A 71,682-nucleotide genomic window follows, 5' to 3' on the forward strand; every position below is an offset into this window, starting at 1 on the left:
TGTGACCAGGTAATTAATCATTATGTTGCCGAGGAAAAGAAACAATAGTAGTAGTAGGTAAATGTCTTTAATGTGTGGCAGTTTGCAGTTTATGTTTGTTTCCAATTTATATTTAATTAATGGCAGAAAAACTACTGGAAATGTTTTCTTAACAGTCGTCATCAGCACATATAAGCATGTGCACAATGGTGGCCAATAGTGAAATCTTTTCTTTATATCAGACAGTAAAGAAGAAGGAAAGCTCTAAATAAAAGTTAAACTGAAGTTAAGCAAAGCTGTACTATATAACATGGAAACTAACCACAGATACAACAGATTGTTAAAGAAAAATGAAATGACTGGCATGGAAGTTACAATTCATCTCGGTGTTCCTCAATGCATTTAATCCGTTTGTTCAGCTCTCCCAGTTCCTTTTCAGTTTCCTCCATTTTCTCACCCAAGTTCTTATTCTTCCTGTCAATTTCAACCTTAATCACCGCCACTAAATTCTTATAGCTCTCCATAAGTGTGACTTCTTCATAAAAACCATCAGATGAATCTTTCATAGATCTCTTCATCACTTCGATCAACGGATCCATAAGCTTCAAGTATTCACCCAACAGTTCGGAATTGAAGTTCACCTCTTCCTCACGCTGAGCCTGATGGAAAGTTAACAGTTTCATATTACAGGAAGGCAGTTTACTATGTTGTAACGTTATATTTGGTCATATATATCCATGAGTTTCTTATTGCAGTTCTCTGAACATGTACTGACCTTCAGTTTGTCCAGATGTTGTTTCATGTTCTGATAGTTTTCTTTGAATTGTTTCTGAAATCAATCATATACAAGTGGTTACACTAAAAAAATATTACAACAGCAACTTTGTTTGTGGTGACTCGCAAAATTACTGAAGGTTAAGAAAAAACAATTTACCAGCTGGTCGTTGTCTATCAGAGCACTTGAAAGGGAAACCAGAAACAGCAGCGTGAACATGAGGAACAAGCCTTTGGTGGTGCTGCAAACAGTCACTGCCGCCATCGCTGTTCTGAGAAACTCTGTCTCTAAGTCAAAGTCGTACAGTATTAAGAGTTGAATTGAAGGTTTACAAACTACAGATGAACATCTTCATTATCCAGTGGAGTTATCATTTTAAATTTGCAACTTTAAAGATTTACAAAGAATCACAATTGGAAAACTCAAATTAAAACTCAATCTAAAATGTTTAATTTCTTTATAGGAAAATGTGAAGTCTGTATAAACCATGTTATAGTGAGTTACTTACGTGTGATGAAGCTGATGAATGAAGAAACAAAGATACGGCTCATCACACAGTTCTTTTATACATGCTTGTGGTGACACCTCCCATTTTGCGCAAGTGTGTGTGTGTGTGTGTGTGTGGGCATGCGGTTGGGTGTGCTGGAGTGTGGTCTGCGTGCAGAGGCATTAACAGTTAGCTTCCTCAGACTTTCAGTTTTGTTTCTGTCAATAGAAAATTGTACTTAGTAGTCAGTATAATCTTTTAATAATATAAGTTTTGAAGATATGCGTAGCCTATTTTAGAGTTTAGAAATGCGTTAGAATGTAGAATTATTGTAGAGACATTGACACTGCCCTCGATGTAATAAAGACCTGAGTGTGTCAGGAATTTAGGAGTAGATTTCTAGGAGACCCTCCCCCAGTTTGAACTGTGAAAGTGAGACAAAGACAGGTTAATTTTGAGTGGAAATTCCTCAGGGCATGCCTGGGTGGGAGTCTCAAAGTTTGTAACTAAATAACTTTGGTTTGGAAGGGAGATGGACTTTTATGACCTTCGGGAAGGCACGTACATAGAGATATACGCACATAGTGCTTTAACTGTTAAGCACACACATCCACACGCACACTCACTCACGTGCACTCACACATACACACAGGTACGCGCATACACTCACTCACGTGCTCGTGCACATAGACACAGACACAGAGTTTGCAGCACACCGTGGGGGTTTTATGATAGGGTCGCTCCTACAAAACTGTGTTTCACAGACAAAGGAGTGAAGGTTTTGCAGAGGGACAGCAGACTGTTGTTTTAATTCACTGTGACCCATTATCATGCAGGGAAGGAGCAGTACCTGCTAGATAAGAGCTTAACAAGTAGTTTCACTTCGTACCAGGTAGAGGAGCCTCTCCTGGCACACGCACACACACACACACACACACACACACACACATACACATCCACATTCCAATGTAATAAACGAACGCACCTACTGTTGTATATAAATAAAGACCAAGGGGGACACACGAAGGCTGTCTTAGGCTTGTCATCCTTGGCTACCTGTACCTGATAGTAACTGGACTTAAGGTCCATGACCGAAAACAATTTAGCTTCACTGACAGCTGTAAATGTCTCCTCAATATTCGGCAGGGCATATGCATCTCGGATAGTTCTTAGATTTAATTTACAGTAATCTATGCATAGCCTTTTTGAGCCATTCTTTTTCCTTACCAATACAATTGATGAGGCAAAAAGACTTTGTGACTCTCGAACGATACCTGCATCAAGTAGTTCTCTTAGATGTTGTTTTACAGCCTCCCTGTCACTTGGTTGTATGGGCCTTGGCCACTCTTTGAAGTGCTTTTCATTGTTCAATTTGATTTGGTGTTTTACAGCTGTGGTGTGGCCGTGTGATATGTCATCGAGAACAAAAATTTCGGGGATAGATCTCAGCTTTTCTAGAATATGGTCTGGGATGGGAGAATCATCAAGATTGAATGTGTGGTTGTCGTTGTTTGGTTCATTTCGACTTGTAAGATTCAGAGTTTGACTCGATTCTAGTGGGGAAACATGTTGGGCCGCACAAGCTTGAGCAACTGTTGGGAATTGGATTCCCTCCCCGGTCCTTTGATTTTGACCTGGTACAAGAAAAACGACTCAAGACAGAACGCTTATTCCATCAATTCTTTATACACCATGTACGCGGGAGATGTGCATAGCGCGAAAGCCATCTGCAGATCAGAAGGGCGGTCCCTGGATCTGTTACATTTATACTTCTTTCAGACTTCCTCAGTCAGCATCTGCCTATCCTATGTGGTTAGTACTTTGTGTTGTTTGCCCCATTATTCATGCACAGTTTCAATCAAAACACCCCCCTATACGGTTATCTGTCTCAACTTTATTTTCTATTTCCCTGCACATGCCCTCACTTACTGTCTGTGTGGGTGACCTTTACATGAACTCTCCATGCACCTTAAGCTTCACTGTCTAGTTCTGCTTTCCAATCTACGCTGGGTTATATCTTTGTCTATACTTATTCAGATGTGTTAGATGTGTTAGACAGCCGTTAGTGCTGTTTGTTCTGTACCATTTCCTTTAAATGCTATTTTCTCTGTCTGACTATTTTTCTCCTGCAGCTACACAGAAGCCTGCCCTTACAAGAAGGCCTGACCTTAAGATGACACTCTCATACTCTAATGCAGCAAAATAATGCTGTTAATCTATATAATGCAGCAAGCTAATACATCACATTCGTCTTTGGCTCTCAGCGAAGGCGGTCGCACTTTTTCTCCTCTCCTCCTCTCCCGTAGCTTCCCTGCTTAGCCTCTTATGTCCTTGTCTAGTCTCGCGTTTTTTTTTGTATTACTTTTCCCTGGAACACTCTCTCACAGTCTGTTCTCTAAAACCTAAAAGAGGAATTATGGATTTGGATTTGATCAACTGGTCTCTGAATGCAATTGACACCCCTTCTCAACGAGAAGTCTGGGTTCGGGTGAGCCTGACTGCTGAAGATATCTACCTATTCGGAACCATGATAACAGGGTTCTTGCTGATCGGAGCTGGCTTGGCCCTGACTTATCGAAGAATTAAGGAAGCGGAACCGGCTGTTCAAACCCCCACAAGGCTGCCCGCTGGGATTGAAATGATGGGACGAGGCGTGAGTTTCTAAAAATGGGCTCATTGAGTCAGCACGGAGAAGATCTTGGAGAACGCACGGCTGCCGTGAATACTCAGAACAAGACCTCTGAGTGAAAAACTGGATTACATCTGGAGGGGCTAGCTCGAACAACACCTTTGAGCGCAAATTCGATCACATCTTGGGGAAGTGCACTGCGGTCGTGAGTTCTCAGAACCTGCTCTTTGAGCAAAAAGAACGACAACATTACGGAACGTAAGTTTGGATAACATCATAGAAAGCTCACGGCTCTCCAACGGGAGATTGAGAGACCAGTGTTGGACTGTTAGAGCAGCTTTGAAATTCATATATGTTGTTCGCACTAAAGTAAAAACTATCATCACTTCATGCGGAGACCCCTTCGGCGCCAGCTGCGGCCTCAAGGCTGGAGCTGAACAAAACACCCTGATAACAACTGTGTTTAGACTGTTCCCCCCATTCCATGCAAGGCCACCTGGGTTGGCTGGAAGACTGTTTACTTAGCCTCACGGAGCGAAGGACACTGTCTCAGCTTAACTCTGGACACACACACACACACATACACTGATATGCACACAGTGATCCCCCCTCCCTTTCCAAACGCCTTCGATGCTTGTGCCCTACTGGTGAAGATGGCAGTCAACTGGACCAGCGCAGACATGCTGCAGGACCTGATGCGCTGTCTACACCGGCTCTCTCTTACCCTTTACCCGCCCCTGTTGCTTGTCTTGTGTTTCTATGGTGTATTGATAGTCATGTGCTTTTTGTGCTGAGGTGTTTTTTCTGTTATCAAACTGTTCTCCCACTAGGAGCTCAGTCTGAGTGGAGTTTTTTTTCTCCTCCTCTTACCTCATGTTATGTATTTTCGTTGTTTTTTTCCTATCAGCCTACCTTTCTGACATGTCTCCCCAATGTGATGTTTGTGTAAAGTTGGTCAGAAAGTTCCTTTGTAAGTGCGCATGCACCATTAGCGTGCTGCCTGCTGTAACCCTAATTTCCTTCGGGATTAATAAAGTATTCTGATTCTGATTCAAGCTACATAAGAATTCCACAAAACAATGCTGCTTTGACTGCAACGTAACAGCATGGTCACTAACATTGTGTACAATGACAGGTACTTGCTGGCATTAAAGGAACGTGTAATAAAGCCAACTCGAGAAGCAATCCACCAGGTAACTTTTATTGCTCATGCGACTCAAGGACAAAACAGTGGAAATCAATGCAAACACGGCTTCTCTCGATACTTATCTTTTATCAAGATGGATGTCAGTGTAAGCTGTTTCTATCACATTTAACCTGAGACCGAGCTTTGTGCAATTTGTGTGTATTGAAAAAAAGTTTTTTATAGCTTTTTTGTCGAACCACGAAACTGTTTAAACAGGTGTCGTGCCAAGGCAGGTATCCCCGACAGAATTTGTTTCCCCTGCGTTGGGAGCACACGCTGGGCTCTCCAAATCCCAGACAAACAGGACAAAGATTCTTTACTTTACTTCACAAACAATTCTTATAACGACTAACAACTGAAATTTCAGGTCACTACCTGGTTTACGCCATGTTGCAAGTTTTGTGAGGTGAATTTGTGATATTTAATGTATTGGATTACAATTTTTTTTCTCCCCGATATCCGATCCAATAATTTAGGTCAGGATCGGACCGATACTGTATATTGGATCGGTCCATCCCTAGTAGCAGCTGTCTATAAACCCGTAAAAGCACATTTGTCCCTATTAGCAACAGAATTTTACTGTTAAAGTGACATTCAGGAACAAAAAGGATTAAAACGACTAGTTGTTGTTCTTTGCCTGAAATGTTCTCGGGAAATGTAATACGAGTCAGAACATAGCCCAAGTATGGCACGTTTTGCACTCCTGCTCCTTTAATTTCAAGAAGGGCATGTATTGCTCCTGGGTGTCCCACGACAAGCGCTGCCACTAGTTTAAAGCAAACAGGATTGCGGCCTGTTGTCCAGCAAAAACAGCTTGTTTCTTTTTCAATTTTTTGCATGCTTTTCCTCAGACAAGTGTGGGATTGGCGTCATTTGTACAACCCACTGCAATACAATTGTCTTCACCACACTTAAAGCAAAACCATGCCCGGAGAGTGTCAGGGTCTTTAGCAGCAGCGCTTGGGTGCCTGGTGTTAACAGCTAAAGAAATTTTGGGCTCATATTTTTCAGGTTTGGTTGAATGTCTTTGGTTTTGGACAAGCATTTGGACTTGTTTGATCAACTCAGCTATTTGACTTTCAAGCTCGGCAGTTTCATTTGGTTTTAGTTTCACAGATTAGGGTTTAGTGCTTACAGGAGGTTCAGTACTTGGGGTGGTGCTCCTTGGCCTTTGTGTTAACTGTTCAACTTCCTTTGAGAGCTCATTGACTTTTTGTTCGAGTTTCATTCATTTCATTCTCATTGCGAATAATATGTTCAACCACTACTTTCTGAATATGCGAAGGGTTGTAAATGCCCTCGTCTATATGCACTGAACTAGCAAAAGTATCAGTATGTGGCCTGAATGCACTTGTGGGCTCTACAGGTTCACTTTAATCAATATTGGGAATGTTGTCAGCTGTCGTATTAATGTTATGTTCAACAAGTGATCGTGTCTCAGTGTGGGGTGTAGGGCTGGCCTGCAACTCACCTTGAAAAATGCTAAGGAAGCCTAAGGAAGCCACTACCCCATAGACTCAGACTGATAACTTCCCCTAAGGCAGAAGGGTCTATCTTTAAGATAGCCTGTTCAGACTCGTACACTATAAGTGTTCTGCCTTCGGGCTGACGTGGCTCATCTGGGACCCTGGCGACTTTAGAGATTGTACCATTCACCTCGAAAACATTTGTTATATCGTCACCACTACAGCGTCTTTCAATGCCTGTAACAAACAGGGTTTTCTGGCTGTCAGCTTGAAAGTGTTCACAGAGGTCAAGTTCATAAAAGTGTTACACAGTGTGTCGTATGAGTTGGAGATAAAAACCAATGTACCAATCTCCTGGCTGGCTCGCCACTACTCACCCTTTTTAACTGAGTAGTCAGAAATAATCGAATCCACAGTAATCTGTCATCTAAAGTAAAAAAACCCCCAAACATTTAAAATCTACTCTTGTTAGGTTCAATTAGGCTCATAAGGAGACTGGCAGAGAAAACTGAGCTTAGAGGAAAAAAATGTGAATTAAGACTATTAAAATTTGGAACATTTCATTTGCTCCAAAAAACATAGACATGAACCAAAACATTTAAACCCCTCCAAACATTTAGTTCACCCGAATAATTTGACCTTCAAAATGTTCAATACTGTCCCTTTAAGTGTCCATAAATGGACCAGGTACGCTGTCCATTTCACTTAATATTTTGTATTTGGTAAGTATCAATGTTATTTGGATTGTCTTTAGTTCACGGTTGTTCCCTCTGATGAATCAATTTTTTGTTAACTGGTATATATTAACTCTGTGGCTTTACACGTTAGAGCGCTGAAACTTCTACGACAGTTTGTGCATCTTGCTCTGTGCAGACAGATGCAATGGAAAACAATAATAACTGAGCAGGGACTTCCTGTGAGCAGCGCTACGGTGCTCAAAAAAGTAACATTTAAAATAAAATAAAATAAAAATAAAATACGATTGGCAATAAAATAACCCAGGGCTACAGAAATACACGAAATGTATGGAAAGAGTTAATACAGAAAACTAGAAAAAGTGTAAATATAGATGGTGTTAAATATCAACACTTCACCGAGTTCTTTTGATTCCTCATAGGCATCCGATGAAAGACTAAACACAGCTCAGTAGACCGTTTCACACTTTTATTCTCTTACACAATACTTCTAGAAGGGAGATGCATTCTGTGTGACAAGTTGCAGAGAATCTCAACATGGTGACGCGCGCTTAACAGTTTTATTACAGGGTGTCCCATTCTAGTCTAAACAATAGTGTTACACAAGCATTCAGTAGTCACGTTGCATAGCGTACTCATAGGTTTATTATCTATTAGCTGCAACACATCTTTTCTCAGCTCCAGCGAAGCTGCACCCTTGCCCTACTTCTCCTACTTGGTTTGACCAAGTACCACTTGCGACACCTACTAAAAGCTGAGTGTGGATGCGCAGAAGCTTTTGTTGCACCTAAATGTTTTTGCATGGGTCTAACTTGGCTGAACATTGATCTTTCCTTTCCTTTCCACCCTTATTTCCTGATCTGGAAATAAGGGTGGAAGAAATCTTTTTTTGCTTCGAGCTGGAGACTTATTATCATGTTTTGGTCCCAGAACCCTCTAATGAATTGCTTAAGAAGCAGTAGGCAGTAAAAAGCTCTTCACTGTCCTCAACATTTCCAAAGGCACAATCAAGCTGAGTGACATGAGCACTTGGTAATGCAGTGACCCCTAGAGGCTCTCAAGTATCTTTCTCACTTGAGGGCATCCGTCACAAAAGGGTCACTGAGTACAAGATGAACTTGGGTGCGCCATGTCTCATAATCGACTTTACCACACACACAGTATCGTCCCTTTAAGTGTCCATAAATGCACCAGGTACGCTGTCCATTTCAGTTGAGTGCACTTAATATTCACTATTTGGTAAGTATTTCAACGTTATTTGGATTGTCTTTGGTTCACGGTTCTTTCCTCTAGTACATCAGTTTTTTATTAAGCGGTGTCAGGCCTGACCCAAAAGAAAGGTAGCAACACAAAGTGTCCTTAGATTCCAAGAAAGAAACATACATCCCTTAAAAAAAAAGTAAATAAAATAAAATACATAAATAAATAAATAATTGGAAATCGTTGTCTCCTACCAAGCACCAAAGAAGCAGGTGGCCTTCGGACTGAGAGCGTCCTTTGTGGACATCACAATTGGCATCCAGTCCTTAGTTGGCACCACTCAGTCCTTAGCAGCAGATTTCTACCACATAGAAAAACCAGCCAGTATATTCTTCACAGAATACATGAACTCTGTGCCTCAACAGGACGGAAACTTCTACGACAGCTTGTTGCTCGGTGTAGACAGATGCGCCTGAGCTGGGACTTCCTGTCAGCAGCGTTATGGTGCATTCATAGTACATGGGTAAACTCAATACTCAAAAAAGTAACACTTAAAATAAAATTAAAATAAAATACAATTGGCCATAAAATAACCCTGGGCTACACAAATACATGAAATCTATGGAAAGAGTTAATATAGGGAACTAGAAAAACTAGGAAAGTAGAGGTGTAAAAATAGATGGAGCATGATGCTAATGAAAGTACATCATAGACAAAAATTGAAAGCGTTTCTCCAGTTACCGTCAAACACCAGTTATCAGGCTTTCTTAACAAAGGTGTCTCTGCCAGTGACACGCAGATGTGGTTAACCCAATTCAATGCAAAAATATGAATGCTGCACCGTACAAATAAATTAATAAATGATCAAAACATTCACAATTCAATTCAATTCAATTTTATTTATATAGTGCCAAATCACAAAAAACTGTCGCCTCTAGGTGCTTTATATTGTAAGGTAGACCATATGACCTCCTATGAGCAAGCACTTTGGCGACAGTGGGAAGGAAAAACTCCCTTTTAGCAGGAAGAAACCTCCGGCAGAACCAGGCTCAGGGAGGGGCGGCGATCTGCTGCGACCGGTTGGGGTGAGAGAAGGAAGACAGGATAAAGACATGCTGTGGAAGAGAGACAGAGATTAATAACAGATATGATTCAATGCAGAGAGGTCTATTAACACATAGTGAGTGAGAAACGTGACTGGAAAGGATAAACTCAATGCATCATGGGAATCCCCGGCAGCCTACGTCTATTGCTGCATAACTAAGGGAGGATTCAGGGTCACCTGGTCCAGCCCTAACTATATGCTTTAGCAAAAAGGAAAGTTTTAAGCCCAATCTTAAAAGTAGAGATAGTTTCTGTCTCCCGAATCCAAACTGGAAGCTGGTTCCACAGAAGAGGGGCCTGAAAACTGAAGGCTCTGCCTCCCATTCTACTTTTAAATACTCTAGGAACAACAAGTAGGCCTGCAGTGCGAGAGCGAAGTGCTCTAATAGGGTGATATGGTACTACAAGGTCATTAAGATAAGATGGGGCCTGATTATTTAAGACCTTGTATGTGAGAAGCAGGATTTTGAATTCAATTCTGGATTTAACAGGAAGCCAATGAAGGGAAGCCAAAACAGGAGAAATCTGCTCTCTCTTTCTATGTCTGTCAGGACTTTTGCTGCAGCATTTTGGATTAGCTGAAGGCTTTTCAGCGAGTTTTTAGGACATCCTGATAATAATGAATTGCAGTAGTCCAGCCTGGAAGTAATAAATGCATGAGCTAGTTTTTCAGCGTCACTCTGAGACAGGATATTTCTAATTTTAGAGATGTTGCGCAAATGGAAGAAAGCAGTCTTACATATTTGTTTAATATGTGCGTTGAAGGACATGTCCTGGTCAAAAATGACTCCAAGGTTCCTCACGGTGTTACTGGAGGCCAAGGTAATGCCATCCAGGGTAAGAATCTGGTTAGATACCATATTTCTAAGATTTTCAGGGCCGAGTACAATAACCTCAGTTTTATCTGAATTAAGAAGCAAAAAGTTAGCAGCCATCCAGGTCTTTATGTCTTTAAGACATTCCTGCAGTTTAACTAATTGGTGTGTGTTACCTGGCTTCATGGACAGATAGAGCTGGGTGTCATGTCTTCTAATGATGCTGCCTAGGGGAAACATGTATAGTGTAAACAGAATTGGTCCTACCACTGAACCCTGTGGAACTCCATAATTAACCTCAGTGTGTGAAGAGGACTCTCCATTTACATGCACAAACTGGAGTCTATTAGATAGATATGATACAAACCACTGCAGCGCAGTACCTGTAATACCTACAGCATGTTCTAATCGCTCTAATAGGATATTATGGTCAACAGTATCGAACGCTGCACTGAGGTCTAGCAGGACAAGCACAGAGATGAGTCCACTGTCAGAGGCCATAAGAAGATCATTTGTAACCTTCACTAAAGCTGTTTCTGTGCTGTGATGAGCTCTGAAACCTGACTGAAACTCTTCAAATAAACCATTCCTCTGCAGATGATCTGTTAGCTGTTTGACAACTACTCTTTCAAGGATTTTTGATATGAAAGGAAGGTTGGAGATTGGCCTATAATTAGCTAAGACTGCTGGGTCTAGAGATGGCTTTTAAGTAACGGTTTAACTACAGCCAGCTTGAAGGCCTGTGGTACATAGCCGATTATTAGAGATAGGTTGATCATATTTAAGATCGAAGAATTAATTAATGGCAGGACTTCTTTGAGCAGTTTTGTAGGAATGGGGTCTGAAAGACAAGTTGATGGTTTGGAGGAAGTAATTATCGAAGTTAACTCAGAAAGATCAATTGGAGAAAAAGAGTCTAACTTAAGTTCAGCTTGCTTTTCCTTGAGGACTTCAATAGTTTTTTTCAGTTGTCCCAGTTTCATTTCACTTTCCTCTATTTTCTCACCCAACTCCTCATTCTTCCTGTCAGTGTTAGCCTTAAATTCCTTCACCTAATTCTTATAGCACCATAAGTGGGATTAATTCATGAAAACCAGGTTGATGTTCTCCAGAAAAGTGTAACTAGAGGAAAACCATCAGGTAAAGCTTTCACAGATTTCTTCATCAGTGCGATCAATGGGTCCATAATGCTCAAGTATTCACTCAACTGTTCGGAACCAAAGTTCACTCGTTCCTCATGCTCAGCCTGATGGGATCAAATTTAACAGTTTCATATGACATGAAGACAGTTCACTATGTTGTAACGTTATATATGGTCACATATATCCATCCACAGTTTGAAATGTTTCAATATCTATATAAGTAAATGTGACGTATTTGTAAAAACCATGTTATAGTGAGTTATTTACCAATGATGTCAAAAGAAGCTGATGAATGAAGAAATGAAGATATCGCAAAGTTTTTTTATACATGCTTGTGGTTACAGCTCAGTTTTTTGCACAACTGTTTGTGTGTGTGTGTGTGTGTGCATGCGTGTGCGCTCGTGTGGTTGGGTGTGCTGCAGTGTGGTCTGTGTGCAGAGGCATTAGCACTTAGCTCCTCAGGCTTTCATTTTTGTTTCACAGATATTTGCCTGTTTCACATGAAAATGCCAAGGTGACAACCAGAGGGGAAAAAAAGGACATAAAACATACAACAAATAAACGTACTGTTTAAATATTTCAAATGTGCACAAACAATTCTTCTCACCTTTTACATAATTTGTCAATAGGTTTGGATGACAGCTGCGAATGATGCATAAAAGAAAAATAAAGTTTTTGTATGTCAATATCAGTTTGATGAGGGGAGAAAACTAGTATGCTGATCATTCAGAGTCTTGCAAAGACCTTGAGTGATGGGCAGGTCTTCTACAGCAACAAAAGGGAAGACACCAGCCTCCCCCGCAGCCACGCCACAGACCAGGCTCCGCCACAATGAGAAACTGTACTTATTGCTGGTTTCACTTTCCTGTAAACAAACCACATTTATGGAAAAAAGATTCACAAAGGTGATGATTTATGGCCTTGGCAACTCCCATTGTGTGAGTGCTTCTTTCTTTTGCTCTCCTCCACTCTTTGCTATCTGGTGTGAGTGCAGCTGTGAGTACAGACTATTTCCACAGCTAGTAGCAAATCAAGGTCTTCACTCCAGTGAAATGATTCCTGCACTTGTTCCTCTCTTGTCCTCTGTCTTGGAAAACCCTCGGTGTTCCAGCTGTTACCTCCTCTCTGTCTCCTCTTGATTCATCCCTTGGAAAGGAAAATTCTACCTCAGATTCCCTCACCTGTTCAACTTGAACCTGAAATGAATTCTCCCGACAAATCACCACTTCACTGATTAATCCTCAACCTTTGCTCATAGGGACACATTTGATCAACTGACTTATTTTGTTTTGTTAATAAAAACTGTAAATCTGTTCTTAGCCTTAGCCTGTGTGCTTTTGGGACTCCAGTTCTAGTATAACTATGAGAAAATGGTCTGACTATAGATGTGTACTCTGTAAGTCAACAGCAAAACTGGGTTGGTCTGTACATGCCTTACAAGGGTGTAACACAGCATGGAAGCCTACAGGCATTCATGGACCAAGAATAACTAGTGTCGTGGAAAATTTAACAATAACCTGCACCCAGCGAGCTTGATTTGAAGTGGGTTTAATAAACACATTGCAATGTAGAGAGAGCATCCCAGTGAAACACCAGGACCATCTCCGGATTGTGGCCACCGCCCTTACATCTTATATACAGAGACACAGACAAAGAACATTCAACAAACTCTCACATGTTGGCCCCTCTCACGGGGGGCTATACCTCCTCCCTCACGGAGAGAATTATGACCTCGTTTTCTGCTTGGCCATCACCTAAGGATTTACATCCCTGATAAGCAGAAGGAGTCTCACTATCTGTTTAACGTCTCCCATTACAACGGCCTCACTGTGTTAACTTTCCACATGCATGTAAACTAGTGACAGGAGTGCTCTTACTATAGTAAAGTGAGAAAGTGATATTACTATAACTAATGTGATATGATTAAATATGTGATTAATACATGAGAAAAGAAATCTGCCACTACATTCCACCCTTTGTGATACCACAATTAAGAATTAAAAATAATTAATTAAGAATCACCTAAAAACACATGGAGATTTCTTTTCGAACTACTGAACATCAGCACCATTGTGTACTCAAAGAATTCACAATGTGCATCTTCTCTAAAGTCAGAAGGAACCAACAAATTCACATTTTATGGTCACCTTCTCTTCATCTGAGTCTCCACCCTTTGTTCGAAGGATGGCAGTTATATCATAAAAGAAAACACAATATGAAATCATATAAGAAATGAAACAGTGTTCGTTTTTCATCTGCAAAGAAACCTTCAACCTCGGTTACATCAAGCTGCTCTTTCATAAGAACCCGTTGTTAAGATAAGGAAGTTTTTAGGTGTGTGATATATTTTCCCACTTTATCATTAAATCTCCCAATTTATTAACTGTTTCTGTAAAAGACCCTCTTCCCCAGTGTTATTAGGGATTGAGGCACACATGCCTCACCAAACATCACACACACTCCTTTGTGCCATTTGCTTTGCCCTGTCCAGATGTTTGCCATCAAGGACAGTGAATATGTCTGAACCTGTAGGTAAATTAATACCACAAACATATACTAACACTGATGTTAGTGCTTCTCGAGTTTTAAAGTAAAACCCAAAAGTAGCCATGAATTTCCACACAGCCAACATATATTTTACAACAGAATTATAGCTCTTTCCTCTCTGTCTATGCAGTGTACTGTACTCTTTACTATTGTAGGGCCATCAGCCAGTTTAAAAGGTGTAAACCCTCTCAAGGGCATTTGCAATTATCTTTACTGTGCCCACATCAGTGATTGGGGAAACCAAAACAACCACATTTAATTCTCAAAGAACAACCTCCTTCTTTAGGTGCTTCCAGCATGTTTGAGGTCTGTCAAAATCCCTCATTGAAATGTGATGAACCCCAAATCCTATCTTTACGGTGTCAAATGTGTCAAAATTGAGTACACATGTCAAAAGAACTCACAACTGTTGTTACTATGTTTACTCAGACAATGAGGGCTTAATGCACTTACGCATCAGGAACTGACATGCTAGATAATCTACCTACCCTACAAAATGCGCACAAGTTGCTGTAAAACTTGCATGCTATAATTACTCCAATCACTTTTACTCATGCTCAGGACTCTAACAGAGTTTGTGATGTTCGGAGAGTCATGTAAATGCATATCATTCATAAAATGATTATTAACGTCACCCCAACGACCTCCTTAACTTAAAAACATACTAAGCTTTCCAGGGAAACTGATTGGCTGTTTAAGCAGGTGTGATCTGCATTCATTCGCTGATCCCTCTTGGGTGGCACAGAGCCTGCTCTGCAGTCGTTGAGTTGGAGCTTGGCACGCCCTTGTTGGAGGAGGGCGCTCTTTTCACCCCTCACCCTCTCGTTCCAACGCAGCTTTATGGTTATTGCTGTGGTTCTGGAATCTTCTCATGATGACTAGTAGGGCCCCAAACCGCACGACCTTTGACCTCAACCACTGCCTGGGCTGTCAGCTCTGCTATGAATGGTCCCTGCTTCTTGCTGGGTCTCTGAAGACTTCTGATCAGCACCCAGTCTCAGTCAGGAGATTCCACCCTTGGGACAATTTCTTCCAGCAATACTCTGGCTGCTGCACCTGTATTTTTTGCTAGGAGGAAAAACTTCTATTTGGAAAGCATGTCAACCATCATCAAACCACACTCTTTAGTTCAGTGAACTTCACTTATAGGCCATCAAAGCCTCATTTGAACATGGATGCACCACTTGCATAGGTGTAATACCCGTAAATGAACTGTTAATCACACAAATCACTGCAAAAATCATAGAACAAAAACACTCATGGAAAACCTGGTTCTGCCGGAGGTTTCTTCCTGTTAAAAGGGAGTTTTTCCTTCCCACTGTCGCCAAAGTGCTTGCTCATAGGGGGTCATATGATTGTTGGGTTTTTCTCTGTATCTATGAAGCGCCTTGAGGCGACTTTTGTTGTGATTTGGCGCTATATAAATAAAATTGAATTGAATTGAATTGAAAACATAAAAAACATTGTTTCATGTTAAACCTAGAATCCCTCCTTTTGACACATGGTCTCTCCCATGAGTCAACTCATCAGAACTAGGAGAATAACAAAAAGGAAAAGGTTAGTAACACAAATTCTCAGACAACATCGTGGCTTCTCCTCCGGAGTAATTTCGCTTCAGCCCTGTAAACCCTGTGTTAAAGACTAAAATCAGCATTAATGTCATGGTAAGTGGGTCTAACTCTTGGCTCTGCCTGGAGCATGCATCCACACCACAATTACCTAGAAACCAAAATCGGTGAGTAAATATAAACTTCACACTTACAAACAACTGTAGGTTATAAGAGTAATAAGGCATCCAACACCACAGACAAAAGTGTGCCATATGCAGTTTATTTCCCCAAATCATTAAAACACTACTGTTACCATAATTTGCCCAAACCATGGATCATCCCATGTGTTTAATTAAAACTACTGTAACCAGTAACTTATCTTAAGTAATGTCACTCACTTGTTTTCACACTTTGAGCTCAACACCTTAAAATGAATAACGATATGATAATGAGCCCCACACTAAGATGTTCTGTAATCACTGCACAACCGTCTTCATTTCACTCATGTCTGCCTGTGTGATGCCAGAACCCTTAGAGAGGGAAAAAAAACCATTAGCCAGTGGTTTGTCCTGGCAGGCCGGGCCTGGATCAACAGATTCCAGAGGTGTTGCTGTAAATCATGTGGTCAACCCTCCTTGTCTGTGAAAGGAGTGATACTGATTTTAACACAGTATGTGTTTCACATTGAATACACATTTATTTTCCTCCTGTAGCATTTATCATTTGCCAACAATACAGTGTGTTACTGTAACCAGCAAGCAGCCAGGAAAACACAGTTTTCTCCACACAAAATCAGTAACACAGAAAAGTGCTATCTAAAGGGTTAGGTCTGCAAGGCCCGCCCACACTCATGTGAACCTACAGTCTCCCCTCCTCTGGTCTCTGTCATCCTCCTGCTCCTGCAAAAACAAGCAAACAAAAACACATGCATCCACCCTTTTTTCACTGTTTAGGGTTTATTAGGCATTAGCAGTGACTAATCCTGAAATAGTTTCAGTCAGTCACACTTAGTCCACATCATCAGTCCAGCCACAGTCCAATCACATGCATTCATCCAGTCACATGCAATCGTACCAATCATTGCTGATAGTGGAAAACCGCACATGAATTTAAATATCCACTGACAGCAATATTACATCATTCCAAAAATAAAAACAATTCTTGTTGCTTTTGAAATGGATTGAATCGCTACAATCCTTTTAAACACAGGACTTACCATCTAATATGGTCAGCGTCCTAGGTAGGTGAATTTCCTCAGAAGCCCATTGTAATCTAGAGAAGCTCACCTTATATTTGCTCTCAATTAAAGTATTTTATAGCGCTTTTACTTCCAATCTTGCAGGCCTGCTTTTAAATCATCAACACACAAAATCTCACCCCCAGAGGGATGATACCTGGCAGGTTTTTTTTTTTTCTCCCTAAGTGCACCGTTACAAAAAAAAAACATATTAGGCCTTGTTCAGGACATGTCTAAATATATATTAAAAAAATAAACCTGTTTTTCTCTTACAAAAGAAAACAACCCTAACCTAACTGTCAAAATCAGCCTGCTACTAAAACAAAAAAACAAAAAAAACAACAACCCTCCAATCATTTTATTTTTACCTTTGTTGCGATCCTACGGACTTTTCTCAACCTCCACAAGACAGCCGGCCACAGTTTTCCAACCCAATTTTCATGTGTTCTCACATTAACAACAACAGCCTTCATTTTCCCTCCATGCTCTCTTCTCCCCACTTCTCACAGCTTCTGTCTCTCTCATGCATCTGCAGCAGTTCACGGTTGTGGCGTGTCAGGGGCCCAGTGGGCCGTTCTTCTTCAGCTTTGCCTTTTGTCTTTCAATCTTTTCAGTCTCTGTCTTTGCCATTTCAACTCCTAGTATGGCAAATGTGAAACTCAGACAGTCTTCTCAAGTCCATTCACACATAGTGATGTCGCAGGTGAACCTCCCAGCTTGTGATCAGGAGTGCATGCTTCCATGGTATTTATACATGCTGCTGAACCCTTTAAGGTTTAGGGTTTAGGGCAGTGTTCGAAGCTTGTTCCTCAGGTTAAGATGTACATGGAGTGAAGCTGTGTAATATTCAGCCAAAACATGGGCTGGGTGTGGTTCCAATTATGTTAAGCTATCATTTTGCTCCGGCCGCTGAGCTTGTGGAGGACGTTGATCCAATTCCGTAGCCACCTGTACTAACACACTAAGACATATTTAATGTCATTTTCATCACTACTTATTAACACTTTCCCTCTCTTATTCTTCTGTCCACATTTTAACACATCTCTTTCCATCACTCTTGGTTATACACCACCCACAGCACTTCTTACACACACACACACACACACACACACACACACACACAGTTTTCTTTACTGCATTCCTCAGTTTCTACACACTTCATACTGCATGTATTCTTTCCCATATTTCTGAAAGAAGAAAAAAAATCACACAATCAAAACCTGGATTTGCCTGGACCACCAATAGGTAAGTGGACTGGTTCTTATATAGCGCTTTTCTACTCATCTGAGCACTCAAACTTGTGCATTCACCCAAGCACATTTTTCTAAGTGCTTTATAGCTAACATTCACACACATTCATACTCCGAAGGATGCATCGGAGAGAAATTTGGGGTTAGTATCTTGCCCAAGGATATTTGGCATGACTACGGGAAGCCAGGAATCGAACCACCAACCTTCCGATCAGTAGATGACCTGCTCTACCACCCGAGCTACAGCCACCCCAGGATGCCTACTGCTGAGCTCAGCTTTGCGGACAAGCGCGTTCACTGTCCGGCCTTTTCCTTCTGGTGCAAAAGTGTTAAACACCATAAACTAAGGACAGAGTCCTTCCCACAACAGTCCTGAAATCAGACGTCGTATTCCTGAGGTTTCCCTCCCAGTGGTCCGTCCAAAAAAACAAAACAAAAACAACAAAAGAAAAACAAAAAACAAACAACTCTTTTTTCTGTCGACAGCTCTTTCTTTCAGACACTTGGATTTTTTTTAACCAGACCAAACTCTATGGCCAAAGAATTTAAATAAAACAATATAAAAAAAAATAAAAATAAAAATTGGGTTTTCACCCGGACCAATCATATTTTTTTGTGTTACAACTCACTTTTCTCCTGTGTTTAAGATGAGCAGGGTTAAGAGTTCTGTCTACTTGTGGGGTCTCTGGTTTCTACCTTCGCTGTCAAACCTGCATATAATCAAACTCATCACTGACTGGACCTGAGGACCATCAGAAACCTCTAATATCTCTAAAATTTAGAGTCATTCTCCTCACATACAAGGTCTTGAATAAACAGGTCTCATCTTATATTAAAGACCTAATAATACATTACCACCATAAAAAAACCCACCTGTGCATTGAATCATTAGTTGCTATTATTGAACTCTGGCTCTTTCCCATAGTGTCTTTTATCCTGTTTACCTCTGCTCTTTTCTGTTTCTCCTCACCCCTAACATCTTGCAGGAGATTGCTGCATCTCCCTGAGCAAGACTCTGCTGGAGGGTTCTTCCTGTTAAAAGGGAAAACACTGCAACTGAGTTTTTTTTCTTTAATATTTTAGGGTCAATATAAATTACATGTTATGGAGAAATACAAAACTAGATAAAAGATCTCTTCACCTGGTTTAAAGAATAATGAAGTAATGTAATCTATTTATCTGTATCTAACAAAGCTCTTATTTTCTCCAGATCTTTCACTGGCCTGCTAAAGATGCAACTAGAGCTATTTCTTAGCTTTAACCAATCACTTTATAGTAAATAGTGTGGCTCAACATGTTACAGTACTGAAAATTCTACAACAGCTTGTGCATCTTGCTCCGTGCAGACAGATGCAATGAAATAAAAAATCATCTCACCCTGAGCAGGGACTTCTCATTATCAGTGCTGCGGTGCGTTCATGGTACATTGGTAAACTCAACACTCAACACACAGTAACATTTAAAATAACATAAAAATAAAATACCATTGGCAATAAAATAACCCTGGGTTACACTCAGGAAAGCGAGCCTGAGCTCTGCGTGATCCGCTAATGATGCTACTACTGAGAGTAAAGTCTGGCTACACAAATACGTGAAATGTATAAAAGTCGTTAACACAGGAAACCAGTAAAGGTATAAATATAGATGGAACATGATGCTTATGAATGTACATCATGGACAAATAACACCAGTATTATGGCTTTCATAATAAAGATGTCTGTGCTATTGACATGCAGATGTGGTTAGCCCAATTCAATGCAAAAATATGAATGCTGCAAATTACCATAAAAAATAAATGAATAAATAAATGAGGAAAACATTCACAACAACAACAACAACAACAACAACAACAATAATAATTGTTCTTATTAAATTATAAATACCGTCATCATTTATATGATAAACATCAGCATAAACTTTCTGGTGAGGGCATACTTGCATTTCACAAGAATGTGAGCAGGTTATTAATCTGTCATCTTATTGCTGAAGAACAGAAACAATAACAGTAGTAGGTAAATGTCTTTATTGTGTGGCAGTTTGCAGTTTACATAAACATTGTTTCCACTTCTATATTTAAGTAATGGCAGAAAAACAAGTACCAACTGGAAATGTATTCTTAAAAGTTGTCATCAGCACATATGAGTCTGCGCACAATGGTAGCTGATAGTGAAATGTTTTTTGTTTTTTTTTATATCAGAATGTAAAGAAGCTGTACTATATAACATGGAAACTAACCACAGATACAAAAGATGCATTATTAGAGAAAAATGAAATGACTGACATGGAAGTTACAATTCAGCTTGCTTTTCCTCGAGGACTTCAATCCGTTTTTTCAGTTGTCCCAGTTTCATTTCACTTTCCTGTATTTTCTCACCCAACTCCTCATTCTTCTTGTCAGTGTCAGCCTTACTTTCCTTGACGAAATTATTAATGTTCTCCATAAATGTATCAACTTGAGGAAAACCATCAGGTAAAACTTTTGCAGATTTCTTCATCAGTGCGATCAATGGGTCCGTAAGGCTCAAGTATTCGCTCAACAGTTCAGAACCGAAGTTCACTCTTTCCTCACGCTCAGCCTGATGGGATAAAATGTAATAGTTTCATATTACATGAAGGCAGTTTACTATGTGGTAACGTTATATTTGGTCATATATGTCCGCAGTTCTCTGAACATGTACTGACCTTCAGTCTGTCCATCTCTTGTTTTATGTTCTGGTAGTTTTCTTTGAGTTGTTTCTGAAAATCCAGCATATACAGTTATTAAAAATTTAAATTACACCAGCAACTTTGTTTGTGGTGACTCGCAAAATTACTGAAGCTTAAGAAAAAACAATTTACCAGCTCCTTGTCTATCAGTGCACTTGAAAGGCAAACCAGAGACAGCAGGGTGAACATGAGGAACAAGCCTTTGGTGGTGCTGCAAACAGTCACTGATGCCATTGCTGTTCTTAGTAACTCTGTCTCTAAGTCAAAGTTGTACAGCGTTAAAATTTGAATTGAAGGTTTACAAACTGCAGTTGACTGTCTTCATTATCCAGTGGAGTTATCATTCAAAAAAGTGCAACTTTAAGGATTCACAAAGAATCACAACTGAAAAACTCAAATTACAAATCAATCTGAAACATTTTAATTTCTATATAAAAAAATGTGAAGTCTGTATAAACCATGTTACAGTGATTTACTTACCTGTGATGTTAAAAGAAGCTGATGAATGAAGAAATGAAAATACGGCACATCACAAAGTTCTTTTATACATGCTTGTGGTTACACCTCCCATTTTGCGCAACTGTTTGTGTGTGTGTGTGTGTGTGTGTGTGTGTGTGTGTGTGTGTGTGTGTGACTGTCAGTGTAAAAAGTGGGATAATGGGTATTACACATCCTGTGTGTGGCATTCTTTCATTTCATGAGAAACTTTACTTATTGCTTGTTTTTTTTTTACAGGAAAATGAAACTACATTTACAGGAAAACAAGATTCACAAAGGTGAGGATTTATGGCCTTGGCAACTCCCATTGTGTGAGTGCTTGTTTCTTTTGCTCTCCTCCACTCGTTGCCATCTGGTGTGAGTGTGGCTGTGAATGACAGGTGTAGCAGCCCTTGGCATCAAGAACAATAGAAGAGTCTCTAACGGGTGCAGCCATTTATTTCCTCACCAAACACGGCTCATTCTCTGGACATCGTTGAGCACCGTGAAAACTATAAAATAAGAAAAAATTGATACCTGTACAGTCCCCTTGAACCTTAACAATAAGCAATATCAACAAATGTGCTTAAACTAAATCAGGTAAATTTAAAGAAAAAAATTAAGTAATTCTGAGATTTACAGTCATTGCTTAAATAAAGCAAAAAAAAAAAAAGGCTGCTTAATCGGCATCAAGGTGTTTCACAGTTCAGTAAAAGTATAACATCAGATCACATTGCATCACATACCTCAGTCCACTTGCCAAGGGTGCAAACTCCCGTGAACATGTAAACATTCGTCCTGTTTCTCATGGGGCGCTGCTAGCTTGAGCGACACACGTCTAAGTTATAAAGGGTTCAGAAAGTGTGCTTCTTAAACTAAAAAGGAAAAAATATTCCCATGTATCTAGGGAACCTGTTCTGCCGTCATCCATTGGGGGCACACTGCACAGTTTGCCTGCCACCCGGGGGTAAGCAGAACTATTTCTCTACTTAGATGCTATTTTTGGTGGGACAATCTGGAGAAAGATGTGAGGAACTATGTCACGGCCTGTTCCATCTGCGCCCGGAGAAAGAGCAGCACATCTCGAGCTGCCACGTTGCTGAAACCGTCTACCCACATTCAAGTAAGACTGTCATCCTCTTGGTTATAGACAGATCCCCGAAGGCTGCCCGCTTCATTGCTCTCAATAAACTTCCCACTGCTTCTGAAACTGCTAAAATCTTAGTAAACCATGTTTTCAGACTCTGCAGAATCCGTACAGAAATAGTTTCTGACAGGGGGCCTCAATTTGTCCCCCAAGCCTGGAAGGTTTTTTCCTGCTCTTCCTTAGGAGCCAAAGTCTGCCTGAGCTGTGGATTCAACTTCCAAACCAATGGGCACACAGAGAGGCTTAGACAAGAGCTTGAGGCCGTCCTGCAGCCCCAACCTATAACCCTTCCACATGGCCAACTCAGTTGACCTGGATTGGTTGCTGACAACTTTTTAACCTCTTTGGCTACAGGTCAGTCTCCGTTAAAAGCGTCTGTGGATTATGAACCATCTTTGTTCTCTTCTACAGAGTTAGATCTCACAGTGCGTTCTGTACAACTCCAATGTCAGCGGGTTTGTACATCCTCGCACCGCTTATGATAGAATACAAATTGTACTAAATGTGGACGTACATGGTGACGTAGGCCAACTGACATTAAATTTGCCAGTGCACCCACATGCAGGCATTGCTGCACAACTAGAGCATATTTAAGAATTATATCTTTTTAAAGTAATCACATTTAATATTAAATATAACAGAACACTGACCTTGACTTGAATTTAAAGAATACATTTCTCCTGAAAATTAAGGTAGGAGAGAAATCACTGGTGATATGACTTAAACAAATAAAAATGAAATCACATTTGTTAGAGCGAGCTTTTAATAGACTATAAGTTCACAAAAACAAAAGCGAGGAAAACAGGGCTATTTACACACACACACACACACACACACACACACACACACACACACACACACACACACAGATAGGAAGAGGGGAAATGGATGTAAATGTAGACAATCACAAGGGGAAGACAAAAGTCAACCGAAGACACAAAAGATGACCATCAAAATAAAGACAGGGGAAAATCCAATGTATAACTACTAACCATGAACACAAGAAACTCACACTGAACAGGAAGACATGACTTTGGCTAGTGTTAAAATTAAAACCTTGACAAACCCACTGTGCATATAAAAGAAAATAACAAAAGACAGATTTAAGGAATATGAAGCATTTTATTAAGAATTCAAGGTAAATAACGGCATTGCATGTGCTAAACTTTGTGGAAATGAAGTTCGCGTTTTCCTGTAAAACAAAAGTGAATATTACCACTTCTAGAAAACATAGGCACACAGACACACCCACAGACAAGCCAAGTCACGCACAGGTAAGCTGTGTCATGGGGAAGGGGGGAGGGGACACTAGAAGCATATAAAGCATTTTGTGGTGTGAGCCCTTCGTATTATCATTTATCAGTTCCCCTGTAGCAGGTGGAAAAACCCCAGCAACACTGTACTATAAGAGGATATTGCAGGTAGATTTTTATACAACATTTCCACTCAAATTAAAACATTTCACTTTAAAGATTTAAGAAGGAAATTTATAAATGCTTTGTTTTTTTTTTCCGGAAGAGTGATGGCAGCTGTGAACTTATCCAGAAGCAAAGGAGTGAGTGGTGTCACAACTACCAGGGGTTTATTCATCATTTTCACCCTGTTGGTTCTGGTCAACCTTTCAAGTTCACTGATAAAGAAGGACCAACTGGTAAAATGATTGTGATGTATTTATATATATATATATATATATATATATTTTTTGATTTCCCAGTTGTAGTTTTATTTTTATTAGTTAGACTGTTTGCCTTCACATGTTTCACATGGCTGCTTGTGGACATTCTCTATCTGGATTTGCAGGAAGAACTGAAAGAAAACATTCAGAAGTTACAACAAGCAGCAGTGACAAGGAAGGTGAGTCTGTCTCTGTCCATGTTGTGCTCATGAATGAGTAATGTGGAATGTCTATAACTGCTAATATAAATATTTATAAATCTATTAAACAACCAAAGCCCCCCCCCAAAAAGAATATAAAAGTAGTTTTTACACATTTGTCTCGTTTCATTTTCTCCTCCAGGATAATCTCAAGTTAGACAGATTCTATATTCCACTATTCTATGATGATTTTATGCACTTAATGGACATTTTGTCTGAAACTCTAAATACAACAATGGGAGATTTTCCACCAGTGTTGGATTTAATGGATGACCTGAAAACATTCCTGAAAGCCACCAAGAAGTACATAGACAAAGACCTTGAGACGACAGCTGGAGAAATCAAGGACTATGAAGAGAAACTAAATGTTGTGATGGAGCGGCTAACACACCTAGAGAAACATAAAGATGAATTGTAACACATTAGTCTACATCTGTCTCTTATATTGTGTGTATTGTGTTTGTAAATCTTCTCCTTTATACCGTGCAGTTTCAGTTTCAGTTTTTGCCTTGAGAGTGGCCTTGATATTTTAAATTGCTGAATAAAGCTAACTGTAAACTTGTGTTTGACCTGAAAAAATAACTTGTCAAGTTTTTTTTCCTCTCATTATCTTCATTATAAAAAAGTTGTAATGCAAGTACAAACCAATGATCATGGGGATTTTGTGTGTGAAGTAGTTGATAGTTATTATTGATTTATATAAAATACTTTAATGTGAATAAAAATTGTTAATAAAACTGTTATCCTTGGCTTTTTCCCCCCTTTTTTCCCAGAAGGAAGTACGGCATCTGTGGCTGATTGGTGTCCATTGTTTACTGACTCACCACATTTAAATTCTATAACCCACAAAGTAGAGAATATCAATCAGCTGTTTAGCTGCTTTTGACTAACTCGTTAATATACTCTATATTTTATATATCCTCTCTTTCATTGCCATTCTGAAATAAAAGGGCCAGTCTATGTTTTCTAGTTATACCTCAATGAGGTGATGAGGATAATGAACTATCTGGTCAAGTTCCCTTTAATGCTACCGGACTAAAAGCACAGGAATATTGTAGACTAAATCTATGATTTTTATGAAAACATCAACCACCAAAGATGTACATTTCTTTGTCAAGTACAATTAGTAAAATGAACTATTTTAAAGGATATCTGAAGAATCATTGTCTGCGAATAAAGACATTAAAGTTGTTATAAATGCATATTTTTACAAACTGTGAAATTCACAAGAAAAGACGACAGCTGTGGCTGATGCTGAAATTGGCAGTGTGCAAGCCTACAACATATACAATCATTATCAAATGATAACACGTGAGAAACACAGAAACAAATAGATGTAAAAACTTGTACTTCTTATACTTTTGTTTTCAGTGTTTGCATCAAATTATGAACACTAGTATCTCCATAGATAGTTACCAGGTTATAAATATATTACTTCATGCTAATGTTGCAATATATGTTTACGTCATGCTAATGTTGCAATATATGTAGTGTCCATTTTAGTGTTAAGATATACTATTGATCATATGTTAAAGATTATTTGAATATTAAATGAATAACTGAAAACTGGAATTATTGGAAAACTGGAATATGAACTGGTCTCATTTTTAACAAAAGTGATGCTGGCTCTAACATTGGATTACATTCGCTTTCTGTTCATTTGTATATTCTTTTACAATGTGTAAAAAAACATTTCTTTGTCCTTATAAGCAGTCCATGTGTTAAACAAACCCAGTCTCAGGGCAGTTTGTAAAATAATCCCAGGAAAACCATCTAGATTTTCCTGTTCATGTACACAAACGGTACAGTGAGTAACATGCCTAAACTCATCCCTTTTCTGCCACATGCTTCTGTCATGGCTGCTGTTAATATATGGAATATTCTTCAACTGTTTAACAGTCTGATGGGCCTTAATTTCCATAAAGTGGATCATATTACATCTGTGAAATGAAAGAGAAAGCACAGCTCACTTAAAGTATTTGTAGTGTTTGAGTCCCTTGTGTTTTCAGTCTACACCTGTACCGTGCAGCAGCTCTTTCTCCTTTCAGCAGGCAGGTAAGATCAGCAAAACTGCATCATAAGATGGTTTATAGTTAATACATTTTATACAATATATTAATAACATAAAACAGGAAACATAGATTTAATTCTTCATTTAGTCATTTCATTTATTTTCTGTCATTTTCTCTCCAGAAGTTTTTATTTCACCAGTGATGGCAGCAGCAGGCGTCTCCAAAAGCAGAGGACTGACTGGTGTCAGAAACACCAAAGTTGTAATCATCTTATTGCTGCTGTCCCTGGTCTATGCGTCAAATTCACAGACAACTGAGGAATATTTGAATGTAACACTATAAGTCACTATAAACTTATGAAAGTCTGGACGTTTTTTCTTCACTTACAGTTGTTAATATGCAGTTCTTAAGCAACTGATGCATTCTACTTTTGCAAATCACAGAAAATCAAGGCGGTCTCAAGAGAAGCTGATGAAAAACTACAGTATCTTCAGTCTATCCAGGAACTAATAAAGACATCATCATTTTCAGAGGATTTTCCACCACTGATGGATCTCACAAATAACTTGATTCATTTCATTGAGAAATCCAAGATGCTGTTAGAAAGAAAGGAAAAAGAATTTGAAAGAAATGAAGGACAACCTAAAACTCAACGGAATAAACTTTAAACGTTTTTGTCTAACTTCTTTAAAATAAATACATTTTAAGCAGAGCATTTAGCTATGCTTTAGACTTTAGCATCATTGTTTTTTGTTGTTGGATGGGACATGTATTTGTATTGCTTTTACCTTTCCTGAACTGTGATTTGTTTTCTTTGCTGAAACACTGCAACATTATGTTTTGTCAACTTACGTTGTTTTTTAAACACAGAGGTGCTGTCAGCAATACTGGCATGACATGTTGACAGTAAAAGACAAATATCATTCCCATGTTTTGCAAACAGATTTTGCATTTTTGTCTTTGTATTGGATTCTAGTGATGTCTTCTTATGTGTATTAGTTATACAAGTGTCTGTATTGGTAATGTACCATCCATGAACCAATAAATTCCTGAATACAAAGATGTTTGCTTCAAGTGGTGATATAATTTGATAAAGGTCTTCAATGTGCATCAAACCACAATATTAACCTGTTTGGACCAGATATCATTTGACCAGGGAACAGAATAAATTATTAGTATAGACATCTATATTAGACAAATATGACTGATATTTGTTTATCATTGTTTTATTTTGCGAGCTGGAGATGCCGCTCCAGCGAGCCAGAAAACCCCCGCCCCTCTCCTCCCTGTGTGGCAAGCAGCAGGCGCACCTCGCAAACAGAGGGCGCCTTTACTCCCCGCAAATGGGCAATAGAAAACCGATCAATGCCCATGCAATCCCCCAAATGCGCTGGCATGATGTCAGGGCAGCATGGGTTGCAGCAACTTTTTTTGACGATGCCATGATGCCGCCCCCACCACAATGCCGCCCTGGGCAACCGCCCATGTCGTGATGTCACCCTAAAAGCTCACTGGTAGAGTATCAAGTAGAAAAACGTGTCTTTATAATATGTTATTTCATAACAATAACTGATGGGCTTCTATTCCTATAAACAGGACTAGACAAACACTACTTTCATGAAAAGAAAAGTGAAAGGGCTGCTCACATTCATGAGATGCAAATTAGTTAAGAGGCACTGTATATAAAGCATTTGTGGCATGTTATCTCATTATAGTTTCATTCTCCACCTGTATGGTACAGCAGCTCTTCTTACGTTCGCACAGCAGGTAAGAGGAGTCATCATGCACAAAAATATGATTTATTTTGATTAATATTTACGGAATAAGTTTATATCAACGTGGAAAAGCATGTTGACTACACACATATATATATATATATATATTCAGTTACTTATTAACTCTAAATGTCTATGACATCTCAACTTTTTTAAGCAGGGAGTTTGTTCCAGTTCTAAGAGCGATGGCAGCAGCAGCCTTTTCCAGAACGAGGGGACCAGCTTTAGCCAACAAAGGCTTATTACTCATCTTCTCTCTGCTGTGTCTTGTTTCAGTCGCAATTTCCCTCTATACCCAAGACCAGGTGATGAATTAATTTTTGCTGAATTCCCATTTATGATTCAACAATTACACACTTATTTGTATATGTACAGTCTAAGTCAGGGGTCAGCAACCTTTAACACCCAAAGAGCCATTTCCATGCAAAAGAAAACACTGGGAGCCGCAAATACTTTTTGACATCTAAAATGAAGATAACACTGTATATATTGTTTTTTTTTTACCTTTATGCTTTGTGTGAACAACTAAGGTGTGTTGCTTATGAAATCCATGAAGTGCTACAGAGAAAATAAAATTTTATTTATGTAATTAACACATTTTGAACTCTTAAAGAAATATAACAAAAGGAAAGACACCCAGCTGAACTAAAATGATCCATGTAGCAAACAAAAACTGTTGTGAGCCGCAAGCCTTATATCGCCTTTGTGCTTTTGGAGCCTTGACCTGACTTTTAAAAAATAATTGGAAAAAAAGCACACCGGCTTCCGCGAGTGTGACGCTTATTTTGAGCGATGAAAAATAATAAAATATAATTTTATTTTTATATTTTAATATCACAATAATCTTCCAATTTAGAACTACAAGTTAAAAAAAAGAACTAAACACAAATAACATACACTTCAGCTAAATACTTCTAATTTATTTTCCCAAACCACCCGGAGCCGCACTATAAGGACAAAAGAGCCGCATGCGGGCTCCGGAGCCGCAGGTTGCCAACCCCTGGTCTAAGTCATCACAAGCTCATTAGCTGCTGAATTTTTTTTCTTTATTTGCAATGGGTCACACAGATGATGCTTGAGCAGATGAAGAAAGCAATAAAAGACGCAGAGAGATGGAAGGTGGGTCAGTCAGTCTCCAAGTTTTAAAATCTGCTGTGTGTAGGCAGAAATGAAGAGTTTAAAAAATACCTTAATAAATCCATTTTACTTTACACTATCTACAGTGATTGCATTACATACAACGTAGAATAATATGGTAAATTTAAATGTTCTTATTTTTTTCTGTTAGGCAGAAGACAAATATAGAAAGGAAACAATCACAAAACTATTTGATCTTTCAAGTTCACTGACCCACAAGGACCAACTGGTAAATTAATATTTAATAACCTTTGTTCAATAGTTTTACATAAATAATCTCTTCCTGTAAGAATGCTCTTCTTTTGCTGTGGTTTTCATTGTGTTCTTCAGCAGCTGTTATACTCACCGTGCTCTGCTTTTTTCTGGAAAATATTCAGGAACTATTCCAGGAAACCCTACGCAGCGCTGTAAAACAAGAGGAAACGCTGAAGGTGGGTCTGTCAGTCTCAAAGTTACTCACATGTTAACTGAGAAAGTCTTTAATTCATAAAACTAATAACTCAAAACCTACAGTAACATCAGCATACCTTCAGGCATCTGATACACTGCAAATGGACAACATTGAAATGGAATTAAATGTTATATCATTTGTGCTAAAATGTTTGTTTTTCTCATTCAGGCAGAAGACAAGTACAAAATGGCAGCAACAGTATTGGATGAACTGTTTGAGAAATACATTCATCAGTCAGAACTGGATATGTTATCAGCTGATTATCCACCAGTGAAGGAAGTAATTAAGATTGGTTTGCACTTTATGAAGAACTTCCGAACTTACATGGACAAGAAGATGACTTTGCTACAAGAATAGAGAACAGGAAAGAAACTGGGTGTGATGGGCATCTTCACAAAACTGTAGAAGAAACAACAAATTGAACTGCTTACATTTCTGTCTCTATGTCTGTTCTAGTTTGCGCATATTTAGTTTTTATGAAAACCATTTTTTGTTGTTTCTAAATCATAAAAAAAATACATTTCCTTCAAGTTATACATATGTGACTTCTTTATATTAATTTGGCACAAAGTTGTAGTAAACTGGGGAGTTCTTTTGTTTTACTGATCTTAGCCAGTGATTCTTTTATTTAGACATTATACGTTTCTATGCATTCTAAATAAATGTGCTATGTAAAGAATGTTTCTTGTGCTTCCTTTGTCAAACCCTAAAGTAAAAACGAAAAAAATCAGAGATGATATATGTAGAAACTGTATCATAATCCCCTATTCACTGACAACAAAGATGGTGACAGGGTTTTTTGCTTCCTATGTTTTGATCATAAGTCCTTCAGGTCAAGCATAAATGATGGAATCATTAATCAATTTTTAGATATTTGTTTATATGTCCAAAGTATTTAGATAATCAAATATTTCTTCATTTTATTTTTATCTATTTATTTACTCACTTTCCTACAATTTTACCTCTGTCCATCCCAACAGTGGATAATGGGTGTTATTAGTGGAAATCAGCTAATAGATATCAGCCTGTAGTGGCCTTCTACAGCTGCTAGTTTGTTCTGAAGGTTGTTATGACTCATTCAGATTGAGGATCACTAACAAGAGCATGGAAAGACTCCAGAATCTACTCTCACTGGTTTCCCCAGCAGAATTTGCTTCCCCTGCGGCAGGTGCATGCACTGGGCAGGGAGAGCAGATCCAGTTGACTCCATTACAATCGACAAGAGTCTGGTCACCAGTCTGTTGCAGGGCTAACACATGTACACAGACAACTGTTCGCACTCTCTCCCTGCAACAAAACATTACCTGTCCTTTTATTAACTGCAAATATTAGCTTCTTCATGACTAATTCATTTGCTAGTTAATTAAGTTACGAGTAAAATGATTATTCGCAGATTCACAGTAAATATCCTGATTAGCTTCAATGCATCTATAATAAATATGTAATTTAAGTTTGTTGTTGTTTAACACAGATTTCAGAGGAGCATTGTTACTTCATCCTTAATAGTTTAAAGAAGAACTGAGTTAGAAATCAAAGGTCCTTAAAAGTTTTTTCTGCTCCCAGACCCTCGAAGACAAATTTCACCCATGAGAGCTGACAGGATACGATTTTTTAAAAAAGTGACATTATTAGAAACAAAGGTGAGCAACATTTTCCAGGATGGTATCTGGCAGTTTCTTCCACAGAAGAATCCAGAGAAGTTTCATTCATCACTGTGGGACTGGTTTCACCTAAAAAGCTCATTTCATTCATTCCCCATACGTTCGTTTATGGAAATGTTTCAGAGAGACTGATTTCTCTACCGGAGGGTGATCCAGTGTGTTTCCATAGATTACCTCTTTATGAATGTACTTCTTAACCCTTTCACACATAGCAGTCACTACAGTAGACAGCTATTCAAAGGCTGTTTTCTTGTATTTGTGTCAGTGTTGATGGTATATGTCAAGAGATGTATTCTTAAACACTTTTTCAGTTGAGAATCAGAGAGGAGAAACACAGTTTTACTTGTATACAAGGGCAGCACAGAGCACTCACACTGAGAGTGAGGGCTCTGAGACTCGCAGCTCTGTGACTGACTCTGTGACTGCCCTGGTCTTTATTTATACATCAGTGGGTGTTTGTTCCTTACATTGGAATGTGGATGTGTATATGTATGTGTGTGTGTGTGTGCCAAAGTGTGACCCATAAACGACTTCCCTAAACCTGCTGGTCTGGAAAATCCAACAGTTCATCTAAATGTAAAAAAGGCACTTAGACTAAAACTGACATAGCTACGGTTATCCTACCGTAAAACAATAAAAGAAGGTACGACCTTTCCCATGCTCCTAGGATGTGGGGGTGAATGCCAGAACACCCTGGAATGTACACAACGTTGTTACAGACCTCCTAGGATGAGACATTCTTTCAATATGCCACCAACTATATACTTCTAAACACAAATGATTACATGCAGTATTCTACCATAAGTAAACTTATATTATTAAAAGATTATACTGACTACTAAGTACAATTTTCTGTTGACAGTATACTTGCACATAAACCACTACATTGGACACTGATGTGTCACTCCATACCCTGCCACCCACTGGTCAGCCAGTGTTGTCCACCTAAGTGGACATGTAAAAAACTCTTTGAAAAGTACACGTTAAAAAAAAGTTCAAAAATCTTGTTTTCATGCCTAAAGATGAATAAAAATACTTAAGAAAAAAAATGTGATTGAGGTTGTCATAATTCATGCGTGAAAGGGTTAAAAGGAAGACAAGTGTTTGTCCTCTGTTGTTCCTAAGGTACAGTGAATGATATTAAGGGCAAGAGGTCAACACTGGGGGGGGGGACACAAGAAGCAGAAGTGCTTTCAAGAAGCAGCCACAGTGAGGACACAGCCACCTTACACTGAGGTCAGAGCTCAGAATTTTAAAAAGCATCTGAAACAGCTCAGGTTGGAAAAAAGCCTTTTATTCTAGCTGTTGTTAGGGCTCAAACCCTGGTGCAACCCTGAACTGGATAAGAGGAAGAGGATGGATGAATGGTATTCCAATTATGTAATCTGATAATTTACAAACTGAAATTATCTAATCAGAATGTAAGTAAGGATTATACAAATGGGAAAGCAGACAGAGGTGTGACATAAATATAAATGTATTACCTGACATACGAGGACAGCTACAAGTAGTCTGAACAGTTTGCAGGTCTGTCAGCACGAGACATTCTCACATAGAACACATTGTTAGTCTCTAATTCATTTGACCATAATTGTGCCATAATTAGACCAGCATTTCTCACATATTATGCTGTACTGTACAATCTTACTGACACAGGATTGAAGCTGCATGATGCAAATAAAATGACTAAATCCTCCTTTTTATGGTTTATCGGTTTCAAACCAGCAGAAAAAGAATTCAGAAGAAGTCGCAGAAGAAATATATGAGGCCGTGTAGCGAAATTTTTTTTTTTCTTGTTATCATAAGACATTTGGAGTGATGGCTTCTACAACTTTGGTTGTACATAAACTAAAGCTTACAGTCTAAGAAGTCAGAGTGTTGATATTAATGAGAGACATAAGGAAAAGATTAAAACAGCAACTGCATTTGTAGTGACTCTCAAAATTTCTGAAGGTTAAGAAAAAAAAAATCACTTTACCAGTTGGTTCTCATCTATATTGAATGTACCAGTTGGTCCTTGTCTACCAGGGCACTTGAAAGACAAACCAGACACAGCAGGGTGAACATGAGAAACAGGCCTTTGGTGGTGCTGGAAACAGTCACTGCTGCCATCGCTGTTCTGTCTCTAAGAAGAAAATGTACATTGTAAAGCATGAAGAGTTGAATGGGAAATGTACAAACTCCAGCTGAACATCTTTAAATTCCAGCGGAGTTATTTCAAAAAAAAAGAAAAAAGAAAAAAGAGTATAAAATCAATGCGTTACATTGCATCACAAAGGAAATAATTAAAATAGAACTGAATCTAAAATGTCACATCACAATGTCCTTTTACACACATACTTTATTTCCACCCCCCCTTTTGCTCAGCTTAACGCTGCTGTGTGTTTGTTTCCTGGTTTCCTGGTGTGCAGAAACAGTCACACTTACCTGAGCTTATTGTTGTAACTCAGGCTTTCACTTTTGTTTCACAGATATTTCCCTGATCCTGCCAATATTGAAACTAAATGATTTGTGTCATATGCTTACCTTGATATATATATAGCTGGTTATCTTCTGTATAGCGATGAAAATGTATGCATTGTTTTCTTACAGTACTGCCTAAGGGAAACAAGTTTAATGTGAACAGAATGCTTCCCAGCACAGAATTCTTTGAAACTCAATGACTAACTTTTGTACATGAAGCAGACTCCCAACTTACATTTACAAACTGAAATTTGTCAGATAGATATGATTCAAACCAGTGCAGTGCATTTCCTTAAACTGGGAACAGTGTCTTCCAGTGTCTGTGGTAAAATAGTGCTCAGATCTTTTGTGTGTGTTTTTGGGTGGGTTGTTTGCAGGTGTGTTGCACTGTGTTTGTATGTGTGTAGATGCAGTAAAACTTTCATCTTAGCTTAACTTTGAAGCTCAGGCTCAGGTGTCATGTGTTTTACAAATAACTTCATTTGCCTATTTGTCTTTACAGGAACATGCACAGTGTCGCTGTGAGACACACGCAAATGCCTTAATGACAACATGAGGAGAAAAAAAGTGAAGCACTACAGAGTGCACTAAATTATAAATGCAATCTTTAAATATATTTTAAAACTGAACAATTTTGTTTATCTTTACATCATTTGTAAATGGGTCAGGTACATTTTAGTTAATCCACTTTTGCTGGGGACATGGCAAAAAAAGTTGTATATTTTGAGATAGATATTCTGACAACAAACAGTAACAGTAGTAGGTTAATATTTTTATTATGTGTCAGGTCATACAAACATTTTTTCCACCGCAGAAATTAAGTAATGGTTGAAAAAAAAATCGAAATTCTGTAAATGTATTCCTTGAACATTATCTTTAACACATAAAATCATCTGGACAATGATAGCTAACAGTAAAATCCTAGTTTATGTAAAATTGTAAAGAAGGGGGACACTTCAAAAAAGTTAAACCAAACTTAAACAAGTACTATATGATAAGGGAACTAAACAGATGCAACATTAGAGAAAAAGGAAATCACTGAGACGGAAGTTACAATTCAGCTTGCTGTTCCTCAAGGAATTCAATAAATTCATTCTGTTTTTGTAGTTTCTTTACGTTTTCTTCTATTTCCCCTCCCAACTGCTCTTTCACCCTATCAATGTAAGCCTCAATTTTCTTCAACATCTCTGTATTGAAGTCCGTTAGTTGTTTGATCTCAGTCACTTGTTGTTTGAACTCACTCTGATGGGAGAACATTTAATTAATTTCATAACATTCCACAAACTCAGTTTAGCCACATTATATTTTGTCATACATGTACTCGAGTCACTTATTACAGCTCCTAATGCACCAGTATTCTTAGACAATGTTTGTCAGGTATGTGAGAAACATGTACCGACCTTCAGTTTTTCTAGCTGCTGGTGTGATTTCTGATAGTTTTCTTTGAATTTTTCCTGAAATTCCAAAGTAAACATTGTTTATGTTTTTTCTTTGTTTGTTTGTTTTGGTAACGGTATGAACAGTGAAAGGTGGTGGATTGGCCAGATACTGGCCAAAATGCTGGGTGAAAAACCCAGGCAATGACAAACAAGGTTTTGTAAGGAAGAGCTTTTATGGCCGTGGCAACACTCAGTGTTGACTGCCTTCGTCTTTTGTTTCCCTCCTCTTTTACTTCAGACCTGTCTCTTTCTTCCCAATTCTACTGTCCATTGAGAATGTGTGTGTGAATCACAGTGGTCAGAGTATTTTTTAGGTCTTCTGAGTGCGTGACATTCCAACTCAATCAACCAGTTACTGACAGGTGCAGGTTTCTGGCATCCCTGCTTGATTACACAACTCTCTTTTTTTGTGGGTTTGCGTGCATGCTTTATTTTCATAGTTTTCTGTGAAGTGAAAGTATTTTATTTATCAGTGAGTGTCACCGTGACATTATGAGGGGGAAAAACTGCATAAAGTTATGCAGAAGAAAAACATTGTAGGTCATGAATAATATTTAGGACATTGCCAAAAGAGAAAAAAATGCCTTTTATACTACAGTTGATGCAGGGAGTTTTAATATTTCTTATTCTGTATATTAAATAAAACTGCATGTATGTGTGTGTGTGAGTGATGTGTTGCAAAGTTAATTATTTGGTGAAACCCTGATATGTTCATCTGGTTCCCTTGTCAGGGCTTACTAAGACACTTCATGGAAATAAGTCATCAGCAACATGTAGATACATGGCACCTTAAGAAAAATTACCCCACTGCTTCACTCACATGTTCAGCTCAAAATATGAAACAGATTCCCTGACCAATTATCAGTTTGCTATTCATTCTTTCACTTTGGATATTCCCTCAGGCTAACAGGGAATGCAGTAACTCATTTGGTTTTGTTAATCAAAATGGGATATTGCGAAAATAAAAAATAAATTATTGGTTTTAATGCAAAGACGCAAAGTTTCTCAGAAGTCCCTTTCTGCTTATTAAAAAAAGTTGTGACTATACATTAAATCCTAAGACAGCAGGATGTAGAAGGTGAAATAAAGGGTATTACATCATGTGTACATATTGTACATGGCAACCTTAAACTGAACTAAACTGTTGTCTCTCACTTCATGAGAAACTGTTTTATTTCTTGTTTCACTCTGACGTCCTGTGACAATGCATTGAAAACACATTCATAGGAATGGGCCTGGGCCCAAACTCCGCTGCAGGTCCCTAAGTCACACAATCACTGCGGCTTTACTGAGAGTTAAAAACTGTCTAAATCCTTTCATCTGTAACAAAATGATCAGCGCTGTTGCTCTACCAGGTATAACAATTAAGTTTACCACCCGGGCATCCATGAAAACTGAATTTATGAAATTTAACGGAGTTAGAAGTTAGTAGGAAGTTAGCTCGCTAGTTTCCACCTAAACATACAACACAGCATGTTCTGACTGAGAGATTTCTGAAACAAATTCAAACGTACAGTTCTACTATCATTTCCGACATAAATGAAGACAGAAAAATAAACAGCAGTGACATTTGTAGGGTTACTGAAGTTTGACTAGCTAGTATATAATGACGTGCTACGTGATCATTAGCGGCACAGCTATGTTAGCATAATTTAAACTGGAGGATGAATGCTAACTTTTTTCCGCTCAATAAAAGTTAACATGAGGGTTCCCGAAGGTTCAGGACAAATGCAATCGGATGGCAGGATGGTGTAAACGAACCGAACTTCAGTCAGGAGAACCACCGAGATAATCCATTCACAATACGAGGTTAGTCATTAATACACTGCTGCATGGGCTGGGCTGTAGTTACAAGGGTTTAAAAACTGAGCTTTAAAATGATTAGCGGTAATAAAAACCAAGAGAGGCCGACAGTGATCACTGACTGTTTTTATGGGCTTGTTGAGATTAAACAGAACAAGATACAAAGCATTAAAACATGTAAAAAAAAAACCACTAACGCCTTATTAAATGCGGAGTAGTTTGGTCCAGGAAGCAGGATTCATCACGCCATCACTTACAGACTGGATTACAATACATTCATCTGTGTCCACCCATTAAATGAGTCCCACAGTAATATATTTAAAATTCCTGGTTTCTAAGTTTCTACACTGCTTCTGTGCCTCCCCTGTGTTCTTGGTCAATGTTTAATTCTGTTATCCGTGTATTGTATGCTTAATCTTGGTTTTCTGTCTTTATGTATTCCCTGTGTCCCACCTCTTGTTACTTTTGTCTCTGTGCTTCATGTTCCCTCGTTCCCCCAGTTTTACTTTGACAGTTCTTGTCCTTTGTCTGCGTATTCTACTTTGCTTCCTTTGTCTTGTTATTTCTGATTTGTCCCAGCTGTGTTCTCACCTGCTCCATATGCTCTTGTTGTCCTGCCTGTGTATTTAAGCCCTGTGGTGGTGACTATTTCATTTATCCCCCCCCCCCTTTCCTCCTGTAAAGACATTCTCTATGCAGTTGCCTGAACTAGAGTCCAGAGACCACCAGCTTACATCAATTATGACACAAAGGAACTAGTCACAAAAAGTGACATAACTAATTTTTATTGGGTGAAACTAGTAAGATGATGAAATATGCAATGTATTGACTACACTGGGCTGAGACAACATATATAATAAAAGGAACAAAAATAAATATCCCTCACCACTGATAACCTAGAGGGCTCTATTATTGACTAATTTTGAGATGAGTGTAAGAAAATGTTTAGCTCTACACTTTTGGGAAGATTAAGCAATGAGCTGTTTATTTATTTTTTTGGTTTAAGAAACCCACTTTTCAGAACCCAGTAAATTGTTAAACTAGTTATTTTTGTTGACTTAGATTACGTTTTGTTCTCTGATTAGACTCTTGCCTCCACAACCTGAAACCCCATAAGCAATAGAAAATGGATGGATGGATCTAATCCATGTCTTCAAAGCACTTTGGGTCAACTTCTTTTGTCTTTTTATTTATTCAGTGGGCTAAATATGTTATTTCAACATGTGAATATAGTCTATAGCTGATCCGTCTGCTAAAGTAACTGAGGGATTTCCTTCCTTCTTTCTTCTTCTTTTGCTACGTACTTCTACACATTACTCTGTTTTCTCACTCACTCTAGCCTACACTGAGAGTCTGCTCAGTGCTGCAGGACAGCTAAACAGAACAGAGCAGCAAGGAGGGGTTGAGGCCAAGTGCACCTGCATGAGAGGAGAGGTGTTTTTGCATAGACATGTCTCCTTTCCGGTGAACGGGAGCAACATACTGAACCCCTATTAGCTTCATGGTTTACCAGGATGTAAAAGGTGCATTGTTAATGCACCTGCGCTTTTGCAAATATGCAAAGTCAACATGTCTGCCTGTAAAGAGGTCTATTGTTTAAGATGACTGGCAGAGCAGAAAAGAAGTATAGTGTCTTTATTTTGTATTATTTGCAATAAATAGTGTTTATATTTCTCAAATTATGTCACTGGATGCTGTCAGTATATTAACACATCTGACAGTTTAAGTCATAGTCATAGTAAAAAACTATTTTATGTCAAGCAGGTAAAAGGGCAGTCCTATTCAAAATTATTGAGACACAGTACTCAAGTATTGAATGAGAGAAATTACAGAGAAATTATTCCCAGAGGAATTCAATGAAAGCCTAATAAAGGCCTTCTTCTCAGTTTCTTTTCAGTGTGTGAAATTTCTGGATCAAATTCTTTATTTACCCTGGCTACATCAATCCTGATTTTCTCTAAGAAGACATTAACTTTCTGCATAAAATGTGCCCTCTGGGGTAATGCCAGAAGATGTTACAAGTACCAGGTTGCGGCAACCGTGGACAGCTATACATGTGTCGTGAAAACACGGACACAGGAAATGTGGCTTGTTGCTGAATACCACTTCACACTTTATATGCTGTACTATTAAAAACTCACTTATAAAATGAAAGCTAGCTAGATGCTAAAGTACTGCAACTGCAACATATGGACACGTGCAGTTGTTCCAGTGCTGTGGTGAAAAAAGAAAAAAAAAAAACATCGGCCCACTGACTACAGCGCAGTTTTTTTCTTTTATCTCTTTTTACGTGACATGCCCTGGTGATTAGTACATGAGCAGGACTGCCTTTAATATGTTACTGTTTCGGCTCAAACTGGTTTGATGTCTGAACGGTTATAGTGATGTAAAATAATAACTCTAAAACGTAAGTGCAATAAGCATGGTTTGTAAATGTAAGGAGTGGAAAGTAAATAGATTTCTTTGTGTGTTTGCATGCGTGTGTGTGTGCTGTTGGGTGTGCTGCAGTGTGGTCTGTGTGCAGAGGCATTAACACTTAGCTATCTCAGGCTTTCATTTTTGTTTCGCAGATTTTTGCCTGTTTCACACGAAGATGCCAAGATGACAGCTGGAGGAAAAAAGTGTACAAAAACCCCCTCAAACTTTTAAATATTTCAAATGTGCACAAATAATTCTGTTCACCTTTTGCATAATATGTAAATTGCTTTGGATGACAGCTGGGGATGGTGCATAAAGGAAAAAAGTTGTTGAATGTACAGTATATTGCATGAGATGCAGAAATTGGAAAACAATTTCTGTTTACTAAAAAAAATGTGTCCATACTTTAAGCAGTAAAACAGACTGACACTGACAGTGTAAAAAGTGGGATAATGCGTATACCATATGCTGTGCGTGGCATTCTTTCATTTCATGAAAAACTTTACTCACTGCTTGTTTCTCTTTCCTGTAAACAAACCACATTTACAGGAAAACAAGATTCACATGCGTTTGAGGTCCTGTTTCTGCTCCCGATATGTTCCCAACAACCCTGCTTTTGATCAGCTCATTACCCTCTGTGTATTTAAGGACTGTTTCTACAGTCAGACTGACAAACTGTCAGATTGTACAGCTGATCACGCAGACCATTTTCACAGCTAGCAGCACATCAAGACTTTCACTCCAGTTAAAATATTCCTGCACTTGTTCCTCTCTTGTCCTCCGTCTTAGAAAACCCTTGGTGTTTCAGCTGTTACCTCCTCTTGATTCATAACATTTTTAGATTTTATATTAGATCTCCTCTTGATTCATCCCTTGGAAAAAGACAATTCTACATCAGATTCCCTGTTCAGTTTGACATCTGAAAGGAATTCTCCCTACCAATCACCGCTTCACTGATTAATCCTCTACCTTGGCTGCATAGGGGCTCATTTGATCATTCGACTCATTCAGTTTTGTTGATAAAAACTGTAAATCTGTTCTTAGCCTTAGCCTGTGTGCTTTTGGGACTCCAGTTCGAGTATAATTATGATAAAATGACTTAACTAAAGACAGGGCCCAGGGGACACTGTGGCAATAAATCAGCTTTTAGGAAATCAAGGAATTCTATTAGAGCAATGAAAGCTGCACTGAGATCCACAGAAAAAAAGAAAAAAAAAACCCTACAAACTGACAGCTAAGTGTAAGTAAGCATAAGCAACATCCTGCAACAGTTTAAATCTTCACCTGCTGCAGCTATATTTTTGGAAGGGTTTGAAGCTTTTCTCACAGGTTTTCTGGTGAGCTACATCACTACTGCTTTGTCCTGTGAGACTTATTTATGTTTTGCACTGAGGGATCCAAGGTATAATACATTGTGGGGCAGCGGGATTGGTTGGTACGTGGATGAATTATATTTTGTTTGAGTTTGAGGAAGGGAGCTTAAGAAAGTTGCATTCTGAGAAAGCCATTAAATGAGTGCTAAATGTATATTTGTTTTTTGTTTTTTACTGTGGCTGAGTCTTCCAATTTCAAAGAGGCTTTCAGAGGCATTTTTGAAGCTGAGACTTAGTATGATGACACAAATCTTTGGGGAGTAATTCTACACAGAAACTGCCAGGTGGCTAAGTTGGGACTCATTAGCAGATGTATTGTCGATCTCTTTTACACCTCTCCGGGTGTACTTGTTCTTGAATGATAAATGAGTAAAACCCTGCACTGTATTGACTAACGTTATCTAAATATTTAGATTAATTATTTTTTTTACCTTTGTAAAAATGTCAAATAACAATAGACTTTGATATTTGTTATGTCTTTCATGAAAGATTATGTGGGGGCATCATCACAGTGAAAAATAAATCACTGATTAGTTTTGCTCTAAAACCTGTCAAACTGTTTGCTAAGTTTGAGATATGCAGATATCATCATTTAACACACCCTTTTTGACACACTGAATACTTAGCTATACCTGCCGGTATAACAGCCACCCCATTCAGCTTTTCAACCTTTGGTTAATCATGTACTCACATGATTAACTGTCACAACTGCTTTGTTTTTTTGACCTGAGTGACAGTTTCATTTTCCTATCAATACAATCTCAAAGAACATCGTATCCCCATCTATTTAGTGCACGGGGGAAATAAGCACTTAGTTTGAGATAAGCAGATATCATCATTTAACACACCCTTTTTGGCACACTGAATACTTAGCTATACCTGCCGGTATAACAGCCACGCCATACAGCTTTTCAACCTTTGGTTAATCATGTGCTCACATGATTAACTGTCGCAACCGCTATGTTTTTTTTTTTTTTTTTTTGTACCTGAGTGACAGTTTCATTTTCCTATCAATACAATCTCAAAGAACATCATAGTCCCATCTATTTAGTGCACGGGGGAAATAAGCACTTAGATTAAGCTGAGAAATGTGAGATCCGTGCCTTTTTTGGGATATATTGAGAGTGTGCAAAAGACTTGCAGAAGATCAGATCATTTTGGGGGATTTGTTAATTATTTTGTGCTTTTCAAGACACTAAAGCAGAAAAGTATAAGGAGGCATGGTTACAGGTGAAGTGCTAGAAATGTAGTTGTCCTAGTGTGCCAAATGTGCTAGTTACTATGAGTACTACAAATGTTTGTGTTCAGTTGCTTTCAAAACAAAAGCATTTGTGACTCTAACAAATGAAAATGGGGAAACTCACTAACAATCTACAAAAAAACTTGGTTTAGTTCTTCATGTATTTTCATAGTTGAGATTTCAAAAGAGGAAAACACCAGTGCATTAATCACAGCAGAAATCCCCAAAACTTTTTGATTTTAAGGAGGTTCACTTACATGGATTACTATTTGAAATGAATCCATTATGCTTTTGGACGTACACCACATTAAAAAACGCACTGTTTAAAGTTATATTGTTTGATTTAACTATGAAAAAGTATTTTGATTTTGAATGAACATTGTTCACATTTCACAAATTCTGTAAAGTTTTCAAATAAAGTGTATCAGTGAATTCACTAAAAGTTTATGGTACATCAACACATTTACTACCACTCCATTCAAGAGTAAATCAGCTACAAGGTAGAAAAACTATTTCTGTAACTACCAAACACACTTAAAACGACTTAAAACGTTGCGGATCCGAGTGAAGGATCTAGAGCTGGTGCACGACTTCTGGCTCGCCGACATTCAAGACCAGTGCATCATTGGCCTGGATCTGCTGAGCCGCTGGGGGGCCTGCGTCGACACCGCAAAGCTGGCTATCACTCTTGGCGCAGAGACTTTTGCTCTCCAGCGCGGCCAAAAGCAGGGAGCAGGGACCAGACGAGACAGGCGTCGGGCAGCTGCCGCTCAGCAGATTTCAAATGCCGGTGGCTCCGGGTCATCTCCACTCGCCTCAGCCTCAGCCTCTCAGCCTGACAAACCTCCTTCGACCGAGACCATCGAGGCTGTTGATGACCTTTGGCAGCGCAGCAGCGTAGGCCTCAACGTCGACCAGCGCCAGCGGTTGAGGTGCCTCCTGGACGAGAATGTGGACATCTTTGCCGCCAGTGACAAAGACTGCAGGCAGACGAGTCTGGTCCAGCACACCATCGACACCGGCTCTGCTCAGCCTATCCGTCTGCGCCCACACCGGCTGCCCCTCTCGAAACGGCAGGTAGCGGAAGAGAAGATCCGTGAGATGGCTGCGGCTGGGGTGATCGAGCCGTCCAATAGCCCATGGGCGGCACCCGTGGTTCTGGTGGGGAAGAAGGATGGCAGCCCGAGGTTCTGCGTGGACTTTCGCCGTCTCAATGCAGTCACCAAGAAGGACTCGTACCCGCTGCCGCGGATCGACGAGGCCCTAGATTACGTTACCGGCTCCAGTTGGTTCAGCTCCCTCGACCTACGCAGCGGTTAGTGGCAGGTGGAGCTAGCCCCCGACGCAAGGCCTAAGACTGCATTCACCATTGGACAGGGGCTGTGGCAGTTCAGGGTCATGCCATTTGGTCTCTTCAATGCGCCAGCGACGTTTGAGAGGCTGATGGAGAGGGTGCTCGTGGATATACCTCGTAGCCGCTGCGTTGTGTACCTGGATGACCTGTTGGTGCACGGTGGCGACTTCGACAGTGCACTGTCTCACCTGAGCGAGGTCTTGAGTGCCATCCGACGAGCTGGGCTGCGGCTCAACCCCGCGAAATGCCGCCTGTTGGCGAGAGAGACCACGTTCTTGGGCCATGTGATCAGCGCTCGAGGTGTCGCCACTGACCCCGCAAAAGTGGCTGCGGTCCGGGACTGGCCGACTCCCTCGAACGTCCAAGAACTGCGGAGCTTCCTGTGCCTAGCCTCCTACTACCGTCGGTTCATCAAAGGGTTCGCGACAATGGCCAGCCCCCTCCACCGCCTGACTGACAAGGGACAGCTGTTTGGCTGGGGGGATGCCTGTGCTGCGGCTTTTGAACAGCTGAAGGAGGCCCTCACCAGAGCCCCAGTCCTGGCCTACCCCGACGCCCGGCAACCTTTCATTGTGGACACTGATGCTAGCAATGTAGGGGTCGGGGCGGTCCTTTCCCAGCAGGACGAGACTGGAGAACGGGTGGTGGCGTACTTCAGTCGTGCCTTGGGGCGAGCCGAGAGGAACTACTGCGTGACCCGGCGGGAGCTGCTGGCCGTAGTGCTAGCGGTGCGGCACTTCAAGCCATATCTGCACGGCTGCCGGTTCCTCCTGCGCACTGACCATGCATCTCTGACTTGGCTCCTGAACTTCAAACACCCAGAAGGGCAGGTGGCCCGCTGGCTGGAGGTCCTTCAGGGCTATGACTTCGAGATCCAGCATCGGCCAGGTCGACAGCATGGCAACGCTGATGCCCTCTCCAGACGGCCCTGCGTAGCCGTCGAGTGCCGCTACTGCCTGCGACAGGAAGAGCGGGCCCAGGAGGTGCTGGGGGTGGCTACTGCTCAGGCCACAGCCGGCGGAGGGGGGTGGCTCCCATTGACAACGCAGCAGCTGAAACGGGAGCAGGAGGCCGACGCGACGTTGGTTCAGGTGGGGGCCTGGCTGGAGGCGGCGCAACGCCCCGCCTGGACGGGGGTGTCGGGACAGGAGCCCGAGGTGAAGGCCTACTACTCCCAGCACAACAATCTGGAGACCCACGACGGCCTCCTGTACCGGAGATGGCGGGCCCCCGGTCAGGGCAGAGATCTCTTGCAGCTGTTGGTGCCTCGGTCGCTGCGGTCGCAGGTGCTTGAGCTGGTCCATGGCTCGGTGGGGGCAGGACACTATGGGAACGCCATAGGGGACGGTTCTACTGGCCTGGCTGTCGACGGGATGTGGAACTCCATGTGCACTGCTGTGACACCTGCACGGCACAGAAGGGCCCAACTCAACGCTCCACTGCCCCCCTTCAGCAGTACCTGGTGGGGGCCCCAATGGAAAGAGTGGGAGTGGACGTTCTAGGGCCTTTCCCCGTCACAGAGTCAGGGAACCGGTATGTGTTGGTGGCTATGGACTATTTCACGAAGTGGCCAGAGGCCTACGCGGTGCCGGACCAGAGCGCAACGACGACGGCCGAGAAGCTGGTGGAGGAGATGTTCATCCGTTTTGGGGTCCCGGCTGAGCTCCACAGTGACCAGGGGCGTAACTTTGAATCGAAGGTCTTCGGAGAGATCTGCCGGCGACTGGGGGTGGAGAAGACGAGAACCACACCGCTCCACAAAATGCTGTGGCACAAAGCGATGGCTTGGTTGAGCGCTTCAACCGCACGCTGGCCACCCAGCTCGCCATTCTCACCAGCCGCCACCAGCGAGATTGGGACCGACATCTGCCCCTGGTCCTTTGGTCGTATCGGACTGCGGTGCAGTAGTCCAGCCAGTGCACACCTGCCGCTCTGATGTTTGGACGGGAGCTCCGGACGCCTGTGGATCTGGTGTTCGGGTCCCCCCCCGAGCCGGAGATTGATGGTGGGCCAGAGATGGACTACTACAGGAGGCTCAGGGAGCGGCTGCAGGTGGTTCATGGCTACACCCGCCAGGCCCAGGCCAGCGCCGAAGTACGACAGAAAAGAGCCTACGACACCAAGTGCCGAGGGGGGGTTTTCATGCCTGGCGACAAGGTTTGGGTGTACTGCCCGGTTCGCAAGAGAGGAGTGTCCCCCAAACTCTGCAGTCACTGGCAAGGGCCGGCAGAGGTCGTGGAGCGGCTAACAGACGTGGTGTACCGTATCCGCATGCCGGGCCCGGGGCGCATGGTGGTGTTGCACCGGGACAGGCTCTCACCGTACCGACCGCTCGCTCCAGCAGACGCCGGAGCAGGGGATGATGGTGGCACCCCATGTTCTGACCCAAGTGACTTTTCCCCCGCCGGTCGTGACCGGCCGGTGCGCCAAAAGAAGGCACCTGGACATTTGCAGGACTTTGTGTGGGGTAATGGGGTCGTCGGGGACGACTGACCCCTTAGGTGGGGGCTATGTAGTGGGTCAGGGCTGTTCGGGGTTCTGTTTGTACAGTTATGTTTTGTTTATGTTGCCATAGTGACAGGTGACGCCCTCTCGCTGCGACGGTGTGTCCTTCCGGGGTCAGAGGGCGCCCTGTGTTGTTGTTGTTGCCGCGCTGAGCAGTTAGCTAGCGGCAGTGTTTGCTGCGAATGTAAATAAACGGCTGTGCTCCCTTGCTAGCTCAGGGGAAGCAAGACCAAACGATACCTCCGTCTCCTCCTTGTCTGAGCTCGCCACAATATTGCTACCACAACTTCAGCTGTTTGAAAACATGTACACAGACAGAATGCTAACAAAAAGCTAGCCAATCCAGAATTATGTAGTGGAGTGCATGTTGACTCCAGCTCAGCAACTATAGGTTGATCTACAGCAGGTAACAAAGGCATTAACAGGCAGTGGCGCTTGTAGCTTTGTACCCTCCATTTTCACCTGCACTTGTTTCTACAGCACAATCACTATGACAGTTGCTTAGAAGATGCTTTCTTGTTTTTTGATCTTATTTTCATAAATCTAAACAACTTAAATAATGATTGTATCTTCGTGAGCATAAGGATTTGTGTTGATGTGTAAAAATGATAATTATTAGCATATATTTAACACTATGTAAATATACTAGTGCTGTCAAAATTAACGCTTCAACGTGAATTAATCCACCATATATATATATATATATAAATAAACACCCAGCACGCCCCTGCAGGCGGTTTATCCTTCAAGCTCGGGTCCTCTACCAGAGGCCTGGGAGCTTGAGGGTCCTGCGCTGTATCTTAGCTGTTCCCAGGACTGCGCTCTTCTGGACAGAGATCTCCAATGTTGTTCCCGGGATCTGCTGGAGCACTCGCCTTGCTTGGGAGTCACCGCACCTAGTGCTCCGATTACTACGGGGACCACCGTTACCTTCACTCTCCACATCCTCTCGAGCTCTTCTCTGAGCCCTTGGTATTTCTCCAGCTTCTCGTGTTCCTTCTTTCTGATGTTGCTGTCATTCGGGACCGCTACATCGATCACTACGGCGTCTTCTTCTGTTTGTCTACCATCACTATGTTCGGTTGGTTAGCCACCACCATTTTGTCCGTCTGTATCTGGAAGTCCCACAGGATCTTAGCTCGGTCATTCTCCACCACCCTTGGGGGCGTCTCCCATTTTGAATATATATATATATATATATATATATATATATATATATATATACACACATATATGCCCTGCGACAGACTGGCGACCTGTCCAGGGTGTATCCCGCCTCTCGCCCTATGACAGCTGGGATAGGCTCCAGCGCCCCCCGCGACCCTGAAAAGGATAAGCGGAAGCGAATGGATGGATGGATGGATATACATATATGAATGCTTTCAGTATCCTCTTCTTATTTTTATTATTTTCTACTAAAACTTGAACACAAATATATGGTTGGTCTTTTTATTTTGTAAAATCTAGTGTTGGTGTAGATCATTATCTTGTCTTTGAGTGTGTTACTTTTAACCAATAAGTTGGAAATTCCCTCAACACTGACTGTAAAAAAATGCATTTATACATTCATTATTTTTGTTAGATATGAAGGATTTATAACACACAGTCAGGGCACTGACAGAGTCAACAAGACTGTTGATATCAATCATCTGTGTTATACATTAGTAGCAGAGGACAGAGCAGTAATACATTATTACATTATGTACATTTTAGGTTGAAGACTGATATGTAATACTCAAATTTTTTTTTTATATTTTAGTATTTTTGACTTTTATTTGTTATTGATTTAGGCTACTGTTTAGTTACTGTTTAGTGTTAATGAGTTTATTGTTATTCTGCTGTCTTGCTTTGAGTCTTGCCTCCCCCTTGTGAATATCCTGATTATTTACACCTCTGTCCTATCCTATGCCACCCTTGGCAGAAATAACTGCAAACAAGCTTTTATTTCTTTCACATCACATCACACTGCTCTCAAGGAAGGGATATACACTACCGGGCAAAAGTCCAGTCCGGACACACCTTCTTATTTAAAGATTTTTCTTTATTTTTGCTACTTTCTATACTGTAGATACATACTGAAGACATCAAATATATGAAGCAATGTATATGTCACGTCTGGTGTGGCAGACGTGTGGAATATATTAGGACCCAAAATGCGGCAGCTCAGGTGCAGGTGAGTATTTATTAAACAAAAGGAAATACAAACAACAATGGCACTGGGAACATAAAACTAGAACCTAAACTGGGTAAAACTAACAAAACAAACGAAACGAAGATGCAGGGAGGTCTGGGGAAATACACACGGAGAGACGCAGGGAGACCGAGGGGAAACAACACAGACGAACCAGCAACGAGGACGAGTTAACAAACACTATAAATACACACTCCAGGAATCAGAGGATGGGAAACAGGAGGGGAACACACCTGGAATACATGACAACTGACGAGGCAGGGGAAACGTAAACAGAACACACTGACATAAGACAGAGCCCTTCAAAGTAAAACAGGAAACACATACACGTAATGACACAGAAACAGAGACGCGGACTAAACACAGAGACCTACTACACTAAGGGAATGCACAAGCAGGGAAGACACCAACCAGAGGGAACACCACTAAACCCTAGAAAATACAAAACTATCAAAAGTAAAAGTACATAACCAAAAACACTGGGTCACCGACCCAGGACCATGACAGTACCCCCCCCCCCCCCCCACCCCCCCCCCCCCCCTCAAGGGCTGGCTCCAGACAGCTCAACAAAAACATCCAGAAAAAACAGCAAACAACCTGACCAGGGCGGGCGGTGGGGGTCCAGGAAGGAGGGCTTGGGGCAAAACAAAAACAGGAGCACTAGATAGTCAAAACAAAAAACAAAACACGAGTCCAAAATCAGAAAGGGAAAAAACCCAAAAAAAACACACACACACACACACACCAGAACTCAAGAAAACAAAGTTCAAAACAGAACACTTCAGGGGGCCGGCCCGGGGGCCGACAACACAGGAGTCCAGACCGTTCACGGGGCCGACCGTGCGGACGGCAACGGCGGCAATGTGGGAACAGTTCAGGGGGCCGACCGTGCGGACGGCAACGGCGGCGATGAGCAGGCAGTTCAGGGGGCCGACCGTGTGGACAGCAACGGCGGCGATGAGGAAGCAGTTCAGGGGGCCGACCGTGCGGACGGCAACGGCGGCGATGTGGAAGCAGTTCAGGGGGCCGACTGTGCGGACGGCAATGGCGGCGACTCAGGCGAAGGGGGTCTGGAGGCCGCCCACGACGGCCATGGCGCCCGACCAATAGCCTGGAACGTGGCCAGTTAACTGCAGACCCAGAGGCAGAAGCTGGACCAGGCGAGGGTGAAGGCACGGAGGCTGGACCAGACGAAACTGAAGACACTGAGGCTGGACCAGACGAGACTGAAGACACTGAGGCTGGACCAGACAAGGATGAAGACTCGGAGGCCGGGCCAGGCGAAGCAGAAGCTGCAGCTGGCGTGGATGATGAGGCTGCAGCTGGCGTGGATGATGAGGCTGCAGCTGGCGAGGATGATGAGGACGCTGCAGGCGAGGATGATGAGGGCGCTGCAGGCGACGGCGCTCCAGCCAGAGACGGTGGCGCTGCAGGTGGCGGCGTGGAAGGCGGAGACGGTGGCGCCGGAGCGGTCCCTCGGACCCTCCAGCGGAGACAGGAGACGATGAGGGCGCTGCAGGCGAGGATGATGAGGGCGCTGCAGGCGAGGATGATGAGGGCGCTCCAGCCGGAGACGGTGGCGCTGCAGGCGACGGTGTGGAAGCCGGAGTCCCTCGGACCCTCCAGCGGAGACACGAGACGAAGGCCGGAGCGGTCCCATGGACCACCCAGCAGAAGCCATCACAAAGCCAGCAGGCATGGAGTCCACTAGCTGACATAAAGGCGACTGGCAATGCACTGAGCTCTGGCTCTGCCCAGGCAACGCTGACATGGTGCAGTTCTCAGGTGGCTGCTTAAACTTCAGGGGTCCAGAATCAGCTGGGGACTGAGACCTAGCCTCTGGGGAATCCCTGGAGTGGCAAACTGTGCCAATGGCGGCTAAACCATGAAAAACATCTTGAGTAGAAATAAGTCATTCTCCCTGCATGGAGTGAATGAGTGAAACTGGCGATACTGGAACCTGAACTACAGGCGACACTGGAGGCGCAGGGGCCTGGACTAAAGGCGACACTGGAGGCGCAGGGGCCTGGACTAAAGGCGACACTGGAGGCGCAGGGGCCTGGACTACAGGCGACACTGGAGGCGCAGGGGCCTGGACTACAGGCGACACTGGAGGCGCAGGGGCCTGGACTAAAGGCGACACTGGAGGCGCAGGGGCCTGGACTACAGGCGACACTGGAGGCGCAGGGGACTGGACTACAGGCGACACTGGAGGCGCAGGGGCCTGAACTACAGGCGACACTGGAGGCGCAGGGGCCTGAACTACAGGCGACACTGGAGGCGCTGGAGCGTGAACTACAGGCGACACTGGAGGCGCAGGGGCCTGAACTACAGGCAACACTGGAGGCGCTGCAGCGTGAACTACAGGCGACACTGGAGGCGCTGGGGACTGAACTGAAAGTGACACTGGAGGCACTGGAGACTGAACTGAAAGTGATACTGGAGGCTCTGGAGACTGAACTGAAAGTGACACTGGAGGCTCTGGAGACTGAACTGAAAGTGATACTGGAGGCTCTGGAGACTGAACTGAAAGTGACACTGGAGACTGAAATGAGGGTGACACTGGAGACACTGGAGACTGAACTGAAAGTGATACTGGAGGCTCTGGAGACTGAACTGAAAGTGACACTGGAGACTGAAATGAGGGTGACACTGGAGACACTGGAGACTGAACTGAAAGTGGCACTGGAGACACTGGAGACTGAACTACAGGTGTCCCTGGGGGAACAGGAGACTGAGTGGAGAGCGATTGAGCTGCTGACACTGGTGACAGAGCTGAGAGTGGCTGCTGGGCAGCTAGCTGAGCTGAGAGCGGCTGCTGGGCAGCTAACTGAGCTGAGAGCGGCTGCTGAGCAGGCGATAAGCTGTTCACATAATCATCTGCCGCACAGAACACAGCCCCTGAATGAATAGTCACACAGTCCGAAAATGGAAAAGAGTCCTCACTCACCACAGCCGGCGAATTGGAAGTCCGAATGTCCGACGGGCCGGGCAAGATCACATCCGGTGAGTCGGGCAGCGAGGCAGGAGTGGCTGAGAGAAGGTGAGGTGTGTGCCGGAGAAAAGCCTCCATGGTCGGAGGAAGCGACTTCAGAAGCCATGGTAGGCCAGAAAAGAGCCGTTATAGCCGGCTTTCCACGCTGCGGCGAAGCTCCTCCGGAGGGTTCTCTAGCCAAAGCCCGAGGAGAATCTCCACATTCCTCCTCGGACGGATTTACTGCCGCTGGGTCCATGGTGGCTGGTTCGTACTGTCACGTCCGGTGTGGCAGGCGTGTGGAATATATTAGGACCCAAAATGCGGCAGCTCAGGTGCAGGTGAGTATTTATTAAACAAAAGGAAATACAAACAACAATGGCACTGGGAACATAAAACTAGAACCTAAACTGGGTAAAACTAACAAAACAGAAACGAAGATGCAGGGAGGTCCGGGGAAATACATACGGAGAGACGCAGGGAGACCGAGGGGAAACAACACAGACAAACCAGCAACGAGGACGAGGTAACACACACTATAAATACACACGCCAGGAATCAGGGGATGGGAAACAGGAGGGGAACACACCTGGAATACATGACAACTGACGAGGCAGGGGAAACGTAAACAGAACACACTGACATAAGACAGAGCCCTTCAAAGTAAAACAGGAAACACATACACGTAATGACACAGACTCAGAGACGCGGACTAAACACAGAGACCTACTACACTAAGGGAATGCACAAGCAGGGAAGACACCAACCAGAGGGAACACCACTAAACCCTAGAAAATACAAAACTATCAAAAGTAAAAGTACATAACCAAAAACACTGGGTCACTGACCCAGGACCATGACAGTATATGGAATTATGTAGCAAAGAACAAATTGATAAATAACTCTAAATATGCCTTATATTTTAAAATTCCTCAAAGTAGCCAGCCAAGTAGCTTTGTTGACAGCGCTGCAAACCCTTGACCTCCTCTCAATAGAGGTGGGAATCACCATACATCCCACGATACGATATTATCACAATACTTAACGCACAATACGATATTATTGCAATTTTATAAAATATTTTGTTATATTCAGATTCTGTACATAAAGGTAAACTTTATCAATATTCATTTTATCTAATATCAAAGTCTCGCACTCAGTCTTTCTCTCATTTCAGTCAGTTTTATTGTTGACAAACTGAACGGTTTGTATTACAGTCTAGTCCAACTTAACTGAATGCAACCATCTGGTACAATTATAGCTATTCTGAACTATGCAATTTATGAAAACTATGCAGCCCCTTCAGCAACTGAAGAATTTGAAAGTAAATTAAAACAAAATATAATTTTACATTAAATAAAAAAGTTTTAAACTTAATTAAAATAAGACATGTCTTAAATTAAAATAAGTAAACTGTCATGTTTATTGCTGCCAAAAAAAAGTTAAACACATTTGGACAGTGAAGGAATGTCAGGATTCTTGCTCAGAAAAAGGATCAACATGCGCTGAAGTCAGAGCACAAAAACCTTTTTTGTAACAAAATATCGATTTCTGCTGTCCCTGTATCGATACATTATTAGCAAACAAAATATCACGATACTACACAGTATCGATTTTTTTCCCCCACCCCTACCTCTCAATGCGCTGCTTGATGTAGGCACCTGAAATGTTTTTTGTGATACTCTTTGTTAGACTCGTAGAAATGATCAGGAAGGAAGGACGTGGATACGTGTTTAATTGTGAACAGCAGAACATAACAACCTTAAACTCTTTTTCCCTTACTTGCACATGTTTTGCTGTTATACAATTCAATTCAATTCAATTCAATTTTATTTATATAGCGCCAAATCACAACAAAAGTCGCCTCAAGGCGCTTCATAGATACAGAGAAAAACCCAACAATCATATGACCCCCTATGAGCAAGCACTTTGGCGACAGTGGGAAGGAAAAACTCCCTTTTAACAGGAAGAAACCTCCGGCAGAACCAGGCTCAGGGAGGGGCGGCCATCTGCTGCGACCGGTTGGGGTGAGAGAAGGAAGACAGGATAAAAGACATGCTGTGGAAGAGAGACAGAGATTAATAACAGATATGATTCAATGCAGAGAGGTCTATTAATACATAGTGAGTGAGAAAGGTGACTGGAAAGGAAAAACTCAATGCATCTTGGGAATCCCCCGGCAGCCTACGTCTATTGCAGCATAACTAAGGGAGGATTCAGGGTCACCTGGTCCAGCCCTAACTATATGCTTTAGCAAAAAGGAAAGTTTTAAGCCTAATCTTAAAAGTAGAGATAGTTTCTGTCTCCCGAATCCAAACTGGAAGCTGGTTCCACAGAAGAGGGGCCTGAAAACTGAAGGCTCTGCCTCCCATTCTACTTTTAAATACTCTAGGAACAACAAGTAGGCCTGCAGAGCGAGAGCGAAGTGCTCTAATAGGGTGATATGGTACTACAAGGTCATTAAGATAAGATGGGGCCTGATTATTTAAGACCTTGTATGTGAGGAGCAGGATTTTGAATTCAATTCTGGATTTAACAGGAAGCCAATGAAGGGAAGCCAAAACAGGAGAAATATGCTCTCTCCTTCTAGTCCCTGTCAGTACTCTTGCTGCAGCATTTTGGATTAGCTGAAGGCTTTTCAGTGAGTTTTTTGGACATCCTAATAATAATGAATTACAGTAGTCCAGCCTGGAAGTAATAAATGCATGAACTAGTTTTTCAGCGTCACTCTGAGACAGGATATTTCTAATTTTAGAGATGTTGCGCAAATGGAAGAAAGCAGTCTTACATATTTGTTTAATATGTGCGTTGAAGGACATGTCCTGGTCAAAAATGACTCCAAGGTTCCTCACAGCGTTACTGGAGGCCAAGGTAATGCCATCCAGAGTATGAATCTGGTTAGATACCATATTTCTAAGATTTTCAGGGCCGAGTACAATAACCTCAGTTTTATCTGAATTAAGAAGCAGAAAGTTAGCGGCCATCCAGGTCTTTATGTCTTTAAGACATTCCTGCAGTTTAACTAATTGGTGTGTGTTATCTGGCTTCATGGACAGATAGAGCTGGGTGTCATCTGCATAGCAGTGAAAATGTATGCTATGTCTTCTAATGATGCTGCCTAAGGGAAGCATGTATAATGTAAACAGAATTGGTCCTAGCACTGAACCCTGTGGAACTCCATAATTAACCTCAGTGTGTGAAGAGGACTCTCCATTTACATGCACAAATTGGAGTCTATTAGATAGATATGATACAAACCACTGCAGCACAGTACCTGTAATACCTACAGCATGTTCTAATCGCTCTAATAGGATATTATGGTCGACAGTATCGAACGCTGCACTGAGGTCTAGCAGGACAAGCACAGAGATGAGTCCACTGTCAGAGGCCATAAGAAGATCATTTGTAACCTTCACTAAAGCTGTTTCTGTGCTGTGATGAGCTCTGAAACCTGACTGAAACTCTTCAAATAAACCATTCCTCTGCAGATGATCTGTTAGCTGTTTGACAACTACTCTTTCAAGGATTTTTGATATGAAAGGAAGGTTGGAGATTGGCCTATAATTAGCTAAGACTGCTGGGTCTAGAGATGGCTTTTTGAGTAAAGGTTTAACCACAGCCAGCTTGAAGGCCTGTGGTACATAGCCGATTATTAGAGATAGGTTGATCATATTTAAGATCGAAGAATTAATCAATGGCAGGACTTCTTTGAGCAGTTTTGTAGGAATGGGGTCTAAAAGACACGTTGATGGTTTGGAGGAAGTAATTATTGAAGTTAACTCAGAAAGATCAATTAGAGAAAAAGAGTCTAACTTAACATCAATGGTACTAAGAGTAGCTGTAGATAATATTACATTTGTGGGATGATTACTGGTAATTTTTTCTCTAATGATAAAAATTTTATTTGTGAAGAAGTTCATGAAGTCATTACTAGTTAACGTTAAAGGGATGGTTGGCTCAACAGAGCTCTGACTCTTTGTCAGCCTGGCTACAGTGCTGAAGAGAAACCTGGGGTTGTTCTTATTTTCTTCAATCAGTGATGAATAGTAAGATGTTCTGGCTTTGCGGAGGGCTTTCTTATAAAGCAGCAAACTATTTCTCCAGGCTAAATGATGATCCTCTAAATTTGTGACACGCCATTTCCTCTCCAGATTACGAGTCATCTGCTTTAGGGTACGTGTTTGAGAATTATACCACGGAGTCAGGTACTTCTGATTAGAGACCTTAGTTTTCACTGGAGCTACAGTATCCAGAGTCGTACGTAGTGAGGAGGTGAAATTATTAACAAGATAATCGACCTCTGTTGGGGTAGCGTTCAGATAGCTGCTCTGCTCTGTGTTGGTACAGGGCATTGAAGATGATAACAGTGGGTGGATTATATTCTTAAACTTAGTTACAGCGCTTTCAGAAAGATATCTACTTTGATAAAATCGACTCTCCACTGCTGTGTAATCAATTATTGTAAATGTAAATGTTATCAGGAAATGATCAGACAGGAGAGGGTTTTCAGGAAACACTGTTAAATGTTCAGTTTCTATGCCATATGTTAAAACAAGATCTAGAGTGTGATTAAAGTGGTGGGTGGGTTCTTTTACATTTTGAGAGAAGCCAATTGAGTCTAATAACAGACTAAATGCCATGTTGAGGCTGTCATTTTTAGCATCTACATGGATGTTAAAATCACCCACAATAATTATTTTATTTGAGCTCAGAACTAAATTAGATATAAAGTCTGAGAAATCAGACAGAAACTCTGTGTAAGGCCCAGGTGGACGATAGATGATAACAAGTAAGACTGGTTTCTGAGTTTCACAGCTGGGGTGGACAATGTTAAGCATCAGGCTTTCAAATGAATTAAAAGTCTGTCTTGGTCTTTCATTAATTAATAGGCTGGTGTGAAAAATTGCTGCCACACCGCCCCCTCGGCCTGTGCTTCGAGGTTTCTGGTAGTTAGAATGACTCGGGGGTGTTGATTCATTTAAACTAACATAATCATCCTGCTGCAACCAGGTTTCTGTAAGGCAGAGTAAATCAATTTGTTGATCAATTATTAAGTCATGTACTAACAGAGACTTGGAGGAGAGAGACCTAATATTTAATAATCCACATTTCACTGTTTTACTCTTTGGTTCAGATGTGGATACTGTATTGTTCTTTCTTTTTGATTGTTTATGTTTAAGTTGTCTGTTGCTGGTTTTTAGTTTGTTTTTTGTCTTTTTGGAAGCTGACACAGTCTCTATGGAGATGGGTTTTTGGGGGGGTAGCAGGAGGAGAGAAGCTGCAGAGAGGCGTGTAAGACTGCAACTCTGCTTCCTGGTCCCAACTCTGGATAGTCATATTTTGGGGGGTTTAATAAATTTGTCCATATTTCTAGAAATGAGAGCTGCTCCATCCAAAGTGGGATGGATGCCGTCTCTCCTAACAAGACCAGGTTTCCTCCAGAAGGTTTGCCAATTATCTATGAAGCCCACATCGTTTCTGGGACACCACTCAGACAGCCAGCAATTTAAGGAGAACATGCGGCTAAACATGTCACTCCTGGTCTGATTGGGGAGGGGACCAGAGAAAACTACAGAGTCCGACATTGTTTTAGCAAAGTTGCACATCGATTCAATATTGATTTTAGTGACCTCCGATTGGCGTAACCGGGTGTCATTACTGCCGACGTGAATTATGATTTTACTGAATTTACGTTTACCCTTAGCCAGCAGTTTTAAATTTCCTTCAATGTCGCCTGCTCTGGCCCCTGGAAGACAATTGACTATGGTTGCCGGTGTCTCTAGCTTCACATGTCTGAGAACAGAATCACCAATTACCAGAGTTTGACCCCCGGCGGGTGTGTCACCGAGTGGGGAAAAACGGTTAGACACATGAACGGGTTGGTGGTGTACCTGGGGCTTCTGTTTAGGACTATGCTTCCTCCTCACCATGACCCAGCCGCCCTCTTTCCCCAGCTGCTTGGGGTCTGCCGGGGAACAGCTAGCGGGGCCTACGCTATCTTCGGCTGCACCAGCTACAGGGGCCTGGCTAGCTACGGGTGAATGAAGGGTGCGAAGCCGAGTCTCCAATTCAGTAATCCTGGCCTCCAGAGCTGCAAATATGCTACATTTGTTACAGATATCATTACTGCTAAAGGAGGCCGAGGAGTAACTAAACATCTGACACAATGAGCAAGAAAGTGCAGGAGGGACAGGTGAAGTAGCCATGGTGCTAACGAGTCGGCTACGAGCTAAGCTAAGCTAGCGAAACAGTACAGAGACAGTGAGTGAATACTTTGGCTATAAATTAGGTAGTGAGTACACAGAAAGTGTGCTTCGGATGAAGCACGTGAAGATTATACTATGAAAGAAGAATGTATTTAAAAGTTGTTAATTAAATTGTTAAGCAAATAAGCTACTCAGAAACACCACTGTGTTTGAGCAGGAACAGGAAGTGATACTCTACTGCAGAGCGAGCGAACACCAAGTGACAGCGCCACCAAGAGATCAGATTATAGGTTGGTCAACCCCTGTCCTGGCCTCATTGCACTGGTTGCCTATGTCTTTTAGAGTTCATTTTAAAATTCTTATGTTTGTTTTTAAATTTCTTCACAGACTTGCCCTCCCTTACCTCTCTGAGCTTCTTCATCCCTACACACCGACTGGGCGTGTAGGGATGAATCCTGGAAGTACCAAGATCCAGGAGGAAACTCAGAGGTGACAGGGCCTTTTCTATTGTTGCTCCTAAATTATGGAATAATTGTGTAGAGTAAAGTGTAGATCTATTAGGTTATGTTGTGGTGGTTCTCGGGTTGGGGGATGTGTGTTCATACTGGAGGACAAGAAAAGTTCAAAGCCATCAGGTGCTCAGTTTAGAAAAAAAGAGAAAAGAAGAAGAAAAGAAACGAGCAAAAGATACTGGAAAGCAGATGTGTCATTGGATAATGGCAGGTCATGTGTCCTGAAACAATCAGAATCAGAACACTTCATTAACCCCTAAGGAAATTATGTGGGTTACAGTTGCTCCAAGAAGAAATGGTAAAAATAGTAACAGTAACAGACTAAACTCCAAACAATACATTGTGTTACAGATTTTCCACATTTAAGAAATAGCACCAATATACATAGATCACTCAATTATAAATATCAAGGATTAACAGAGGTGATTATAAATATATATCAAGAACATTGACAAGAATATTACAGAGTAGAAAAGAGCGTGTGTAAAAAGGGTGTAACTATTGCAGTGTTTACAGTGTGTTAGATGGAGGAGTTGTACAGGGAAATGGCCACAGGCAGAAATGATTTCCTGTGTCAGTCAGTGGTGCTTTTGGTAATCCCAGTCTCTCACTGAACGTGCTCCTGCGACTAGCCAGTGCGTCATGGAGTGGGTGGGAGGTATTTTCCATGATTGTCCTTATCTTGGACAACATCTGCCTCTCAGACACCACCCCAAGGAAGTCCAGCTCCACCCCCAACACATTACTGGCCTTGTGGATCAGTTTATTTAGTCTGTTGGCATCTGTGACCCTCAACCTGCTGCCACAGCATTCAACAGCATAGAGGATAGCACTGATCACAACAGAGATACAACAAGATAACATTAATTAGTAGGGATAGTGAAAACGTCAGTTTACTTTTGTTAGCCACTTGGCTATGAGAATAAACAGTGGACACTGATGTAGCTTACTGAATCTTTTGGACTGTGTTCAGCACAATATTAATTAGTCATTGTCAGTTGTTGATTTATCCTATTCTCATTGTCTGATGAATTATGATGGCTGTTTGTAAGCCGTTTGCATACTATGCATACTCTCTCTCTCTTCATATATATATCTATATATCTATGTGTGTGTGTTTATGTTTATCTGGTTAAATTCAGTATGGTTCCAACAACAGTTTTTACAGTAAAATGTGTTTTATATGTATGTACAATGGGTGTGGGGTGGAGGGTACCGGGGGAACAGGGTGGGGGGGTGCCAGTGGGGGTGTTCGCCCAGGGCACCAAACAGGCTAAGACCGCCACTGTACACAGCTGACAGTCCTATTTGACAGCTGTTAGAATTCTTATTATGGTAAGAACCAATCACATCAGTAAAAAGAATCATTACTTTAAGAACTGAAGGTCAGTCAGTCTGGAAAATTGCTAAAACTCTGAGTTAGTCCCCAAGTGCAGTCGCAAAAACTATCAAGCGCTATGACAGAACTGGCTGACACCCAGGAAAGGAAGACCAAGAGTCACCTCTGCTGCTGAGGATACATTTATCATTCACCAGCCTCAGAAATCACAAGTTAACAGCAGCTCAGATTAGAGCCCAGATAAATGCCACACAGAGTTCCAGTAGCGGACACATCTCTACATCAACTGTTCAGAGGAATCAGGCCTTTGTGGTCAAATAGCTGCTAAGACACCACTACTAAGGAAAAGTAACAAGCAGAAGAGATTTGTTTGGGCCAAGAAACACAAGGAATGGACATTAGACCGGTGGAAATCTGTGCTTTGATCTAATGACTCCAAATTTGCGATTATTGGTTCCACTCACTGTGTCTTTGTGCGATGCAGAAAAGGGGAATAGATGGTCTCTACATGCGAGGTTCCCACCGTGAAGCATGGAGGAGGTGTGAAGGTGTGGGGGTGCTTTGCTGGTGACACTGTTGGAGATTTATTTAAAACTGAATGCAGACTGAACCTGCATGGCTACCACAGCATCCTGCAGCGACATGCCATCCTATCCAGTTTGCTTTTAGTTGGACCATCATTTATTTTTCAACAGGAACTGGGAACTTCTTAAAGACTGTGGGAAAACCATTTCAGCTGATGACCTCATGAAGCTTATAGAGACAATGCCAAGAGTGTGCAAAGCAGTAATCAAAGCAAAGGGATGCTATTTTGAATAATCTAAAATATAAAACATGTTTTGAGTCAAAACTATGAATAAACACATATGGAATTATGTAGTAAATAAAAAAATTGTAATGATGCTTTAAGTGAGAATCTACAATGTAAACAGTCATGAAAATAAAGAAAAACCATTATATGAGAAGCTGTGTCCACAGTTTTGACTTGTAGTGCATATGTCTGACTACTCTTTCTGGACTTTTATTGTTGGGACTCAGACCACTGGTGCTGGAATTCTTGACAGACAAGCCTCAGTCTGTGGAAATTCCCAGTGTCTTGTCCTCCATCATCATACTCAATATTAGCTCACTGCATGGGTGTGTATTGAGCACACCATACACACCACTCAAAAAAATATTCACAAATGTTTAGATTGAGATTTTCATAAATATATTTATGTATTATTCAAATTTCAACCTCTTTAATCAGTGATTACAACTGCTCAGTTCATCCATACATTAAACTTTCGTGTTGAACTAAATAACTTAACCCATTAATCATTCATATATTTCATGAATTATGTCATAATTATGAGATAATGACCACATTAAAAATGACCATAATATGTTATGCTAAATTTATGGAAAAAAGGCCATTATAAACAATATAATTATATTTCTTAAGTTGTAATTGTTTGATGCTGATTGGACTTTCATGACAGAACTGTACCGTTCAAGTTTATAAGAACCAAGTAGCCACAACCGCTTTATTTCGCCATAAATGTCACATTTTGCGCAGTTACAAATCCTTTATTGACATAAATCACCAAGAATTTTTATTACCTAAATTAATATATGTTAATATGTAATGGTATACACTGTAGCAGTATTTTTCTAATCAGAAAAACGCTTCTAAGTAAAGAAGTAAATTAAACATCAACAAACACACACACACACACTCACACAATGTACTATATGTGTTTATGTGTTTAATATTCTTGTGTAATGTGATCAAAACATTTTTGTTTTGTTTTGATCACATTAGCTAATATGATCAAAATATTGTCATACTGTCAGCAGAGAATCCATGAGGTGGGAGCACAACTTGCCAGTAGACCTGTCCATGTCTGTGATTGGTTACATGCTGCCAACACCAGATCATACATGTGGAAGCATTAGCTAGATTTGGAAACCTCAGGTTTAGCTTCAGAACAGAAAACTGATCATACGCTATGAAGGTCTGCCGTTTTCTGATCTCTTTGTGATAAGGAAGTTAAACACAGCCTAAACAACTGCAACACTGGAACGTAAACAACTGCAGAAAACTGACAAGTTGTGCTGCCTACACAAGGATCCAGATTTCACTACTGCAGTCATTATTGCATCAAGACTGAAGAGCTCAACTGTGCTCTTGCTTAGGCCTCACACCAGGAGTGAAGCTTTTCACTTTATAATATCACTCAGGGAACATTATAGGACAAGATGTTACGCAGCTAAGAAGTATACAATTAGAGAAAGTCACAAAAACAATTCAGATTATGTCCTTTCACAAATACATGATATACGTTACATAGGTCAACAAACAAAAACAGAAACACAAGTTCAATTTATTGTCTCTCTTGCAATTTTCTGAAGCTCATCATTTACTCCTCTCATTTTTCTTTTCTGAGTTCTCTATTCTTGCAGTAAATCCAGCTTCTTGTCTAAGTAAGCTCTGGCATTTGTCATCACGTGGAATGCGATGTCAACTATTTCCTGGAGTGGTGGAGAATCATATGATAATAGCATTGCTTCTACCAATTGAGGAAAAAGTTCCTTCATTTCTTCATTGAATTGTTTTGAGGCCAATATCACTTTGTACTTGGATTCTTCCTAAAGGAGAAAAATAAAACTTTTCACATATAGTATTTCTACTCATATTATGGACTTTCTGAGAATAAACTGGAGACTAACTGACCCACCTTCAGTCTCTCTTCCTGTTCTATCGCTATTTGAAGGGTTTCCTTGAATATTTCCTGAAAGGAAAGGAACAGAACATAGTGCATGTGTTACAGAATGTAAACAACAGAAAAGGAACATAAATCAAACAGGAAGGTAATATTTATGTTGCAATATATATATTTTCAATATTAAGAAATTGGTAGATCTTAATTTACCAGTTTTTCCTTGTTATCCAGTGAACTTGCGAGATCAAATATTTTTGTGATTTCAGCTGTTCTATACACGCCATCTTCCTAATGGAAAAAAAAAATGTTACAATTCAATTTACTACACAATACTGAGTAGTGTAGTAAGTACAGGGAAATACTATACTTGTATGACTTTTGCACAATCTGATATTACTGTGTTGTTGTCGTTGCAACATATATTTGTCCAGGACCAACATTGCAACTGACCAATGGCATTGTCTGAGCATTCAGTTAACAGTAGCCAAGAAGGTAAAGGTAAGGGTAAAGGTAGGTAAAAATAAAAATGATCACAAGCAAAAAATAACCCCACAAATAACCTGAATTTGATTACTTCATAATATGTTTATTAATAATTAATAAAGAAAATACTTTTAATAACTTAGAAACCTGCAAACTGACCCACCTTGTGTTTGTCAACTTCTTCGCTTACTCTTTTCAGTATTTGCTGAAACTTGAGAGAACAACAGTGGCTTTTATAACCCATTATAAAAAAGGAACAATTCCAACATTTAATGAGCTTTTAATTAGTGGAATAATTTACATGTATGTGCAAATAATCCTATAATTACTACCACATCAAGAGATTGACAAAGGAGGAATTTACCACTTGGTCCTTGGCCCAGATTGCCATGAAAATAAGGCACAGGAGTGATAACATGAACAGAATTATAAAGACAAACAAGCACTTGATGAATCTGAAGCAAGTTCGCCCTCTTGTTCTGTTAGCTGCTTCTGCCATCACTGTTAGGATTAAATCAATCTATTATGTTAAGAAAACACCATGTCAATAACATAAATAAGAAACTGACACATACACACACACACACTGGAAAAAATTTTAATGTTACACTTTGCAAGCATCATATTTTATGTTACTGATCTTACCTGCTTTGCGACGATCTGATGTGTTGTACTTGTCAGAAGTGGTTAGCGGACCCAGACTCGGACACCTCGGTACAGTAGATCAGTGCTATTGTTTACTGTGAAGAAATGAGTAAACAACAATCCACAGTTCAAATCTTGCTTCGTGGCACTCTCCCTTTTCCCGTGGTGCGTGGCAATGCGTCAGTGTACAATAAATTCCCCAAACTCCGTGAATCTCTCCTCCAGTCTCTCCGTCTCGCCCTTCCTCCTGAAGACAGCAAACACAAACACAGTTAGCTCAGCTCAGCTCGCTAGCAATTACCCAACAATACGCTTGTAGTGATGGGAATTCCAGCTCTTTTTAGAGAACCGGCTCTTTCGGCTCGCCTATCCAAAAAAAGAAAACCCTAACCTGGCTCTTTCGACTTTGTCGCTTTAATTAATTTATTATCAACAGCAATATAAAATTATGCACACAATGAATTACTAATGTAAAAAAATGTTTTTTATTTATATATGTTTATTATATACTTTTACTCATTCACTCCACATAAAATGTATAAAATAAATTATAAAGTACAAAAAACATAAAATACACATAAAATACAAAAAACAACTATTTACATTTCTACTTTTAACTATTTTAACTAATTTAATTCAGCCTTTTCCTTTTAAACACATTTAAAGGAAAACAACACAAAACACTGCAAACCACAACACAATAAAATATAAATCAATATGCAAAACAAAAAGAAGATGCACATTCTCTGTCATATAGGCCTGGGATGATTTTTGGGAGAGTGTTTTCCTGCTTGTAATTGCATACATAGGATTCAGTGCATGAATAAACTTTCTGAATCCTTTAACACCCACAGCTGAAATAGTTTGAAATCAAGTGCAATCATTTTTGCCAGGTCTTCATCAATTGAGTTCTGTCTTGCTGGGGTCACAGACTTCTGCAAAAACTAATAGAGCTCTGGTTTGGTTTAGGTGGTGGTGGTGGTGGTATACTGCAAGATTCTGTAGATGCAGCAGCAGCAACAGTTGCAATAGACACACTCGCATCTTCATTACTATCAAACTCAACTGACTGCGTTTTATCTTCCCAATGCACTGATGGGTGGACAGTTCTCAGGTGCCTGTGCAGGTTGTTTGTGGAGCCGGCTCTATATGATAACCTTTTCTTGCAGACTGTACATTCTATTGTCAATAAAATTGAAATGGTTCCAGATTTTTCTTGTTTTTTTGGTGTCACTCATTTTCATTACTATATCTTTCTAATGTGATGATGTTATCTCTTGTTGAACTTGAAAAATGGACCACACACAGCAGAGTCAAAATCATGAATGAGCCTTTGGCAGTTGTGACACCACTCATGGCCAAATGTGCTGCTGCCATCAAAGTTTCTGAAACAGCAGAAAGTATAAATAAAGATTTAAGGAAGAAATTTACAAAATGGACTTTCTAAATTATGTAGAGTTGTTAAATGAAAATCTGTCCTTGTGGTAAACCTAACAAAATTCCTTGTGGTACAATGTTGCTGTTCTTACCTGCTATTGACAGGAGAAGTGAAGAATTGTAACACGAAGGACTGACGCACACACACAGTGTCACCTCCTACTTGACAAGGCTCGGCTGTGGGTGTGTCAAATACCGCTTTAATTTTAATTCCAAGAAGTCACATTCTGCTGTTTTGCATTACATGAAAATACCAAAATTCAAAAATGAAACAGAAAATGGCAGAAACATAAACCAAAATAGGTGTTTGGGTTCACGTTTCTCTTTTCTTTTTTTTCTTTTTTTTTTTGGGGGGGGGGGCATATTTAACCTGCAACAGACAGCTAGTCATATGCACATGATTCCTTCACTTTCTGTTTCACCAGTGTGGATATGATATAATGTATTTAAGCTAGGCCACATTACTGTTCTATTGAGCAGTTGAAGTTCAATAGAAGTGTGCAAACAACTGAAAATCAATATTAATCAAAAAAAGATACAAAGTAAAAGGGAACACAATTAGATAACAATATGCAAATCCAAGTTATTAAGAAGCAATATGAGCCACATACACAAGTCAGGTACCTTTTTTTTAAAAAAAAATTTGATGTTAATAATACCCGGAGTACCAGTATAGTATGCAAAATGCAAAAATAGCAGTTTCCCAGTGAGAACTGTATAGATAACAGTGCCATTTCCTAGAGAAAACCACACAATGTTTTTCATGTCTAATGATGAGATCCAATGACGAGTTCTATTAACTGCAGACAGACAGAATGATGAACAAATCTATTTCAAGGGTGCAAGAGTAGAGGCAGATGAATGCCCATACAGTACCCTCCATTATGTCTGGGACAAAGACATCACTAGAAACCAAAACAAAGAAAAAAATTGCTTCACATATTTGCAAATATTTGCATATTTGTCTTTCTCCCAAATGTTAATGTAATCATGCTGTGAACATGTGATGCCAGTGCTGGTGACACCACCTCTGTATTCAGAAAAAAACATAAACTGACTAAACAAAGTTTTATCTGTGTTCAATGCCAGTTTTGGATCATTAGGGACATTAAAATAATGTTGCACAGTTTCAGCAACAAAAAAAACAAAATAATCACAGTTCAGGAACAGTAAAAACAAAATAAACAAATGTCACATCCAATCAAAAATAGTAATCAAAACAAACAACCAGCCAGATATTGTGCTTTAATAATGTCTTTCTTTTAATGAAATTAGACAGAAACCTTTTAGACATAAAGTTAATTCCACTGAGTTTTAGGATGTCCTTCGTTTCTTCCACTTTCTTTTCCTCAATTTCAACAAGTCATCCTTTCTGTCTAACGGGATCTTGGTTTTGTCAATGATGTCATGAAGTGCAAGCAGATGAGGACTCAAACGTAGACTTCACGGAGGCAAAAATGGGAACTCAAAAAGGCATGAAAAATGGTACAACTTATTGATAATGAACTAAACTAGACTGGGAAAATATAAGCTAAACTTCACAGACAGGCACACAAGGGAACACACAGCATGAGGGACGACACGACATGGAACAAAGGGATACTCTGACATAAATACACAGAATGAGGGAAGTGGAACCACACAAGAAACACAGCTCAGGACAATTACTCATGACAGCACGGGGAGGACACGAAACTGAAAATCCTGACACCAAGATGCGGACCTTAAACATAACACAGAGAGTACACACACAGAGGGAGAGAGAGAGGGAGAGAGAGAGAGAGAGAACGTGATGGAAAGAGGAAAACAGAACAAAAGGAGTGGGAGCAAAGCGCAATAACTCACATCACTATATACACAGTCACACAGAGGACAACACAGGGGGGAAATCTAATATACAGCACTGAACAGAAAACTTAGGGATCTTCAGTATACAAGTGAACTTAAGAATGTCAAAACTGAAAATATCAGGTCAGAAGTCCTGGGACCATGACAAATGAAGTGACTCAAACTATTTGCTAAAGTGGTGGAAAATCCTCTTAAAATGATGATGTCTTTAAGAGTTTTTGGCTAGATTGGAGATATTGTAGTTTTTTTTTTATCAAGTTCTCTTGGAGTGGTTGCTTGTATGTACTCATATTCTGCCTATTTTTTTAAAATCAAAGATCAAATTTACTTTCTTAAGGAATCCTTATAGTCCCTCGAGAGGTTGGTTCTAAACCATCTGCGCCCCCTGGTGAGGTCTTCATTGGATCCGCTGCAGTTTGCTTACCAGCCTGGCATTGGGGTGGTGGACGCCATCATCTACCTCCTGCACCAAGCTCTGACTCACCTGGAGCAGCCTGGAAGCACTGTGAGGATCATGTTCTTTGATTTCTCCAGTGCTTTCAACACCATCCAGCCACGACTTCTGAGAGACAAGCTGGAGCTATCGGGAGTGGACCACCACATGTCCCAGTGGATACTGGACTACCTCACAGAATGTCCACAGTATGTGAGGTCACAGGGCTGTGTCTCTGATACGCTGGTCTGCAGTACGGGGGCCCCACAGGGAACTGTGCTGGCACCGTTCCTCTTCACCCTCTACACTGCAGACTTCTCCATCAACTCCCCATGCTGCCACCTACAGAAGTTCTCTGATGACTCTGCCATAGTCGGCCTCATCACAGGTGAGGACAACTCAGAGTACAGACAGTGGACTCTGGACTTTGTAGACTGGTGTCAGCAGAACCACCTGCTGATCAACGCCGGGAAAACCAAGGAGTTGGTGGTGGACTTCCGGAGACGCAGACCCACCACACTGACACAGGTGAACATCCAGGGAGTGGACATTGAGATAGTGGACTCGTATAGGTACCTGGGTGTTCACCTGAATAATAAACTAGACTGGAGCCACAACACTGATGCTCTTTACAGGAAGGGTCAGAGCAGACTCTACCTGCTGAGGCGGCTGAGGTCATTTGGAGTACAGGGAGTACTTTTAAAGACCTTCTATGACTCTGTGGTGGCATCTGTCATTTTTTACAGTGTTGTATGTTGGAGCAGCAGTTTATCGGCAGCTGAGAGGAAGAGGTTGGATAAACTCATCAGGAAGGCCAGCTCTGTTCTGGGATGCACCGTGGACCCAGTGCAGGTGGTGGGAGACAGAAGGACTCTGGCCAAAATAACATCTCTGATGGACAGAGTCTCCCACCCCATGCATGTAAATGTTGCTGAACTGCAGAGCTCCTTCAGTGACAGACTGCTGCATCCTAGATGCATGAAGGAGCGTTTCCGCAGGTCCTTCCTCCCTGCAGCTGTCAGACTGTACAATCAGAACTGCTCCCAACAAACATAGATGTTTACATCAGCGCTGTAACTGCAATAAGTTAACTAACCGATTCGCACTACAATCTGGTTTGCCTATTATCTGTAGTTATTTTTTATTTTATTTAATAACTGTACAACACTCTGTATATAGTAGCCATTGTCCTTAATGTAAATATGTAAGAAAAATTGTATATGTTTCTGTTCTGTGTCCTGTGTACTGTTTGTTTGTATATGTGTCTTTTTGGCTGCTGTTACAACCAAATTTCCCCTTGTGGGACAATTAAAGGATTATTCTATTCTATTCTATTCTAGTCCTGTCCATTCACTTATGCAATGTCTTCTGCAGAGTAAAGACATTTTTTAAAGCTGAAAATATGAACTCCAGTTGCATTTTAGTAGTATTATTAGCAGTATTCATAGCTTTATTAGATGCAGACAAATAGATTACATTATTTCTAGTTTTGTCTGTCTTGATCAACTCTAAAATATTAAAGAGTAAACATTTGGTGAAAGTGGAAAATAAAAACTCCCTTTTAACAGGAAGAGACCTCCAGCAGAACCTGGCTTAGAGAGGTTGGGGGTGAGGAGGAACAGAAAAGATCAGACAGGACAAAAGACACACTATGGGAGAAAGCCAAAGTCTCTAAATTTAAGAGATATCAGAGGTTTCTAAAGGTCCTTAGTCAGGGATTATTAAGTATCAGTTAGTGATTGCTTTAATGATGTGCAGGTGCGAGAGCTAAGGCAGAAACCAGAGACCCCATCAGCAGACAGCACTCTTTTTTTAACCTGCCCATCTTGCACATGTGAGCAAAGTTTTCACTCTCATGTCCTATGACACTACTTTTTGACATCACATTTAGGAACAAGGCTTTGCAAAAGTGGTAGTAATAGAAGCAAGATCTGAAAACTGCTGTTCACAAACGCTGTCCATCTAATCTGACTGAGCTGGAGCTGTTTTGCAAAGAAGAATGGGCAAGAATGTCAGTCGCTAGATGTGCAAAGCTGGTAGAAACATGCCCTAAACGACTGGCAGCTGTAATTGCAGCAAAAGGTGGTTCTACAAAGTATTGACTCAGGGGCTGAACAATTACGCACACCCCACTTTTCAGTTATTTATTTGTAAAAAATGGAATGTATGATTTTTGTTCCACTTCTCACATGTACACCACTTTGTGTTGGTCTTTCACGTGGAATTCCAATAAAATTGATTCATGTTTGTGGCTGTAATGTGACATAATGTGGGAAAGTTCAAGGGGGCCGAATACTTTTGCAAGCCACTGTAAATATAGACAGCATGCAGCAGTGCACCTGATGATGTTTAAAAGACGTCAAAGCGCTAGTGGAGTTTTTTAGATAAACTGCAAAATAAATTTCCCTCATACGGTCCCGGTAATTTTTCTTATAAAGACGAGGCCTTATTTCTGTATCATTATTTAATTTTGCCCTTGTTTACTTGTAAAAGCCTATATGACATTTTTGTTTCAACACTCATTAAGAGAAGGCATTGTTTAAATGTTTTAAAATGTTCTATTTAGCAAACAGTATTATTAAAGCTCTTCATGAAAGGGCCAAGTGTCTTCTTTTTTGGAAATCAAAATATGGTCACCCTAACATGAAGAAGACTCCCAACTTACATTTACAAACATAAATTTGTCAGATAGATATGATTCAAACCAGTGCAGTGCATTTCCTTTAAAACTGGGAACAACGTCTTCCAATGGTGGTAAAATAGTGCTCAGCTCTTCTCTGTGTGTGTTTTTGGGTAGGTTGTTTGCAGGTGTGTTGCACTGTGTTTGTATGTGTGTACATGCAGTAAGACTTTCATCTTAACTCAACTTTGAAGCTCAGGCTTTCACATGTGTTTTACAAATAACTTTATTTGCCTGTTTGTCTTTACAGGAACATGCACAGTGTTGCTGCGAGACAGATGCAAATGCCTTAATGACAACATGAGGAGAAAAAGAGTGAGGCAGTACAGAGTGCACTAAATTATAAATGCAATCTTTAAATATATTTTAAAACTGAACAATTTTGTTTATCTTTACATAATTTGTAAATGGGTCAGGTACATTTTAGTTAATCCACTTTTGTAGCTGACTGTTGGGGATATGGCAAAAAAAAAGTTAGATATAAAACAAACAGTAACAGTAGCAGGTTAATGTTTTTATTATGTGTCAGGTCATACAAACATTGTTTCCACTGCAGAAATTAAGCAATGGTAGAAAAATCTGTAAGTTCTGAAAATGTATTCCTTAAACTTTATCATTAGGGCTGTTTGATATAACGATATATATCGGATGACGATATAAAAACGACTATCGTTTCATTTTACGCTATCGTTTGTTTCGTGGTGTCGCAAAATAAACTGTTTACGACAATATTTTTTCATCGTTTTGATGGTCACTGTAGTGGCTATATTAATTTCTTAAAGTTCTCTCTTTCTCTTATATTTAATATAACCACACTACGGACGGACAAGCGCCTGTTTTTATGCGTTGTGGTTAGCAACAACGACGGTAACAGCATCGCGTGTCCGAGCAGATTATTTACGGATGAGAATTAAAAAAGAGCTGCCAGGTGCTAAAAAAAAGACCTTAGACTAAAACGTTAGAACAGGCTTTTCCCTGCAGCACGCCGTGTAATAAATACTCACAAAGAAAACGGCGGCCTTTACAACTTATGTCTAAAAATGTATAGTTTCACGCATCGGTTAAAACAGTCGACTCCAGCTACATGACACGCAGCTGGAAACACTTCACGCAAGACGAGCCGCCCGAGATTCACAGAATTGACAGGAAATGTTACATTTTTGTGATTTATATCGTTATCGGGACGATAGAATTCTCATGTCGGGATATGAGATTTTGGTCATATCACACAGCCCTATTTATCATTAACATATAAAATCCTCCTGAAAATGATAGCTAATAGTAAACTCCTAGTTTATGCAAAATTGTAAAGAAGGGGGACACTTTTAAAAAAGTTCAACCAAACTTAAACAAGTACTATATGATAAGGGAACTAAACAGATGCAACATCAGAGAAAAAGGAAATCACTGAGACGGAAGTTACAATTCAGTTTGCAGTTCCTCAAGGAATTCAATAAATTTCTTCTGTTTTTGTAGATCTTTTTCACTTTCTTCTATTTTTCCTCCCAACTGCTCTTCCTCTCTATCAATGTAAGCCTCGGTTTCCTTCAGCATCTCTGTAATGAAGTCCGTTTGTTGTTTGAGCTCAGTCACTTGTTGTTTGAACACAGTCACTTGTTGTCTGGAGTCAGTCACATGTTGTTTCAACACAATCTGATAGGAGAACATTAATTAATTTCATAACATTCCACAAACTCAGTTTACTCTTGCCGCATTATATTTTGTCATACATGTACTTGAGTCACTTATTACAGCTCCTAATGCACCAGTATAATTAGACAATGTTTGTCAAGTATGTGAGAAACATGTACTGACCTTCAGTTTTTCTAGCTGCTGGTGTGATTCCTGATAGTTGTCTTTGAATTTTTCCTGAAAAACCAAAGTAAACATTGACATGGTTACAGTTTGGGAGATTCGTATGGCTAAAGTTAATATAGTGCATTATGCAACAACTGCACAAAAAAAATTAAGTTATTAAATTTTTTTTTTAAAAAATCATCACAAACTTTATTTGTGGTCACGCACAGAGTCTATCAACTTGGAAATTACAGTGAAGATATCGTAAAAGACAGTTTACCAGTTGGTCCTTGTCTATCAAGGCACTTGAAAGACAAACCAGAGACAACAGGGTGAAGATGAGGAACAGGCCTTTGGTGGTGCTGGAAACAGCTGCTGCCATCACTGTTTGGAGTAAATCTGCCTCTAAGATGAAATTGTACAGTGTAAAGCACAGTAAGTTAAATAGTAAGGTTACAAACTGAAGATTTTTATATTCAAATGTCATTATAATGTTAAATTTAAAAATGTACAACATGAACTGAAATGCAACAC

General features: G+C 40.7%; 4 protein-coding genes and 1 long non-coding RNA gene across 5 annotated transcripts in view; 1 reads left to right on the forward strand and 4 right to left on the reverse strand.

Annotated features, from left to right (window-relative positions):
- Positions 1 to 260: 260 nt before the first annotated feature.
- Positions 261 to 1,278, reverse strand: LOC146391496 (uncharacterized). Its single transcript, XM_084918701.1, has 4 exons — positions 1,263 to 1,278; positions 914 to 1,041; positions 755 to 808; positions 261 to 638 (listed from the first exon to the last, which is right to left on the reverse strand). The coding sequence occupies exons 2-4, from the start codon at positions 1,016 to 1,018 to the stop codon at positions 351 to 353; spliced, it is 447 nt and encodes a 148-aa protein (XP_084774827.1). The 5' UTR covers positions 1,019 to 1,041; positions 1,263 to 1,278; the 3' UTR covers positions 261 to 350.
- Positions 1,279 to 20,068: 18,790 nt separating this feature from the next.
- Positions 20,069 to 21,264, reverse strand: LOC146391497 (uncharacterized). Its single transcript, XM_084918714.1, has 4 exons — positions 21,249 to 21,264; positions 20,901 to 21,025; positions 20,745 to 20,798; positions 20,069 to 20,638 (listed from the first exon to the last, which is right to left on the reverse strand). Exons 2-4 carry the CDS (start codon positions 21,000 to 21,002, stop codon positions 20,351 to 20,353), a joined length of 444 nt encoding a protein of 147 aa, XP_084774840.1. The 5' UTR covers positions 21,003 to 21,025; positions 21,249 to 21,264; the 3' UTR covers positions 20,069 to 20,350.
- Positions 21,265 to 23,749: 2,485 nt separating this feature from the next.
- Positions 23,750 to 24,997, forward strand: LOC146391498 (uncharacterized). Its single transcript, XR_014799175.1, has 4 exons — positions 23,750 to 23,813; positions 23,911 to 24,043; positions 24,193 to 24,246; positions 24,410 to 24,997. It is a non-coding gene; the product is annotated as an uncharacterized LOC146391498 (long non-coding RNA).
- Positions 24,998 to 60,636: 35,639 nt separating this feature from the next.
- Positions 60,637 to 62,807, reverse strand: LOC146391499 (uncharacterized). Its single transcript, XM_084924461.1, has 5 exons — positions 62,673 to 62,807; positions 62,472 to 62,519; positions 62,036 to 62,113; positions 61,841 to 61,894; positions 60,637 to 61,751 (listed from the first exon to the last, which is right to left on the reverse strand). Exons 1-5 carry the CDS (start codon positions 62,805 to 62,807, stop codon positions 61,554 to 61,556), a joined length of 513 nt encoding a protein of 170 aa, XP_084780587.1. The 3' UTR covers positions 60,637 to 61,553.
- A 6,765-nt stretch (positions 62,808 to 69,572) lies between these two features.
- Positions 69,573 to 71,682, reverse strand: part of LOC146391500 (uncharacterized) — a 2,292-nt gene continuing 182 nt past the window's right edge. Inside the window, exons 2-4 of the mRNA XM_084924460.1 lie at positions 71,429 to 71,553; positions 71,167 to 71,220; positions 69,573 to 71,004 (exon numbers count right to left, since the gene is read on the reverse strand). Coding sequence (XP_084780586.1) covers positions 70,771 to 71,004; positions 71,167 to 71,220; positions 71,429 to 71,553 — 413 coding nt within the window. The 3' untranslated portion in view covers positions 69,573 to 70,770. The remainder of the gene's footprint in view (positions 71,005 to 71,166; positions 71,221 to 71,428; positions 71,554 to 71,682) is intronic.

The sequence above is a fragment of the Perissodus microlepis genome, chromosome 3 (genome assembly GCF_051167445.1).
Source record: "Perissodus microlepis isolate ML-2025 ecotype Zambia chromosome 3, ASM5116744v1, whole genome shotgun sequence".
Taxonomy (NCBI): Eukaryota; Metazoa; Chordata; class Actinopteri; order Cichliformes; family Cichlidae; genus Perissodus; species Perissodus microlepis.

Excerpts from the sequence above, each read along its gene's own strand:
- LOC146391497 (XM_084918714.1), bottom strand. The coding sequence starts at position 21,002 with ATGGCATCAGTGACTGTTTGCAGCACCACCAAAGGCTTGTTCCTCATG. Across the intron at positions 20,799-20,900 it reads CACTGATAGACAAGGAGCTG|AAACAACTCAAAGAAAACTA; the intron begins GTAAATTGTTTT and ends CTGGATTTTCAG. Across the intron at positions 20,639-20,744 it reads AAGAGATGGACAGACTGAAG|GCTGAGCGTGAGGAAAGAGT; the intron begins GTCAGTACATGT and ends TTATCCCATCAG.
- LOC146391499 (XM_084924461.1), bottom strand. The coding sequence starts at position 62,807 with ATGGCAGAAGCAGCTAACAGAACAAGAGGGCGAACTTGCTTCAGATTC. Across the intron at positions 62,114-62,471 it reads AAGAAGTTGACAAACACAAG|GAAGATGGCGTGTATAGAAC; the intron begins GTGGGTCAGTTT and ends TTTTTCCATTAG. Across the intron at positions 61,895-62,035 it reads TGGATAACAAGGAAAAACTG|GAAATATTCAAGGAAACCCT; the intron begins GTAAATTAAGAT and ends CTTTCCTTTCAG.
- LOC146391496 (XM_084918701.1), bottom strand. The coding sequence starts at position 1,018 with ATGGCGGCAGTGACTGTTTGCAGCACCACCAAAGGCTTGTTCCTCATG. Across the intron at positions 809-913 it reads TGATAGACAACGACCAGCTG|AAACAATTCAAAGAAAACTA; the intron begins GTAAATTGTTTT and ends GATTGATTTCAG. Across the intron at positions 639-754 it reads AACATCTGGACAAACTGAAG|GCTCAGCGTGAGGAAGAGGT; the intron begins GTCAGTACATGT and ends ACTTTCCATCAG.